The sequence below is a fragment of the Haemaphysalis longicornis genome, unplaced genomic scaffold, assembly GCF_048455015.1.
Source record: "Haemaphysalis longicornis isolate Haplotype H1 unplaced genomic scaffold, Haemaphysalis longicornis Haplotype H1 scaffold_6, whole genome shotgun sequence".
NCBI classification, from domain to species: domain Eukaryota; kingdom Metazoa; phylum Arthropoda; class Arachnida; order Ixodida; family Ixodidae; genus Haemaphysalis; species Haemaphysalis longicornis.
The window spans coordinates 153,091,419-153,163,507 of record NW_027526407.1 but is presented as its reverse complement, the minus strand read 5'-3'; the positions used below and the strand labels follow the sequence as shown (position 1 = coordinate 153,163,507).

The 72,089-nt window shown below is 48.1% G+C and overlaps 1 protein-coding gene and 1 long non-coding RNA gene across 2 annotated transcripts; both read left to right on the top strand.

Moving 5' to 3' along the window:
- The first annotated feature begins 24,271 nt into the window (after nt 1–24,271).
- Nucleotides 24,272–58,121, top strand: LOC144141991 (uncharacterized). Its single transcript, XR_013316789.1, has 4 exons — nt 24,272–24,409; nt 28,197–28,406; nt 37,557–37,722; nt 56,936–58,121. It is a non-coding gene; the product is annotated as an uncharacterized LOC144141991 (long non-coding RNA).
- A 217-nt stretch (nt 58,122–58,338) lies between these two features.
- Nucleotides 58,339–66,812, top strand: LOC144141212 (uncharacterized). The gene is made up of 2 exons (XM_077672774.1): nt 58,339–60,731; nt 64,901–66,812. The coding sequence occupies exons 1-2, from the start codon at nt 60,613–60,615 to the stop codon at nt 65,304–65,306; spliced, it is 525 nt and encodes a 174-aa protein (XP_077528900.1). The 5' UTR covers nt 58,339–60,612; the 3' UTR covers nt 65,307–66,812.
- The last annotated feature ends 5,277 nt before the right edge of the window (nt 66,813–72,089 follow it).

Genomic DNA, 72,089 nt, shown 5'->3' with positions numbered 1-72,089 from the left:
AAACTTGCAATATACAAGTTGGGGCCGGTCGACGTACAAAATCTTTTTAATTGAAAAGCAAAGTAGCTTTTTTGTTTTTGCTTTTATATTCAATTTACGCCGGTACTTGATGCTTCGTAGTAAATTCGTAAGTCCGTTGGTGGATGTCATTCAGACTTGTACATTCGTGCCTGGATGTCCGCTGCACGCCCGAAACTGTACATCCAAACATGGACGTACAGTGGCCGTCAAAGCTAGGCACTGGATGTTCGGCTGTATTTCGGACGTCCGACGGACGTCCGTGGTTGCTTGGGAACAGCTTAAAGAGCAATATTGTGCCTTGCCACATAACTAGGGTTGCACGTTTTCGGGTTTTAACTTTATATTTTTTAAACTCGGGGGGGGGGGAGGGGGGAGTGGGGATAAAAATCGAGTGATACTTTTCCCACTGATAATCGGCGAGAAATCGGGATTTTTTATAAAACCATTCCGAAATTCATGTACTTTCGGGTTAAATCTCCAGATATACTAAGAAACCATCTCAGTTTATTTTATTATAAGGTATTCTGAGCTTCTTTACTCCAACGCATTAAAATTATTGTTGGTTTCAAGTCGGTAATGAAGGGGATATCAGGGTTTTCTAGCAAATACACTCTAAAATTTTGCGTTTGGTTGGAAATGAAACATTTTATTCAAGAAAAGAAAGATGGTCATCGATGTTTTACACATCCTTGTTTACATTACATTATCATCTGCATGCGCAACATGTCGGTCTCCATTCCAGGCCTGTCCGATCGTTGAACGTGTCCCAGCTGGGAGAAAGTACTCTAGACTTTACGGCTTCCATTATCTAGGCTGAACAATTTGAGTGCTGCATTGCCAGCCCGAGGTAGCAAGCGGTAGTGCCATGGCAATGCTCAGTGAGTTCGAAAGCTGTGTTGTGGGGCTTTCTTTAGCAAGTACTAGTTGAAAACCGCGGACCATCAGCGCACGATTATGCAGTGGCTACTTTCAAAGGGTCCATTCGGGAAGATATCGGGTTGAACCTGATTCTCCTAATACATGTGCGGGGATGTAAAAATCGGGTAAAATGCGGTAAAATCGAGAACAAACAACCCTACATTATTGAACGTAATGGGCCCTAATGAGCATATTTTCCATCCGTTTTTCTTGTCTACATTAGTGACCTTCCCTTTAGTGTATCGTACACCCATAGAATGTAAAATCAATACGTACCACTGCTTTTCCTCACCACAGTATCTTGCACGTGCCTGCTGCACATCTATTTCTAGAAATGTGCATATTTCAATGAGCAGCACTTAACCGCTGTACACGATGGTTTTCCAAGAACTGGTTATCGTTAACTGGTTTCCAAGATGGTTATCGCTAAACTGCCCAACGGTCCATATGATAGAGCGCAGAAAAATTACAGGGGTAGAGCTTTTCCCGGTGGACAAATATCAGAATGCCTACCGGAATTACAAAAAAAAAATAAACGGGGAAGTAAGTCAGCTTCAACAATGAACTTGCCGAAACACAATTCAAGCATTCAACCAAGAACAACTCGACGTGTGGCCCCGCGGATACAGCATGCTGGTTAACGTGTTTATCAAATTTATCCCTAAACACGTTAACACGTTTATCAAATTTATCCCTTAGACGGTGCCCCCAGTCTGACCCGACCTAGGGGGAATCAGCCAGTCGCCTTTTCCTGTCCTCTTCTCCATACTTTTACTTTCCTATTTTCTTTCCTAACCCTGTCCTGTCATCTTCTCTTTTCATTTCTCCGTTTTTCTGCAGGTGGCGAGGGTTAACCCTGTGCGAAGGGTTCAACCTAGATCCCCAGCATATGGTTATAGCGGCACCGTACAGTTAGCGTGCGCTGCAAAGCCACGTTCCCTTGTTGGGCTCGGTGGTGGGCGACTGGCCTTGCCGCCGAATATTTCCGATTTTTTTATGGCTTCGTTTTCCTCCCCCCCCGCCCCCCCAAACAACTGATCGGCCCTCAAAAAGGGGCCGCACCGAAGTACCGCAACAACCCAGACAAGCACTACTTTCTCAAAATTCCTTGGAGTGCACTTAACCCATGAGAGTAAGCCAATGAACAAACAGTCAGTGTTTCTAGTTGCGAAAAGCAAAGAGAACATTGTCGGTAAAGATTACAACGCCAAGAAGCTCGCATCCGTTGACCTCCTCGTTCAGGTTATGAGAAAGAATCAAAGCGATAATCTGCTTAAGCAGGATAAAATCGCTGACCTGACAGTAACTGTAACACCACACCGCACGCTGAACACCATTCAAGGTGTTTTATCTGGGAATGAGCTGTTGAATCAGACGGAAGCTGACCTTCTTAGGGGTCTGAAAGACCAAGATGTAGTCGCGGTTCGAAGAATAACCATACGAAGAGACGGGAAAAAAATCCCAACCAAACACATCATCTTAACTTTTGCAAGTACCACCCTGCCTGAGACGGTGAAAGCCGCTTTCATCAGGTGCCAGGTGCGGCCGTACATCCCGAACCCGAGACGGTGCTTCAAGTGCCAAAAGTACGGCCATGGCACTCAAGCATGCCGGGGCAAGTTGACATGCGCCAAGTGGGCCGACTCTGACCACTCTTCTGATAGTTGCCAGAGCCCCACAGCCAAGTGTCCGAACTGCAGCGGTGCACACGCTGCATACGTTATGTCGTGTCCGACTTTCAAAAAAGAATATGAAATAATGCAAATTAAGGTTACTGAGAACATCAGCTTCGTTGAAGCGCGCCGGAAACACAGGTTGTTTTCTCCTACGCAGATGCCGCCCGCCGGGAGCTGGGGCGTCGTCTGGTTAGTACAGCAACGCAGAGTAGCCTTGCTACTGCGCCGCCGTCTCTTCCCCCTACCGAGCGGTTTCCGATCACTCCTGCAATGCCAGCAGAGGATCTGGCTGCCGCTCCCCTTCCTGAGCTGCCTTTGGTAGCCCAAGCCTCCACAACCTCCGCGGCTCCCGCGGTTGTGGCAATCGCCACTACAAGCGAAAGCCATGCCGCGCCTCCAGTTCCATCACCCACCTCTGATATTCCTGATTGTGAGGTGACCATGGATACTGTAGGGCCGGCTCTCTCTGCTACGTCTGACGTGCCGGAATCCACGCCCCCAGCGCGTGCGGCCGGCCGAGGCACCAATCGTCTTGGTGCGCGCCCCAAATAGCCCGACCCATCAGGTACTCGAGGGGAAACGCTTGAAGCAATGTATGCTGTGCCGTCTTTTCTACCACCTGAGGTACCCAAAGAGAGGCGCCCATTCTTTGAGCGCCAGAAAAAAACCGCCTAGCATTACAGGCCCATCAACCAAGAAATAACTAAGCAAAGCACACATACACATGTACTCATTCCTCAAATGAACAGTATGACTCAAAGCATAATACAATGGAATTGTAGGGGCCAGATAAAAAATATTGATGACATTTATAAAATCCTATCAGCATGCAATCCAGATATAATGTGTCTTCAAGAAACATACTAAACTCGAAACAAACTTCCTTACGCAGCATACTGTTTTTCGTAAGGACAGAGATGGCTGCACCCACTCCTCTGGAGGTGTTGCTATAGTTGTGACGAAGCAAATTGCATGCCATCAAGTAAGCGTACATACTAACCTTGAGGCCATTGCGGTGAGAGCAATTATTTTTGGTGGGTTGATGACAGTCTGCTCTTTATATGTTCCTCCGGATTACCATCTCGGAGCTGCTGAGTTTGAAAGTTTAATAAATCAGCTCCCCCCCCCCCTTTCATACTAGCAGGGTATTTTAATGCCCATCATGAGCTGTGGGGTTGTGCGCGTGCAGATGCACGTGGAAGACTCTTAGAGAAATTCTTGCTGTCATCAGGCACCTGCCTTTTTAACAAAAAACACCCCACGTATTACCGCACAACACACAACACATACTCGGCTATCGATCTGGCAATGGGCTCGCCTACTCTCTTCCCTTTGGTAAAATGGAGCGTAGATGCGAATCCCTATGGCAGCGACCATTTTCCCTATAACGTTAACTGCAACAGAAAGCCCTTCAATTCCACAACACACAGAACGTTTCCGCGCAAAGGGTGCGGATCGGAAAAAATTTAAAGAAATATCCCTGCTGTCGTATGCATCTATAGAGCATTTAGGTATCGACCAAGCTGCGGATATAATTACTGCACACATAATTGATGCTGTACAATCCTCCATTTCCCAAACGTCCTGCACAAACAAGACGAAATGAAGGCCTTGGTGGAACGAGGAGTGCAAGATAGCCCGGAAAGAGCAAAACAAAGCGTGGGCGGCCCTTAGAAAGCACCCAACAACTGAAAATCTGGTTGCTTTTAAACGTGCAAAATCGAAGGGGAGGCAGAATATACGTGCGTCCAAAACTGACAGTTGGAAGGGATTTCTTACATCAATAAACTCGTACACTGACACACACAAAGTCTGGAAGAGGATTAGCGCAATATAGGGACGTAACACAAACACCCTTCCACTTGTGAGTACTGCTGGAGACACGCTTGAGGATCAAGCCGATGCTCTTGGTGAGCACTTTGAAGGCGTCTCCAGTTCCGCACACTACACCACACAATTTTTACAACACAAAAACATTATTGAACGGCAGCCACTACGAAAGAGGGAAGAAGAACGGAAGGGCTACAACAGCCCATTCACTAAGCACGAGTTAGCTGTTGCGCTTGCTACCAGTGGTAAAAGTTTCCCAGGAGCTGACAAAATTGCATACGAAATGGTGGAACACGTTCATGAAGATACACAAGAAACAATACTCTTCTTATTCAATAAAATATGGCACGCTGGGCGACTTCCTAAATCCTGAAAAGAGGCCATTGTTGACGCGATATTAAAAGAAGGAAAGGACTCTTATTTAGCGGGCAGCTATAGGCCAATTTCATTAACGATCTGTTTGTGTAAGCTTTTAGAAAAAAGATAAACAGGTGCTTAATTTATTTTTTAAAATATAATGGAATTTTAGATAGTTGTCAGTCTGGCTTCCTTCCGGTCAGGTAGGTTCACAACCGACAGTGTTGTAGCGTTAGAAGCTTATATAAGAGACGCATTTGTACATAAACAGCAATGTGTCTCTATCTTTTTTTTTTTTGATCTAGAGAAAGCCCATGGTACTGCGTGGCGTTATGACATTTTACTTGACCTTGCCGCGTTTCGTATCTGCGGCAACATGCTCAATATCCTCAATATACCTTACTCATGGAACATTTCGAGTGCGGCTTGGCACAGTATTATCCAGAGTGTTCACCCAAGAAAATGGTGTGCCGCAGGGAGGAGTAATGAGTTGCACACTTTTTATTGTTAAAATTGATAGTTTAAAAGAATGCTTTACCCCGCTCACTTTTTTATTCTGTCCGCCACCAGGGGGCTGACGCAGTCGCCCGCGCCTCGCTTCAGCTCCCGATTTATGCTGCCAAAACGCGGATCGACAACAGTATACGGCCTAAGCACTGTCACCAGCGTCTGTACAACGACGCACAGAACCACTCGACACCTGGGTGAGCCGCATTAGACCCCTGCTGCTCAAATTATCACCGACCGAGATGCGCAACCTCGCCGACTCCGCTAGGCCTACATTGTAGGCCTAGCTACATCGTTTCGAACCAGCGCCGACGCCTCGGGCCCGAGATGAACGGCGCGCTTCCTCCACACGCATCGCCAAACACCGACATGAATACTGACCCTGACAGCGGGCGAACCCTCCCGCCAGACAACCCATGGAGAACTGTTCTGAAGAAACGCGCCAAGAAGACCACTACTACCGCCGCGACGGCAAGCCAAGCCACCGGCCAACCCCAGGTACATAAATAGCCGACTCCCAATCCCTCACCCCGGAAGCCTCCGCCACGTCTACCGCCTACTAACTACACGGTCATCTTCCGCCCACGAGCCGGCCTTAACGTTGCTACCCTGACTACCGCTGCGCTGACCGAAGCTCTGTCAACCGAATGTGAGCTGCCGCTTCCGACTGTCTACCGAGCCGTCACTCTCTTGGTACAACCTACTCCCAATGTACTCGTCGCAAGCACCGCGGATCCCGAGCTGGCCGTAAGGCTGAGCGAGATACAGCAACTGCGAATTTTAACTTCGACCTACGAGTTTTCTACGTATATGAAGCTACCACCGGGAACTTGTCGTGGGGTCATTCATGGCCTTGAATGTTCGATAAATTGATTGATTGTAGGGTTTAACGCGCCGACGCAACGCAGGCGATGAGGCGCGCCGTAGTGGAGGGCTCCGGATTCATTTTAACCACCCGGGGATCTTTATCGTGCGCCGAAATCTCGTGCACACGGGCGTTTTTGCTTTTCGCCTCCATCAGAAAAGCGGCCACCGCGGCCGGGAATCGAACCCGCGACCTCGTGCTCAGCAGCGCAACGCCTTAGCCACTGAGCCACCGCGGCGGGTGACTGTTCGATAAACAAGGACAACCTAGGCGCGTATACCTTCAAGGCAACTACCCCACCCTCCTCCACGCACGCATCATGGGCAACACCCGCTCCGCGCTTCTCACATTCCAAGGGACTCGCGTGCCGTTCTACGTGAAGGGGACAGCATGCTTCTCCGCTGCCAGCCTTTTCGCCGCTCCTTGCAATCGTGCTGGGTCTGCAGTGAATTCGGGCACCGCATGGACGTGTGCCCTAACCCTGAGAGCCCTAAATGCCTCCACTGCGGACAACCGACTCCGTCAGCATACCATGTGTGTATCGCTAAATGCCGATAGTGCTCCCAACACCATACCACGGCGGGTAAAGACTGTCCAAGCCGCTTCATCCCCAACTCGCCGACCATTAAGACGTCCACGCAAGCTGCTGGCAAGGTAAGCTGGTCTGCTCTTGCCTCTCGCGCTCCCACTGCTCGACTCCCTCCCCAACAAGACACACAAAACTATCCCCCGCTATCCCCGCTCACGCCACTTCCCACCACCATTCCCCCGGCACTCCTCGACCTGATCAAAAACCTGCAACAACAAAATGCCGACCTCCTACGCCGGGTAGAAGCCCTTGAAGCAGAGCGAGAACCCCAGTCCCAAACACCCGAGTCCGCCCCCGTGGTTACCCCTCATCTCACACGAGCCGACGTAGAGGAAATCATCGACGCACAATTTACGGCCCGCAGCATCCCAAAAGTTCAACAGCAGGTACAGCAGTCTACAAAATACCTAAGCAAAATGATAACCGATTCTGCCAAAAGTATCTTCGATCTGCTTTCAGAACGCATTTCTTTGCTTGAACGCGCCCTACTCCCGGACAACCCACCTCAAGCCACAAAGTCTAAACCTGATGAACAATAGACCCGCAACGCAAGTGCCTCTACAATCTACCAATGGAATTGCCGATAGTTTAAAAGCAAAATAGCCGCCCTCGAACTATACGTTTCCCCGAACCCGCCGGATGTCATTGTATTGCAAGAAACTGACATCCCATGCCCCAGCCTTCGCGGTTATGATACTTACACCAATCCCCCTCACCAGCGCACGGCCATCGTTGTCGCCCGGTCACTGACAGCCCAGGTAATACCGATCACGTCACCCATCGATCACGTCCTCGTTGAAATCCTTCCTCATAAGCCACAAGCACCAAGCCTCTACATACTGAACGTCTACAGGATAGGATAGGAGTCCTATCCGCAATCGAAGCCCTCCTCAGCGCGGCGGTGCGGCACACTCGCAACAACCCATGCTTACTCCTGGGCGATTTTAACGCACCTCACGTTACATGGGGCTATCCCCACGCCTCCAAAAAAGGTACGGCTCTGCTACAAGCAACACAGCACCACCACTTCAACCTGCAGAACGATTTCACTCTGCCAACACGTCTAGGCACAAGCGTGACCCGAGACACCGTACCGGATTTGACATTCAGTCGCAACACCACCGACCTTGTATGGGATCTGCTGCCAGATACTTTAGGCAGTGACCACTATATCATTGCTCTCACTGTCCCACTCACGAGGATCCGTCGCAAGATGGGCACGCCGCAGCTCACTGACTGGCAAGCTTTCCGCGAAGCTCCACTTCCAAGCATACAGCCGACCGATAACCTAGAACAATGAACGCTACAACTCATTGATCTACAAAACTCTCACACCAAGAAAATCACGCTCACGCAGGATCTACTGGCAGTACACAACCATCTCGACCATCTATGGACGGCACGACGTAGCCTATACTCAACCGATGGCACCGAAATAAACACAATCGCAAGCTTAAAGGTGTTGTGCCACCAAATTTGTTGCTTGTGCATTCTTTGTTGCAAACGTTTTATAATTCGTTAGAAAGCATGATACATGCTCTCACATGCACATATTCTGAGTAAAAAATTTATTATCACACGATTCATGTGAACAGGATTCGGTTTCGGTTTCTGGGCGCCGATTCAAGCAGTGACGTCACAGTGTTGCGAGGGGGCTCTGCCACGGCGGCGCTGCGGTACGTTGCGACTTTACTGCGGCGTCTGCTCCCGCACATACGTGCTTCACCACGGAAGTAAACACGCCGACTCGTCACGTCAAGCCGCGACAGCTCCGACGCGGATTCTTTGTCTGCATCCTCGGATGCAGACAAATGAAAACCATGGATATGCAAACCATGAAAATGCTAAAAAAACGCTAAAAGAAAAAAAGAAAGAAAGTTTCCCCCGCCGCGACTCGATCCCACAACGTTGACCGGGCGGGCGGAACGTGCGAGACCACTGAGCCAACGAAAACACGGTTTCACGCCGCGATATAGCCGGTGTACTAGATGGAGGCCGATCCTTGCAGTCGTACGTCGGTGTTTACAAGCTAGTTTACAGAATTCCTGGCTTGTAAACTCAAATTTCTTAAATAGCGCTTGCGGTTCCGCGAAGCCCTCGCGACAGCTTATCGCCATCAACTCTGCTCTTCCGCGAAAGCGCTCGCAAAAATAAGTATGCCCGGCTGCGGCTGCGATTTTGCACTGAAGGGATAGTGCTTGCCGTACTTTGGTTTTACGTTTTACGTTAAAAACCGTTAAAAAAAACAGTTACCCTACGTAACTGTTCTTCTGCACGAAACTGACCTTATATTTTCTACAGGCGAGCCGATCGCACACGCATTGCGGGGTAGCGGCGTCGCCGAAGAGCACGGCCGAAGCGTCGAACGCCAAAATACGGATCGCGTTAGCGCTAGTGTTGAGTTGTATGGGTTTCATGGAACTTACTGAGTTTATTACCCTCCAGAAACTAACAAAATAGAGCCGCGTTCATTGCGGCACGAATGTTGTCGGAGCCGTTTTCGCTTCTCGGTCGATTGACGACGCGTCGTGCGACCAGTCAGGCGGCCGGTTCTGTTGGCGTCTTCGGTCGGCGAGTCAGTCACACTACGGCGACTTTCCATCGGCCGACGTGTTTGTGTCGCTGTCGGCGTAGTGTGACAACGTGGCAGTTGGCTGATGTTTTGGCGACTGGTCGGCGTCGCGTTTTCGTCGCCTTCGTATCGGCATAGTGTGTCGATACGACCAAGCGACCAAACTGTGGTAACTGGAGTTCACGTTGACGTCGCTCGAGTCGCTAACGTTGTATGACGTCACTGTGCTGGCAATTCACTGACGTCATGGTTAGTGGCGCTAGCGATGGGTCCTGATTTCCAGAAGAGCATTTAGGTAATTTTCAGAAGCGAATTAAAATATATATTATGCGCTTGCTGTACCCAGCACTTCGTGTTGAGGGTCGTTGCATGCAGAGGAAGCCTACAGCAGGCTTTTTACAGAGTTAAAATTTGGTGGCACAACACCTTTAAACGTCGTATTGCCCAGATTACAGAAGAGGCTCTTAAATACGCCAAACAACTGCAAGCCCAAAACTGGCGCGGCTTCTGTGACGAAATGAATGGCACTCTACAACCAAGAAAGCTTGGCACATCCTACGCCACCTCCTGGGAAACGCCCCTACCAAAACTGCCACTTCGCAAAACATAGCCTGACTTATACACAACCACTGTCAACCACCTGATCAACTCCTCTCTCAAATCCGCAACAAGTTTTTCGGACCTGCATCATCTAAGACAACTCCCTCGCACCCAGACTACCCAAGCACTCACCCGGCTGACCCGCACAGCAACACCCGGACACGATTTAATAACGTAGAAGCTACTTCGTAACCTTAACGACGACCACTTAGAATCCCTCCTTGCCTGTTAAACCACCACTGGACTAACGGTACAGTACCGCCCCAGTGGCACCACGCAAATCTTTACTTCCCAAGCCTGACAAACCCATCACTTTTGACAACTTACGACCGATCTCCCTCACATCCTGTATGGGCACACTTTTTGAACATCTGGTGACTCGCCGTCTAACGGACTTCCTTGAAGACACCAACCGGTAACCTTACACCATGTTTGGGTTCCCTACTCACCTCTCGGCGCAAGACGTCCACCCCCAACTCAAAGAATGGGTTCTCGACTGCCTCAGCAAAGTACATCCCATTTCCATCCCCGCTCTCGATATACAAGGCGCCTTCGACAACGTCACTCACACAGCCATTCTCCGCCAACTTCAAACCACGGGCTGCGGATCTGCCACATATAACTACGTGAGAGCCTTTTTGACAGATCGATCTGCCACTCTCCACATTGGCCCTCACCAGACAGAGACCTTTCGCACACCGGCAAAGGGCACTCCCCAAGGCTCGGTTGTCTTACCCCTACTTTTCAATATAGCGCTCATGGGACTCCCGACAGTACTTGAACAAGTCCCCCACGTGTCGCACGCCTTATATGCAGACGACCTCACCTTATGGTCCAATACAGGCTCTCCCGGACAACAGCAAGGCAGTCTTCAACAGGAAGTCGACACTACGCTCCAATATCTCCAAACATGTGGTCTATGCTGCGCCCCATCAAAATCTGCCTTACTCGTACTCCGAGCACGAACCCGGGGCCGCCCACCAAACCTTATACCCCCGACCCCTCACTCCCTCTCAACGGGCAAGAAATCCCCACCGTCAAGACCCTCCGCATCCTAGGAGTCCACTACCACCACGACGGCTCCGGGGCCGCGTACCTCCCCAAACTTATACAGGCAGTCTCCCAACTTACACACCTAAATCAACGAATATGCTCTCGCCGACACGGACTCCAGGAAACAGATAACTACTGCATCATTCAAGCAATGCTGATCAGCCGCATCACCTACCGGGCACCCTATCTTACCTTAAAACCACAAGAACATGCCAAGATTGATGTCCTAATACGCAAATCTTATAAGACAGCCCTCAGCCTGCCTACCTTTACTTCTACCGACCGCTTATTGAAATTTGGTATACATAACACCCTCTCGGTAATTATTGAGGCCCATCTCCAAAACCAACTACAGCGCCTACAACTCAGACCCGCCGGTCGTGATCTGCTCAAAACGCTAGGCCGGAAGGTGGTACAAACTCCGGACTCGTCACAACGCATACCTCCATCAATGCGACGCAACATCCATGTCCTCTCCTTGTACCCCTCCCCCCTCTGCCCCCGCTGCGGTGAAAGGGCCACGGTCCAGCACCAAATGTGGGCTTGTGCAGAGGACCCATTCCTTTCCATTATTTCGCCTGACCAGTGGATGGAGGCGTTGGGCCGCTCTGACCCCCAGCTCCAGAATGAGCTCGTGACTCGAGCGGCTGAAGTCGTCGCAACCCTCAGGGTTGCGCCAACCACGCCCTTATCCACCATGTAAATAAAAGTTATTTCTCTCTCTCTCTCTCTCTCTCTCTCTCTCTCTCCATTCCGCGTCATATGCACCGTACATACAACGCCGGCCGTCGTCAGCATCGTACACGCCTCCTCATCAGAAAATACGGCAGCGGCGGCTGAGCGGCCCGACCACCTTCTATACGGACGCCTCTCCCTATCCTCAACGACCAGCCCACGTCGCTACTGTTGCCCACTTCGACAATGCCTTCCTCACATCGGCAACTGTCTGCACAGCGTCTAACCACGGCCGAAGAAGCAGCCATTGCCCTCGCCATTATCAAAGCCATGAGTCCCAGCATAACAATACTGTCTGACTCACATGCTGCCTTACCCTGGCCATCCTTTCTCAATGCCTCACCCTCCCTCATGCCCGCATAGTGTGGACACCCAGTCACACTTCCCTCCCTGGGAACGACGTGGCACACGCCACCGCCCGAGCTCCCCTTCACCGGGCATTCCCAGAAGAAGTCACCAATGCAGCCAGTATTACACTCCCTTACGCCCCTCTCCCAAACCTACACTGACATCCTCTACCAGTACAGAGCAACCCGACGCACCTATCCCCCTCCCCACCCTTCCCTTTCTATCGCTGACGCCCGCATTTGGCGCCGACTTCAAACCGACACTTATTACAATCACCTCGCGGGTTCGATTCCCGGCCGCGGCGGCCGCTTTTCTGATGGAGGCGAAAAGCAAAAACGCCCGTGTGTACGAGATTTCGGCGCACGTTGAAGATCCCCAGGTGGTCAAAATTAATCCAGAGCCCTCCACTACGGCGCACCTCATCGCCTGCTTTGCGTCTGCGCGTTAAACCCTACAATCAATCAATATTACAATCACCTCCATCTCCACCACATATCCCCTACTAACTACCCATTTAACTGCCCCCAATGCGATGAGCCTAACACGACAGCTCATCTCGTCTGGACGTGCCCCACCAACCCTCCACCACCCAGATCCCCTAGCCTTGAGCTGTGGGAGTGCGCGTTGCAGAGCTGCCAGCTCGAAGACCAGGAGGCCCTGATCTCTCGGGCGAGGATGGCAGCCGCGGCACGCGGCCTACAGGAATAGGATGGCCGCCCACAGCTCCTAACTCTTTTTCTCCCCTACCCCGTCCCTGCTGTTTCAATAAACGTTTTCTCACTCACTCTACGTGGACGTCGTTCAGATTAGTTTCAAGTCTTCCAATATGGCCATTTGCGAGAGACAGATCCAACTGGGAATGAATAGTCTCTCGAGGTGGGCGGATCAAAACGGTTTTAATTTCAATGGAGACAAAACGTCCTGCACCCTCTTCTTTAAACTAAGAGGCATGTGACCGGATCCATTTGTCACCCTAGACGGAAAACAAATTCCAGTGAAAAAGGAGCAGAAGTTCTTGGGCATTCTGCTGGATGAGAAGTTAAGATTCATTCCCCACATCAAAAGACTAAGAATAAAATGCATTAAGGCACTTAACGTTCTAAAGGTTCTCTCACGCCAGTCATACCTAACTGACAAGGCTTGCGTATTGGAAATTTTTAATAGCCTTGTCAGATCGAGGCTTGACTATGGTAGTGTTATTTATTATCAGCCTCAAAGTCCGCTCTCAAACTCCTTGACCCGGTGTACCACCTGGGGTTTCGATTGGCGACTGGAGCTTTCCGAACAAGCCCGATAGAAAGCCTGTATGTAGAATCGGATATGTGGTCACTAGAAAGTCAGCGTGCCTACACAGCCTTACTATACGCAGTCAAAACAACTTCATTCCAAAAACACCCCTCAAACATCTTGATACAAGATACATCCACTGAAGGTCTGTTCCTAAAGCGACCCTCTCTTGCGCAACCGTATGTAATGTCCGTAAACACTTTGGCATCCGACAGGGAAATTTCATTTAAAGACACTTACAAAACCACATTTATTGACGTCCTTGCACCATGTAAACAGTTGCCGGTTGCATGTGACATGTCATTTGGTAACATAGACAAGAACAAACCTCTCTGTGCCTTAATACAGCAACCCTTTTTAAGCCGTCAACACAAATACCAATGCACGGAATTTTACACAGACGCATCTAAAACCCACTCCGTCGTATCTTGTGCTGTTTGCGGCGGACCCCATTACTCTGCCTCTAAGCTCTAATACACTCAATCCTAACACCAGCTCATTCACAGATGGAGTCCATGGTATTTTAATGGCTGTTGAACGCATAGTACAACACCAAATACATCGCTCAGTCATATATACACATTCCTTGAGTGTAGTGACAGCCCTGCACACTGCAAAGCCTCACAAAAGTGCCGTGCTTAACTCTCTTTTTAACATCATAATGTCAGCCTACGCTATGGGCATGGAAATCACAATCTGCTGGGTACCTGGACATTGCGGAATAGCTGGAAATGAGGCTGCCGACAGGGAAGCAGCTGCCGTAGTTCTCCGGGATGATGTGCATTACATATCTGTACCGTACTTGGACCTCAAACCACTCATCAAAAGAAAACTCCGTAAAATCTGGCAGAATTGTTGGGATAAGCAAACAGAAAACAAGCTCCATTCAATCAAACCAACAATAGGCATACTCCAGGAAAGCTACACAGATCCGTTGAGGTCGCACTTTGTCGGACATCTTTTAACTGTTACAACACGTCCAAATTGTGATAGATGCGGAGAGGCTCTTTCTGTACACCATGTACTAATTGAATGTAGAGAACTTGAACCAGAAAGACGCAGCCACTTCGCAGATTTATACACAAAACACATACCACAACACCTTGCACACTTTCTATCAGACGAAGCTATTGTCCAGCTCAAAAATGTGTTAGGTTACCTTGCGGATGTTGATTTTTTTAAAGAAATCTCCTACTGTGTGTACCCTCAGCCTGCCCTCAATGAGGAGGACAGTGCTGAAGGCTTTTACTATGATGCTCAGGGGCCTCGAGCCTCGCCTTTTTTGCCTTGGCAAAATATCTCCCCGAGGCACTCTGTTTTTGAAGGCCTTACGTACTCGTGCTTCCTGAACTGTTTTATATTTACTTTTCATCACTAACCATTGGCCCTATACACCAATTTTAGACTAGCACCTCTAGCTGAAACACCAGCACTCCTCTTGGCGCTCTTTGGCCTAGTAGCCCTTGCGCCATTAAACCACACCATCATCATCATGATCAAATTTATCGCTGCAACTAACAAATTACTGAGCTACTTACTACCAGAAATTACCCAACAGCTATGCGGACAGCTTGACAAAGCTTGGGGTATGCCAGCAGAGAGCAGAGTGATTCGAAAGCGAAAGCGCAAGCCGCGCTGGTCGCTAAGCAGACGAAGCGAGCGAAGGCCCGAAGGCATGGAGGATGCCCGAAGGCGTGCGAACAATTTTTAGTTTTCGTTGGCACACGGCGTGCGAACTAAAAACAAAAATGGTTTCTACGTGACGTGCGAATAGGGACATCCTTTCGATGCTTGTTTTCGATGTAGCACGGCGTCGACACCACCGCGCCCTGCCATTTGAATTTGGGGCCACGGTGTCTTGAAGCAGACGACGCGGGGAGAGATCAACTTCAAAAAGACATCTATAAACGTTGCCCAAGACGGCACTGCAAGCGGGCTCAAGGAGTGCGAACAATTTCGTGCTAAATGTGCGGATAGGGACCGCCGATTCTGGGGCCCATAGAGTGGGCCTATCCAATGTACACAACAGCAAACCTTGGTTTCCCCATCAAAGTTTGTTCATTTCTGTCAACTGCACTGAAGCTTGTAACATACGTTTCCTGTAATGCCATCTCCAGCTCCTGTCTTTACAAACTAGAATTTCATATTATAGTATGAAACTTTGTTTACAGCAGTAGGGTGTTTACATTCATTCGTCTACCAACATTGATTGCAAATCCTTCAATGCTTATTCGTACTCGGTGTTCATGTACACTTCGTACGAATTTAAATCGCGAAAACTTGGAGGCCCGTTTACAATGGGGCAGTCGAATTCCTCCCATTCACTACGGCTGCGTTGTGCTATAGAACCTACGAGGCGTGTTACGCCAGTTACGCGTTCAAGTCATTTATCCATCATCGCAGTCAGCTGACATTCCATTTTACCGACGAAATGCATTTGTGTGGTGAGAACGGCATTCGGTTCGGCTGGGACCGATGGAGCGCCGACGGCAGCTTGACCAACTTCGGTTTTATTTCGTGCCAAGTTGCTGCTGTTGGCAGCGAACCCTGCGCGAGAGCGACGCTGTGACTTGGACGGCCTCATCCTACGATGCAATGCAGCTGCTGTGCTCCGTGGCCTGATGTTTTTTTCGGCTGAAGGCGGGCTTACGGAACATTGTGTTGCTGCGCGGCCTTTGTGCTTGGTTGAGCGGAGCAGTTTCGATCGAACTCGGCGAACTCGCATCGCCCGTGTCAAAGCGCTCACTGCCCGCACGATCTCGACAGCGCGGAGCATTGTCCGTCGGGGAGCTGCTGTTCTGTGTTGTTATGCAGCTTCGAGGGTAGTGTGGCAAATGGATTGAGGTATTGGCCGCTCTGCACTGCAGTCTGGCCTTTGTGCGAATGGCGTGTGAGGCCGTGGTTGATGCCGTAGTGAGCAAGTGATTCGTCGGTTATCTGCAGTTGCGATTTGGGAAAAGAACATTGCGTGCTGTCGTCAGATGCGCGGATGGGGCACATGCGAATGGCACAACGAAGGACCCATAAGCTGGGAGTTTGGCTGCGGACGTGTTTGCGTTCGCTCTCTCGCGGCCGCAGAGGCTAGCGATCTTCGGCGGCCCCACGTCGCTACAGTTGCTACAGTGGGGATATGTTTCTGGCGATGGGCGCTCTGCTGTGTAGGGCCGTCGAGCGCGAACTCGCGCCCGCCCGTGCCCTCTCGGAACCGCCGTGGACATCACAGCCTCGCCTCTACACTCCACCGTTCCCGTCGACTTTCGTCTTCCGGATGCAGCATGACGCCAGGATTGTGTTTGCGTTGCGTTTAGTGCGCGGTCGTCCCGGTCATAGTGGCAACCCCTCACTTCTTTTCTACTCTTTCTTTACCTGTCTCTACTTTTCTCTGCCCTATTCTATTCTCCCCCACTATATTCCCACCTCTGGACTGGGTTGAATGCAAGTGAACGCCCAGATTGGTTCAGTGATATCCCTGGACCATTTCATTTCATCCTGCCTTTAAAACCAAACCACTAACCCCCCTCCCATAAGCCGTGACGACCTGAGGAAAGGCAGCTTGTTCACGTGGAAAGGTAAGCTCTAGCTCTCGGCTGGGTGCAACACCTTCATTTGGCATTGTTGTGACGGGGTTCCGCGATTCAATCAGGCAGGAGAAGAAGCTGCAAAATGATTGCCATTAAAGTGAATTCAAAATGAAACTTCGGCCCTTGAGCACTGCTGCTGTCAGCCGTAAGAAAGGGTTTGTCGACCACAGGAACGCCTGCCAAAAGCCGTTGCTGTGGCACCGACTCTCCTGCCTATGAGCGCACTATAAGCGCAGAAAGTGAGGCGTTCGGGAAAGGAACAGGGCAAAATTGCTGGCCTGCTCTTGACAAATTTGCATTGGGAGAGATGAATGCCACCCAAACATCGCTCGGTGTCGTCACCTCTTTTCTGCAAAAGCACAGCTCACACAACTTGCTGCAAAGCTGCTTTGCCAGTACTCAAAGGGGTCCTGAGGGGAGTTTCGAGGACACTAAATGAACTAGCGCAATTGTTAGGTTGCATGGTCGATGTCATCTGTGCCAAGTATAACATTTTTACGTTCATCGGAAAGCTCACACCTTCATTGAAAATTTTGTTGCTGCGTTCCCACCCTTTCCTGCGTGTTTTTGGCCTCCGCCATCTTCCCGCAAGTACGTCATCGAATCTCCCACGTGTGTCACGAAGCGGAAATCCTGCAATTGGATGGCTTTTCTCACACTTCGGGCAAAGAGAAGCGTTTTCTGTTGAGCGTCGATGGGTCGCAATGGCGCCTTTGGTTAATTGGCATTTCTTGCAGCACGCTTAATGCTATCGTGTTCACCTGTATTTATCTTGTTTACTCTCTTACCACGCTTTTCGTTAAGGTCCGTTGGCTAGGCGGACACGACGCCAACTTCCGAGTTCGCAGACCCCCTGTCACACAGCACCAACACGAACACATTGGCCGATCGAAAGTCCGCTTGGTGTGCCTGGGCTGATCGGCCAAACAGTCGTAGGGTATCGATCGAGACGCGAAAACTCCACCCCGACAACATCTGTGCTGTAATGAATGCGGCTTTGTTCTGTTAATTCCTAGAGTGTAATATAGTAAGGTCCATGAAGTTCGCACAGCCCAACACATGGAATCCTTATTTCAGCTCACGACGATTTGGCCGTTCGCTTTGGTGAAAGTTTGTTTCCCAGAGTTACAAACTGCATATTGGTGTGCGACCAGCAATGCTTGTAAAAAATGTAAGCTGAGCAGAGGAGTAGTTACGGGAGGTTCATTGGGTAATAAGGAATCAATATTGACCAAAGTTTCTAGTGTAAAGCGTAAAACAACAGCAAGGAGAGTACTATTCCCACTGGGCCAAATTGCAGTCGCCTCCAAAACAGTGCTGTTGCTTCAGGTCAGATATGGTGGGGGCTTTATGGAACTTTACTGCACAACTGTTATTCAAGAAATGTTCATTTAACCAGCCAGGGATCCTTGAAATCAGGTAACAAGCATTGATGGGACACGAAGGGTGGTTTTCAGGTTCTTCACATGCAAACTCCAGATATTTTGTGGCGCAGTGTACTAGAGCCTCACACCTACTCAATCAAAGTCACGGGCTGGAATTCTGGCAGGGTGATGCTTTTTAAATGCAGAGCATTTATTAGCCTCGCCTGTTTCTGCGTCGGACGGTGTCAACAGTTTCGCGTCCGCAGCAGGTGCGCCTCTCCTTGCCTCCTCTCTCTCAACAGCAGCTGGCGCGCGCATGCGTCGTAGTCAGCCCGTTCGCTCCGTCGCGGTGTCGGCCGAACAGGTGCGTGATAGCAGCGCGGTGGGGCATGGAAGGCCGCGCGCTGCTTGCGCATGTGCGCTCTCCCCCCCCGTATTGCTCTCCCTCTACTGCGCGCGCTGCAAATATAGCGATTAGCGGTCGCTCGTGTTTCAGTCACTGCGTTGCTCCTTCCTTCCTTGGTTGACACTCGTGCCCACGTTTACTCGTGTCTGCTACTCCAGCATCACGGAAGAAGCGATGGAAGCAACACTGCCTTCAACCAGTACTGAGGCCCCAATGCTCTGCATTTACTCGTGTTCCCCTCGCGGGAAGGCGCGAGAATTTTTTTTCCCTGCATTCTAAGTGGCGGGGTTTGTAAATGCATAGGCGTGATTGCTCAGTTTTAAACTCGTGCCTTGGGTATATAAAAAGGCAATTGTACTTCCGCGGACAAAATACTAATGTGTCTATTTTGCAAAATTGGTATGCCTTTGTATAGAGCAAACATAGTTGCTTCCCATCCAATTAAACAAGACAGAAGGAGGTGGGGGGCGTATAGGGCCGTGGCCGGCAACCAAAACTTTCACATATCACAACTGGCAGCACTGCACCTAAAAAAATGAAAGAACAGTCTTTATAGAGGGAAAATGGGCTCCAGGCTGTCAGAAAAAAAGGAAAGGTGGAACAACGTTTTGCATTGTTTTGTGCAGTCATATGCACAGTCAAACAAAGAGGCAGGTGTGCACAGACCCAAAACTCTCACTACTCTTCCAAAACTGCTCGTAGTATCTGTGACGTTGTCTTGTAGTTGATGAACGCAGAGTTGCATAGGAGTCACATGGAAAGTAAGGACGGAAGGAGAAAGAAATCGTATGCACGACGCACTCTAAAAAAGGTCGCTGTGCCATACTGTGCAACCCTTCAGCTGCCCTTTTAAGGTTATTTTTACCTCTACCCCCCGAGGGTTCTTTTCCGGCCGTTGGTGTGAAGAGAAAACTCGCACGAACAAATGGAAGAAGTTACTGGCGCCGCCAGGAGTTTGACCTGTAATGGATAGAGAAATGTAGTCAGAGCCCGTTGTCTACCGATTAGCCACGAGCCCACGCGGAGACAGGGGAGACAAAAGGTGCACTCACCGAGCACATCTGCGGGTTTACCCCTGCGGTAGCGTCACGCGACCTCCCGTGCTGCTGTGCATTCTGCTCACGGCACTCTGCACATGCGCTGGGAGTTACAAAAAATAAAGGCAGCTAGCACCAGTGCATCACATCTCGCTTCTCTGTCCCTGCCGCCGATCTCATTGCCCATGTTGGCGGCGGCAGAGACCGAAGTGAAGTGAAAACGTCCTGACACCGGGCTTGAGCTTCGTTTAATTTTATAAAAAAAAGTTTACACTCGTGTTTCACCAATACGACTCAACCTACCACCATTCATAGATCATGCATTGAATTAACCTTGGGCTATTTGCAGTAATAAAGGGTGTGGTTAAGTGCATTTCACTTGTCTCTGGTTTAACTTTTGTAGAGCCATGTGTGTGAATTTAAGTGACGTCGCACGGGTAATCATTGTGGGTGTTGTTTGTGGCTTCTGTTTCCAACAACCTTTACAGGGTGGATTGGCGCATATTTTTTTTTATGATTATAAATGTTTAGCACTGATTGGAATAAAAAATGGAATACTACAACTGCCTGTGTACGCGCGCACAGGGCGTAACCAGAACATGACCAAACTTGACATTGGCGCGAACGAGCAGCCAATAAGCAACCTACAAACCAACGTCGGTTCGCAATGCACTCTAACAAAGTTTGAGGGAATTCTTTCGTCATTTGCTCAAATATTTTAGACTCCCTTATGTACCAAGGCATGTCGTCACTGCGAACGCACGGGGACAAGGCTGTTCTTTTTTCGCATGATCTTTTGGCGTGTGCCTAAGCGCAACAGTGCTGCCCCATCCCTTCCGTCAGCTTCTCCAGCCGATAGTGGAGTGCAGGATTCATAAGCAAAATGATAGAGAAAATGACGCTAAGTGGAATGCAGAAAGTCAGATGACCTCGTCCCAAAGCGATGTTGTGGCGCAGAATATCGCAGTAGCAGATGACGCCCGCAACCAAGTGTTTCTTGCAGATATCACAGGAAGCGAGGCATCATGGGCAGTCGCGCTCGGGTGGTGCGAGGAGGTGGGCGAAACAAGGATGCTTTGATTTGCAACAACTCCACCAATATTCGTCGCTTTAACAAAATTCTTGAAGGAAGTGATTACTAGGACATTGATTTACCTTAAAATACGAACATCCATGTATCGGTAAAACCTGTTTCGGACCCCTTTAAATGGTCATACCCATCTCTCAATTGTAGTTCTTTATAGCTGAGTGGCCTCAGGTGGTGCAAGCCGAGAACATTTTTACGAAAGTTGTCTTTAAATAGAGCAGCAAAAAAAAAGCCCGTGATGGTGCTGCACTATAACAAAGCTATTGCAGTTTCGTCAACTTTTACCTTGCCTGCTGCAGTGTGGCTGAGGAGGGACTCAGAGGAGCAGGAGCCCAGCAGTTTCTTCATAATGGCGTCAACAAAGCAGTCTTGCAGCACAGTGGGCAAGTTATGCTGTGTTCTGGGAAAGCTGATCTGTGAGTACTAGTCATTTTTTGTAAGGGGTGATGTTCCTCTGCCGTTGACCTCATAGCTTGCAGTCTTCTCATGTGCAAAAAAGTTTTTTCCTCATGCCTGCTGTGTTAGAAGGATACGGTTGTGCTTTCAGGTTAGTCTCGACGACGGCTGACAGGTGGTGCAGGAGGGCGTTGCGGCTGCTGCTTCTGTGGGCTTGAAAGTTTTGCTCATGCCTGGACGTTCGTGCCTTGCGGCGCACCTGCAACTCCTTTGCTTGGGTGTGTATTTGCCCTCAACAGGTTTTCTTTTTTTGACCGTTTAAAGGGACAGTGAAGTAATTTGTAATCATTGTGTGATCACTTGTGCAGATTAATTGAAGTCTGGAGTCCCAGGGCAGGTTTCAACCACTTTGGTTCCTTTAGGCCCCCAATTTATGCGGAATCGATTCAAAAGTGCTGTTTCCCTTAACCTCCGTGCAAATTTGGGGACGTCTCCAGTGAAACGCAAAGTTTTTTTAGAGTGGCTTTACTCTGCAGCTCACCGATCAAAATGAACGACAAACCTATCAAGAAAAAAGTGAGCTGAGGCAAGGTTTTTTTCACGATGAATGTGGCTTGGTTTTATTAAAGAAGCCATGAAGAGAAAACACAAGTTTGGTTCATTCAAAAGATTGCCTCGTTAGATTAATACTGCCACCACTTTCAACGTAAACTTTGCTCAAATAAGCTGTATATAATTAAGAAAAAATAGAATGGCCATGCGACCCACTAGCTCATTTCCCACAACAGAACCTATGATGTCATACCAGCCAGCTCTGCAATTGGGGGAGGCCGGCAAATGCAGACGCAAATTAGGGAGAGCTTATAAGTTTGCTGAACGAGGTATTCGCGCCTAAATTTAGGGCACATGCTTTTTAAAGCTCTAAGAATGGTGGCACAAACAGTGGAAGTTAAGAAAGCACACGTAAACATAGAAGTACCGATGCGTATACTGCTGTTGGTACTGCGCGCACTATACTTGGTTGAGCTGCACAGGACTGCGGGGCTTTGGGGTTGTTTCAGATGACACTGACCGATTGACGCAAACGACAATGTCTTACGTGACCGTGTTTGTTGAGCGAGCACCATGTTTCACGAAACGATTGTGTCTATGAACAAAACAGGCCAGGTACAAATACGTTCACAAACAAACCAAAAGCAGAAAACTGCTTGCCACGGTGTGGTGCCGCCATCTGGGTTCGCTAACTGTAAACAAGGCCCTGTGATGTCATTGGAGACCACAAAAATGCACGATTTAGCGGGGAAATCAAAATTGTAACCAAAATAATTAATTTCTCAGTGAATAAAGCATCGTTTGCGTTCGGACAAGCCCTGGGGACACTATAAAACATAAAATCTTTCGAATAACACAACTTGTGTTTTGTCTTCATGGCTCCTTTAAAGCAATGCTTTCTAAGTTCTAGTAAAAACTCCAATGACTTGGTACACAAGAAAAAAAGAGGGCACAAACACAGCGGGGTCGTTTGAGCTGCTACTAGGCATAATGTACCAACTTGCCCTGCCGTCCAGTTTAGTTTCTGTGTCTCGCTGATGGCGTCTGTGTGCACCACAAAATGCACTTCAGGAAAGCCAACCATCTCTGACGATGATGATAATCACGGGTAACGTAAAGAAAAAAATACGCTGCCCTTGGTTGGAATTAGGCCTGTGTACTTTGCGTTATGAAGCCGACGTCTCTCTGATTGCACTATTTTGACATGCTTGAAGCAGTTTGGATTTAAAGAGAGGTACATCGACGTGAAAAATTAGAAAAATTATGCACCCCTCTGTCTAATGATGATGGTGGTAGAACGGGAAGCTTTCTTTCCGCAAACTGAACCTGCGAAGGGTGAAAGTCAAAGCCACTATGATCAAAAGTCCAAACTGCAAGCTTGCCAAAGTCAAAGCTCAACAAGTAAACTGCAAGTCAAACTCGAAACTCGGATGACAACTAAGGGACCGCTCATGAGAAAGCTTTGCATTCAGTCGTCACCGTCATTAGAGGGGAGCATTATTTTATTAGTTTGTGGGATGGTTTGAGCTCAGTAACGTTGTAGTAGAAGACAAATAAAGTTTGACATCCACCTAAATCCTTTCCTTTCCTTTGTAGCCATATGGCTGTATTTAGGTGTATGTCAAACTTTCATTCGCAGAAACTTACTCCACCTTGGGGATTTCCCCTAAAAATCTGGTCGGTCTAGAAGACAAATAGCGTGCTAAGCGAACGAAGACAAGGGAAGACACGAAAGAAACAGGCGCTCTGCCGTGTCCTCCTTGGTCATCGTCTGTCTGGTGCCCTGTTCGTCTATCTGCTACAACCATGAAGTCAACTGGTCAACAAACATGAACCAACTGGGTCAATAACCCAAGAGTAGCAAATATGTGACCCGTATTTTAACTTACAATGCTTTGCTGACTGCTTCAGTAGAACTTCAGTAGCTGCATATGCATGTGCAACTGACATGTACAACATTTGAGCTCAGTTTGAAGCAAGAAATGAATTACCAAACATATTTTGCGTAATATAGAATGAAAAAACGAAAGCATTTCTTGTAAAGCACAAAACAAAGGCACAAGCAGCCCCCTTGGCCATGGATGAACTTGCAGTCTGTGTGACGAGCACACATTTGTGATTGCGTTCCCTGCCCTGAGTAGCACAGTTGCTGGTAGTCAGATATTTGTGGAGGCTAGAGGGGTAAGTTTGCTGCACGAGTGTTCAAGAAGTGCTTAGCTTAGCAAGTGAGAATGGTGCAATCCACCAAACAAAAGTAATGTATGACAAGGCAGGGTAAACCTCCATAGTATACTTGCCATTTCTCCCTGCACCTGCGTGTTTCGTAGCTTAGTTGTATGAAGCAGTGGGTGCTATGCGGGCAGCATCCCACTATCCAGATGTGAATTTTGTGGAAAAGTTCTTTTTTGTTTCTGTATTGCACTTGCGAAATAATTTTTCGTTTCTTGATTTTGTGCTGTAACCTCTGCTAGCGAGTCAGCCGAACATGTGCGGACACGGACAGCAGGTGGTTGGTGTGGTGCCATATGGGTGCTGACAGCTCACTGACATGGGGCCGGATTGACCAACTGACGGGCTGGTGTCACCAGGCCTCGGATGACAACCAGTTGGCTACTAGAGACGAGCCAGGTGAGCTCCAAAGTTGCGTGCGAAACACTGCGCAGTTTAGCGTCTCTTGCCTGGTAGCCCGTTTGTATGTCCACCTTAAGCCCCACCTGTCCTACAGTGCGCATACTTGACATGCTACATGGGAAGTGCCAAAACTTCATCAGATGGCTGGAACTGAAAGGTGAAGCAGGTATGGCTTGACCTGAAAATGCATGACCTTGTGTGTGCCTATTAATAAAAAAAATTTGCACACGACACGTTTGGTAACTTAATGTTTTATCACAGCACTTTCTTCCCACTTGTGTGTCCTTGAGCGTGCAGTCATTGACAATTGAAATACGAACCACGGAACGCACAGCCATCGATACCAGTGCCCACAGCTGGCAGCGGCCGAGGAAAAGACACGGGCATGTGCAGTTGAGATGTCGGGAGCGACGGTGCGTGTCCCATTGTGATATGTTGCCCTCTCCTTGCTTGCATGCCTGCCCTGTTGCCAACTCGCAAGAGCGCTGTAAGCACTGCGAGTGCTGCAGCCGCCACAGCTGTAGGTCGTGCTGAGAGGAGTGCGGCACGTAATTGCTTGCAGCTGCAGCCAGTGCTTGCGTGGGAAACGCGTGCATGCTCTCGGAAGGCATACTGCAGAGTTAATCATGCTTTCTTGAAGAAAAGCAGCCCACAGAAATAGGGGAAAAGAAGCATGCGACCAAACTTTTGATGGCACTGTATTGTTTTGCGTTCGTGGTGCATGGGCTCGAGAATTAACCCTTTGAGGGTCGAATTTTTTCATCAAATGTGACCCACCAGGTCGATTTTTGTTATTGCTGATTTAAATTGTTCGGATGAATCTATTTGAGAAAAAATTATCGCAATTTTTTGGGGGTGACCATAAAGTGACAGAAAAATCGTTTGTGTTGTTACATACATGTGGCTTATTCATGAGTAACACAAGAGAAATTCTAAATAAAAATGAGAAAGTACCAAGCCGGCACCTTTTGAGTGAATCGAAATCAGATGGACAGCAGTTTCGCGGGCGGCGGGAAGCGCCCGGAGGACAATACAAAACCAGCCACTGCGCGTGCGCACGCGCGGCCGGACGCGCGAGCGATAGACGGCGCACCGCTCCTATAAAATACAAAAAAAAAGGAGGAAAGGGCCTCATCAGTTTCGCAGGCGCCCTTGGTCTGTGGCAGGCGCAAGAAGCGAGAGGCGCCCGGGCGCCTGGTGGCCCCTCATTACCGGATGCGCAAGTAATAGCCGGCGTGCCGCTGAAGTAAATCATAAAAAAATAAAAAGAAGAGCCATTGGCACAAGAAAATAATTTGACGTATTTCCGCAGTGTGGCAGCACATGCCAAACAAGAGAAGTTGGCGAAAAAGGCGCGCTTTTTAAAAGGGCCCTAAACAGGGTTCTAAAGCTTGCGATTTTACGTGCGCAATTATTGGAGTACTATTCAAAGAACATCCTGCCGCAAAAATGGTTTAAAAGTGTTCAGTATTAGCCGAGTTATCGGCCCGCAACAAGGCCTGGCAGATTTCCTCTTTCACTGCGTCTCCAGAGCACTGTGTAAGCGGTGACGTCACCGACCAGGCGCAAGACCACCTAGAGAAACGGGGTTGGTTCGAGATGCGCGCAGCCATTGGCTCTGCTCGGCGGTACGTCACGCTTCTTTTTTTTAGCAGACGACGGCCAAGCTCCGCCTACTACATCTGCTACCGCTCAACGGGGCCGGTCGGTGGCCGGCCCGCATCGAACGGCTCCTCGCGGTGGCTGGCCAGAGCGTTTGAAAGCCAGATAGGGGGCTTCCAAACACAACATGCTCACTAACGACAATAATTGAAGATTGCCACTGACGACTATAGCTGCTCGCTAGTGTTTCGGCATGCGGCGCTGTCACGGTGAACTGGCCCCACCAAGGTCTGGGAAAAGGCTTAGCATAGCCGCAGTATCCAGACACTGGTTTGCGAGGCCACGACGACGACGATCCCCCGCGCAATCTTTCACTGCACTATTACCCCCTTTCACGTATTAGCAAACTGATTTTCAGCAATAGTCCTGCTCTGGCGGGCAGTGACAAGTTTTAGCTGCTGCGGTGTGTGCTGTATCGTTAACAGTCGCATCGTTAACAGTTGTTTTCAGCGCTCTTGTGGTACGGCGACAAGGCAAGCATGTGAGCAAGGAGAGGCGACATATTGCAGTGGGACACCCACCCTCGCCCCCGGCATCTTAACTGTGCATTCCTGTGTATTTTCCACTGCTGCTGCCAGGTGATGGCACCCGTACCTTCGACCGTGCGTTACGTGGTTCATATATCAATTGTCCATTACTGTACATTTAATCCAACAGGAGTGAGGCAGCAGGTGAAACTAGTTGAAGCTATAGCTTGTATTCACTGGCAAGGCATGCATGCAGGCAATCATGTGAGTGCGCCGTCACTGGTTACGTCAGGTTCCGTGGGATGGCAGAACTTGTCCGTGCTAAGCACGTGATTTATGTCGGACGTTCCAAACTCTACCCCGCCCAACGCGAAATAATGCCTCAAGTCCAATGTGAGTGCAATTAATAACATCTCTGTTGACACCACCGCTGAGAATCTTGTTGAAATGGAGGAGGCGATGCATGCTGGTGTTTTTTTTTCTTCGGCGTGCGGGCGCACAAGCTGTGCCATGCCCGTGGCCGTTTCCAGTGTTGCCAAGCAAAGAAATAGACAGCTAAACTTTTCAATGACTACCACCTATGTGTATGCCTGCCAGGTTGGCCAGGATGGCATTGGGGGATCTGACCGGGGGGGGGGGGGGTAAGGATTACAAAAATTTGTAGCAACAGAGTGGAACAATTTACATGCATATTTAGTTAAGTTGCAACAGAACAGAAACCGAACTGTTTCGTCCAAGCTATTAACAACCTATAGCACTAATCAGTTGCTAAATCTTTGACTTGGTGTATACCGCCTTTTTCGGGAAGTCCTTGGAATACTGCCAAGCGTAACAATGTTCACTGGTGCAACAGTTCGCTACAAGACCGTGACTAAGGGCTGTGTCAGACATGAAGGCTCAGAACTGGGTGCAATTTTTTTATTATTATGCTGCACTGCCTCTGGCATTCAGTGTTCCTGTGGTGCTGACCAGTTCAACTTGCGCACATGGCCGGCTGTTTTTAAGTTCTTCACTGATTATGATGTGAATTGCTGTTGGATTGAATTGTCAGGTAGCTACAGTAGAATGTGGCCAGATTGGGATAAAGGTTTGGCCTTACAAGGGTGCATATTTGGGAGATTTTTGTTTGTCATTCACTCGTACAAAACCATCAGTACGGGAGTCTCCCAGACAGTTCAAGGAACCTGCGAGGCATGTATATGGAATGCAGCCAAGCAGTGATGAACTTGGGGCCTTTAGCTTGAGCTACCTCAGTTGTCTGCATCTCAAATGTGAACATACTGAACTTTTGAGATGTGAGGCACCAAAAAGAATAAGCACTGCAGCGAAAACAAGGGGAACATTAATGTGGGGACATGTCTGGCTCCACATCTCTCCCAAGTGTCCATCAACACCGGGGAACAGCACATTAATTTTTATCCTCTTGGCATTTCGTTTCCACGAAACTGTAATAGAAGACAGTGACAACCCAGGTGTCAAAGGGGAAGTGGACAAGTTGGAAAAAATGGGGAGAGTATTAAGTGGGCGATAGAAGCAGCTCTGCATGGCTCAGGAGCATCCAGTACCAGAACGATTAAAAATGACTCGTGACGAGGCTCAGATGATCCTGCTGTTGTTAGGCATAACTGGTAGAGCTTACGCAGCCGTTCCTGCAGACTTACCGCTGCCAGGGTCAGACCTGCTGAAGCCTGAGCAGGGGCGCAGCTATCGGACTCTTGGCTGCAACGCAACACTCGGCTGACCCAAGCTTCTTGCCACCAAATGAGTGGGGAGTATTCTCGCTACTTGAGGCTACTCCAGGCCTCGAAGACGGGATTATCTGCCACATCGGAGCTTCGTTGGTGCGATGCCACGTCATCTGACTTGTGAGCTTCAACTGGTGCACTATTTATGCATGCGTCCACTTGAACTCTAGTGACAAGTTTTTGGGTAGCTATGTTGCATGTGTGTTTAGTAATTAGTGTTTTCTGTATTTTTGGGAACTGTTTTCAGACACCATGTCACCCTTGTTTCAGCAGTCTCCTCCGGTGGTCACAGACCAACCTTGTTCAAGCACTGTTTAGAGCCCATTTTTCAGATGCTCACAGATCTATTAGCTCTAAAGCCTAAGCATGCTGATGCGGCTAAATAAAAAACTCCTTTTTCAGGGGTTGTCATTAACCAGCAATATTTTAAGCAGGTTCAACTTAATCAGTGTTTTAATACGCTCATTCATAACATTAGTGTGAGATGTACTTTGACCAGCCTCATTACACCAAATAGTAAAAATATCAGTTTATCAAGCACTACCTGGATGCTTGGCAAACATTTATTTATTTATTTATTTTCATACCCTAAGGACCCGAGAGGGCGTTACAGAGGAGGGGATTAGGAGGATATTCCACCAGTGTACAGTACATAAATTTTTCGGACATCATTATATGAAGTTTAAAATGTAAAAGCGCTCGAAAACTACAGACAACAGAAGCAAGAAGGAAAAAGGTATGCATATAAAATGTAAACAAGAGCAGGTACACTAAACAACAATACAACATGCCCCAGGTAACCAAGTGTTGGCCCCCGCACAGGGCACCTTGAGCAATCTTGGTGATGGTATTGGCAACACCGCGGACCCCGAGCCCCCAAACATAAGCTGGATCCAACCGTGGCGATGTGTTTATAGGTGGAGGGTTAGAAACCATGAACGGTGGCCGTCGGAGCCCAGGTCAAGCTCCGGCGAATGGGCTCCCTGTCTGTTTACCAGGCAGGGAGCTCCTGGACCTCTCTCGGCATCAGGGTAATCCGAGCGAAGAAAGTACCCCCGTCCCCTGCGTTTTTCTATGCTATATGGATAGTTCAAACCCCCCCCCCCCCCAAAACGTGATCGGCCCCCGAAAAGGGGCCGCACCGAAGTCTCCTTTCCTTCCTTGCAAGGGTTGACATTTCCAAAACCTGACAATTTCTCCCGCTTTCTAATAATGGAATCTCTTGACAAGTCAAAGCCCGTCACTGCACAGTCTGTTTATCTCATCTCCAAGTTCCTTGAGGGCATTGTAGGGAAATCCTACAAAGCCAAGAAACTCAGAACAAGGGAAATCCTGATTGAAATTAACAACAGGCAGCAGTCTATCAACCTCCTCAAACAAACCCGCATGGTAGATACAGACATAAAGATCACACCCCACCGCACGCTGAACAGTTCCCAGGGCGTCATCTCCGATCCTGACCCGATGAACGAAACAGAGACAGATCTGCTCGATGGCCTTCGAGATCAGGGTGTGACGACAGTGCGAAGGATAATCATGCGTCGAAATGACACTGAAATTCGTACAAAACAGTTGATCTTGACATTTGACTGCTCAACGCTCCCCGAGTTGGTCAATGCAGGCTTCATACAATGTCCAGTCCGACCGTACATACCAAATCCGCGCCGCTGCTTCAAATGCCAGCGGTTCGGGCACAGTACCAACTCTTGCCGTGGCAAAACGACCTGTGCCAAATGCGCTGCACGGGACCACCCGACAGATAACTGCAACTCCACCACCTTCACTTGTGTTAACTGCGGGGGATCGCACGCGGCGTACTCCCGCAAATGTGAGAAATTCCAACAAGAGAAGAAAATAATCAATGTCAAAGTAACAGAGAACATCACCTTCCCAGAGGCGTGGAAGAGGTTCGCCTCTTTCCCCCTGGGGAGGTACCCCGACGCAGCTCGCCGGGGGGCGGAGCGGCGTCTGGTCTCGGCGGGGACCCAGTACCGCGAGTCAGACTTCGTCCCGTCCCCCCCCCCCTTGGGTTGCCTCTGGCAGCCCAACCCGCCTCCGCACCGCTCGCTGAGCCAGCAGCGGTTGTGGTGGCAGCCTTTTCCGTCGGGACCGGTGCCGCTCCCATCCCTGCACCCCCATCCTGCAGTGCGTTGGAGGGTGCCATGGACACCACGGGTCCCGCACCGTTCCCACCGCCACCGCACCGCCCGTGCCACTTCTGGTGCCTCCGATACCTGCGGCGGTGGCGGGTCAAACGAAGGGCCCCCGAACGGGGGCCACGTCCGGGGGGCCCGGTTCGACGGACACACCCAGGACATTGGACAACGAGATGGACGTCGTGCCATTCTTGCCTGCAACGCAGCGCAAGGATCGGCCTCCGACGTCCAAGCCTACAGAAAGGCCCAAAAAGCCCAATCCAAGAGTCACAGCCCTGAAAGACGACACATAAACATATACACTCCAGTAGCTCTCACACTAAATAATGGGAAGAGAAAATATTGTTCAATGGAACTGCAGAGGCCTTCTGAGTAATCTTGACGACCTGTATGAGGTTCTGCATACCAATCAGCCAAGTGTAATGTGTGTTCAGGAAACACATTTGAAGTCTAAACACACAAATTTCTTGAATAGTTACCTGGTATACAGGAAAGACAGGGATGGCTGCACACACTCTTCTGGCGGTGTGGCCATAATCGTCCGGAAATCCTTAGCATGCCACCCTGTCACTTTAAACACTATCCTTAAGGCTGTAGCAATACGCTTAATAATATTTAATAGGTTGATAACGGTATGCTCCATATACATTCCTTCTGATGTTACACTTTTGAGCTCTGACTTTGAGGCGCTGGTTGACCAGCTGGCCGAACCATACATTCTAATAGGCGACCTTAATGCTCACAATTCTCTTTGGGGCTCTTCTCGTACGGATGCCCGGGGTCGCCTGATAGAGAGGTTTCTGACATCCTTTGGACCATGCCTTTTCAACAATAAACAGCCTACATATCATAACATAGGACACAACACATACTCATGTCTTGACTTGGCTATTGGCTCCGCAGTTCTCTTTCCTCTTCTCGAGTGGGGTGTGGGAACTGACCCATATGGCACTGACCACTTCCCCACCTCACTTACATATATAGGTAAAGGCCCAAGCAGTTCATCTTCCCATAATAGGTTCAATGAAGCACGAGCTAACTGGAACACATTTACAGAGATATCGAAACTACACTACACAACTATAAGACACCTACACATAGATGAAGCCGCACAACTCCTCACGGCGCACATCCTCGACGCCGCCGAAAAGTCCATTCCCCACGCCTCTGGTGTCCCGCGCAACCAGCGGAGGCTGTGGTGGAATGAGGACTGTAGGCGGGCGCGAGAGGCCCAGAACAAGGCGTGGGGTATCCTCCCTCGGTACCCCACGTCGGGAAACCTCCTCTTGTTCAAACGGGCCAAGGCATTTGGAAAACGTGTGCGCTGTGAGGCAAAAAGAAATAGTTGGCGCTCGTTCATAACATCTATAAACTCATACACAGACACAAGCAAGGTATGGACACGTATACACAAACTCAAAGGACAACAGATACACAGCCTGCCCCTGGTCAGTACAACAGGGGACACACTGGAAGACCAGGCTGACACACTCGCACAACACTTCCAACACGTGTCCAGTTCAGCACACTACACGAACACTTTCCTGAAACATAAAGCCTCTTGTGAAAAGAAGTCCCTACACGACAACAACAAATCACAGACTTCTTACAACTCCCTGTTTGCACTACATGAGCTGAGGGCTGCTCTGAGCACGTGTAAACCCTCAGCTCCAGGCCCAGACAACATTACATATACAATGATACAACACCTACACGCAGACACACTTGAAGCGCTTCTACATCTATATAATAAAATATGGCTTTCGGGGCACATTCCACACTCTTGGAGGGAGGCCATTGTAGTTTCTTGAAGGAGGGAAAGGACCCATCGTCCTCCTCAAGTTACCGTCCAATAGCCCTGACGAGCTGCCTGTGCAAGCTCTTCGAGAAGATGATCAATCGCAGGCTCGTGTACTTCCTCGAGTACAATGGTCTTCTCGAGAGCTGCCAGGCAGTCTTTAGGTTGGGGCGATCGACAAACGATCAACTGGTTGCACTTGACTCATACATCAAGGATGCCTTCGTGCATAAGCAGTACTGTTTAACTGTCTTTTTCGACCTCGAGAAGGCCTACGACACCGCTTGGCGTTATGGGATCCTTAGTGACCTCAGGTCATTCGGTGTTTCAGGTAATATGTTGAACACCCTTGTTAGGTTTTTGTCAGAGAGAACGTTCAGAGTAAGAGTTGGTTGTGCACTATCAAAGGTTCACGTCGAAGAAAATGACATGCCGCAAGGTGGCATGTTGAGTTGCGCTCTCTTCATAGTAACCTGCAAAAAGCTCCTGCGTTGTGTTCTCCAGGAAGTGCGGGGTCCATCCGGACCCAGACATTACTCTTAATGACGTGTCGCTTCCTGTCAACAAGCAGCACAAGTATTTAGGTGTTGTCTTTGACGAAAAACTCACATTCATTCCACACATCAAGGAACTTAAACATACATGTCTGAAAACAATGAATATAGTTAAGGTTCTCTCCCACCAATCGTATGGTTCCGACAAAGAACTCCTACTATGGCTCTGTACTGCTTTGGTTGGGTCTCGTTTAGACTATGGCAGTGTGGTATATGGGTCGCCGACTAAAACAGCGTTTCGAATGCTTGACCCAGTGCTACACTTGGGGCTACGGCTTGCGTCGGGTGCTTTTCGCACTAGCCCTGTCGAGAGTCTGTATGCCGAGTGTAATAAGTGGAGCCTTGAGAACCAACGGACGTACATGGACTTACTTTATGCTTTTAAAATTTCATCGCTGAATAACCATCCTTTTTATCCTGTCTTTAACGACACATCCACATCTGTGCTTTTTGTAAATCCCCCATCCGTTCCGCTGCCCTTTTCATTTAGAGTGAGAGAGCGAGCCTCAGATCTGAGCGCTTCATTTTTAGATGTGTACAGATCATCCTTTTCAGACATTGTACCTCCTTGGAAAGTTCGTCCTGTGTCCTCCGACCTTTCTTTTATGAAACTTGACAAAAATCGGGTACCACGAGCTGCAGTACTGCAGCACTTTCTGTTTCTGCAGTTCAAATACCTACTTGCAGAATTTTACAGTGACGCGTCTAAAACCTCCACTGTGGTCTCCTGCGCTGCTCATGGTCCGAATTTCAGTGCAGCCAGAACCGTGAGCGTCCACACAACAATTTTTTCAGCAGAAGCATATGGAATTTTACTGATTGTACGACACATACTGGAAAATCAAATTCCGAAGTCTATCATCTACACAGATTCCTTGAGTGTTGTTCGCGCACTGTCATCGCATACACCCCCCAAAAACCACATACGGTAGTTAATCTTGTATTTAAAGGGACACTGAAGTGAATTTGTCAAGCTCCCGTTTTTGCTTGGACTGCGTAGACTGGCTCAAATTAGCACACTTTTCATCGTTTATCCGGTTGACAAATCGGTAATTATTTTACAAAGCGCGAAAGAAGAAAAACTACCATGCACGGTTTGCGGCGGCCGCACCAACTAAAGCTGTGACGTTAGGAGGAGCGGGCACCGTGATTGGACGATGCCCAAGGTGAGCAACCAAACAAGTTTCGGTTTCGGTTCTGTAAAACACAACTGGTGGCGTTGCTGAATGGGCATTCTCAATAACTCAGTAATCATCGTACCGCTCTTCTGCCATGTTGTCAGCTGTGAAAATGCATAAAGATAAGCCTCCCAGGACGGCTTGGAATCGTAGCATTCACTAGCCGAAGCCTACGCAGTACATGGACGCCCTCCGCGTACCCGCAGACGCCCAAATGTCATGCGCTTTTCCCCCATATTTGGAGCTTGCCTCACTCATGCCTGTACCGTAAAAAGCATGTGCGCACCAGGCCAAGGGTCTGTTCATTAAGGCCTGTGCCCACTGCCTGCAAGCAGTCGGTGCTTATGGCAACAGCACGCCAACGAGAACTCGCTAGCGTGCCAGTGCCAGCCTGCGCGCGTTCTGTGAACTATAGTTCGTGGAGCCATGAACGTTGCGGCCCAAAAAAAAGGTGAACTCAATGTAGAAAACATCGGCAGAAAACAAAAAAGTTAACTTACAAAAAAAAAAAGCACGTACCTGCGGGGACTCGAACTCGTGACTTGCAGAACACTTGCAAAAACACACCCAGCGCCCTAGACCACTAGGCCACGAGACCGGCTCAGCCGACCTTGGTAATATAAGGTATATATTGTACAACACGTTTACACTTTTATTTAGTTTTGGCATTTCAAGCAGCTTAGGTGACTATTTGTTGTATTGCGCTCGTGCAGTAAGCCACGAGTTTCCACAATAGCTCACGTCTAGCAATTGCATTTCGTTGACGGAAAAGCGTTCGCAGATGCGTAGTCGTGCTGCTGACCGCTGTGCTTGTTCGCCCAGCGCAGAAAAGTGCTTCCCGCACCCTAGTTTTACGCTGTACGGTGAAAATATCAGTTGATTTTATTTCCTTAGTACCTATATTGACTTCGCTGACTCTTCTCCTGCCTTCAATAGGCCTTATATTTTCCTACTGGCGTACCAGTAATCGAAGCGTCGCATGTGCGCTTGTGCAGCGCTTGTGTGAAGCGACCTTGACTTGGAGCTAGATACTGTGTACAAACTAACCAAGTAAAGAAAGGCACACTCTTCTATTCACAAACGTGTCCTGGCTTCGTTTCAACTGAGCGAACGAATTGCGACGACCCGTCGGCGGCCGGCGGACGAAACGCTGGGCCGACTGACTCTGTCTGAAGGCCGGGGAGCCGTGCAGTAGTGCAGCCAATTGCGAGCTCGGCACCTCCTGACGTCACACGAAAACGCCACAGAAAATGGTCGAGCGTAAAGAGAGGAGGACAGCATTTTCGAATTAATTTTTCTACTAAATAAAATCGCGTAAACGCGCCCAGAGTGGTCGAAACATGGCCTGGGGACTCTGGGCTACAATTTGCGCCAGTAATCCCGCGATGTTTACATATCACTTCAGTGCAGTCTTGGGCAGTAACTAGTTACTAGTAACGCGTTACTGGTAACTAGTTACTTTTTTCAGTAACTTGTAACTGTAACTAGTTACTTTTAAGTTAGAGGAACTTGTAACTGTAACACTGTTACTTTTTTGTGGAGTAACTGTAACGAGAAATATCGTTACAGTTACTTTATTTCTATAAAAGAATTATCCTACAGCAACACTCATTAACGGCCGACGTACAGTTTGCGCATTTCACTTTTTCCGCCTTTCTTCCGCAGAACCTTCGTCTAGTTCATTTATGCCAGCTCACTCCCTTCGTTTGGGTGAAAAACATCCGGACTAGAAATGTTTAGGCGTGTACGTGTGCGTGGTGTATCACGCGGTCTACTAAGGGCTCGAAATTTTTAAGTCTAAGCTGCAGTATTTTCCTCAGCAGCGCGACATCGCTCTCACCCAGGCAATAAATAACGCTGCGACACGCGTCCAGCAATTTTTTTTAACCTCCTTGCACGCGTCTAAGCGCACGTGGATGCATTTTCGCCACATCTGGGGCGCAGTAAAAGTGTTTGACACAAAGGCGAACAGAAAAATAAACACCCACAAACGCCGCACAACGCACTGAAACCTTCGCACTTTCGCGGAAGCCTGGGAAACTCCGGTCAGGGCGTCGCTTTCTCATTAGCGACGTGCAGCCCCGTTTGTGGGGTCATAAAACGCCCGGGGGAGTCTCTCGGCGGCCTCGCGCTCGTCCAGCCCTGTGCGCACTGTAGAGTGTTCGATTCACAAGTCGCCGTTGCTTGCGACCATTGTGCTCTTTAGAGACGCCTGGCCGTATTTGGGACCACGCGTTTGGGACCCCTGGTCTAGAGGCTTCATCGAGCTGTCAACAGTACTCGAACGAGGTCAAAGAAGTAATAAATTTCACGCCCCTCCACACATACGACGACCCCAACGATGGTGGCCCCCAAGTGCCCTCGCATCAGGCAGCATCTTGGCCGGCAGACGTCTGACCACACTGCCACTGCACGAAGAAACGTTCTTGGAAAGCCTCGCGACTTCGTTTCGAGGGATGTGGCCGAAACGAAAACAGTAGCTACATCTTATTCTGAATGTTGGGTGGAAGGAATACTTGGGTGAGCTTCGTTCGGCCTACGCCTCAAAGCAAACGGAGGGAGGGGTTCCTGGGATCGGCGACGTGATTGCTGTGGAAGGCTGGGATTGTGATAGCAGTGTTTCTTAGTCGAGACGGCGAAATCCGCCTTTGTGAGGACAGGGGGGGGGGGAGGAAGAGGGGGGGGGGAGGAACAGTAAAGTGTTCATTTCAGTTTCTATTCCATTTGGAAATATCTTGTCTCATTCTGGGGATGGTGGTGGCTGGGGTTGGGGCGGGAGAACAACTCCGAGGGCCCACAGACAAACGTCGCTTCGGCAATGGCTCAAATTGGTCTCCGTCTCCGACCACAAGCACGAAATAAAAAGTTAACGAAGCACATTTTTTGAGGATCTTTAAAAAACACCTCCACAACCGATGTACTCCCACGTCCGTTTCCGCATTCCTCCAAGGGCCTTCCATCGATCCGCCACCTTCGCCCCCTTTTTCCCATACTCTCTCACTACGCGGGGCGGTCAAGCGACGGCATTGTAGGACTAAAATAAATTAAGTTGACAATTAAAGATTGTTTCGGCTGTGTTGTCATCCAGCTCGGTATAGTATAAGTTCGGCCTCTCTGATTCCAATTTTGAAAAAACAACTAATTCTGTGCTACAATGATGTTTGCAAATAAATTTCTTACAGCGAGAGTGCAGCAACAAAAAAATAAAGTTCCTTTTGATGGATAGCAAAACTTCTGTAATAAAACAAATGAGGCGTACACAACGATTGTTGGTTTGGGCATGAGAAAGCATCATTTTAGGTTCCCCTCGTGTAGGCTTTACTGCGTGTAATTTTTACTACCTTCATGCCTTCAGTTTCTATTAAATAAGCCAAATCTTTTAAGTAACGGAAAAGTAACAACGTTACTTTTTTGCAGTAACTGTAACTGTAACTAGTTACTTTTGGAAAATTCGTAACTGTAACTGTAACAGAGTTACTTTTTTGGGTTAGGTAACTGTAACTGTAACACTGTTACTTTTTTCGGTAACGTGCCCATGACTGCTTCAGTGTCCCTTTAACACTATCATGTCTGTGTATGCGCAGAAGCATCAACTGCTCCTCTGCTGGGTCCCAGGACACGCTGGGATCGCTGGGAACGAGTTGGCAGACGAGAGGGCCGCTGCTGCTGCACTCAGGAACACTGTAGACATAACAACCGTACCATATACCATACCGTACCAACCGTACAGCTTTGGATCGATTCAACCAGGTTAGTTAAATTTTCAGTGTGATGATGTCGTATGATTGAAGCATATTCGAGAAATAGTCTTATAATAATTATATAATAATTATTCTATACATTATAATACATCCTCACAACAACTGTTTTTAAATCGTCCATCCATCTCTCTGCCTTTCCCATTTAGGGTAAGAGAGGAAGCCTCTCAGCATGAGATACCCTTTTTACACATTCACAAGACACCCATCACTGATTTTATACCACCATGGAATCTGCGCCCTGTGCTCTGTGACCTGTCTCTTACGTAGCTTGATAAGAACAGGGCCCCAAGAATTGCGATTCAGCAGCATTTCATGTATCTGCAGGATAAATACAGGGCTGCAGAGTTTTTCAGCGATGCATCTAAAACGTTCACTGCGGTGTCTTGTGCTGCGCATGAACCCAATTTTGAAGCATATAGAACCATGAATGTTAATACAAGCATTTTTACGGCAGAAGCATATGGCATTTTTCTGGTTGTAAGTCAGATAGTTGAACATCATATTCCTAAATCCGTCATCTATACAGATTCGCTAAGCGTCTAACGTGCATTGTCATCCCGAAAGTCATCGAAAAACCATGTAGTTAACCTTGTCTTGAAATCACTTATGCTGGCGTATTCTTCAAACCTTGAGGTGACTGTGTGTTGGGTGCCAGGCCACTCTGGCATAGGCGGAAATGAACTGGCGGACAAAATGGCCGCCAATGCTGCACTCCGAAACACAGTAAACATAACAACACTACCTTACACAGACCTCAAGCCACACATAAGACAGCAACTCCGTAAAACTTGGCAAGCAGACTGGAGCGAACAGACAGACAATAAACTACACATCATAAAACCACACTTGGGACAATACACTACTGACTCACACAACAGGCACATTGAAGTTACCTTAGCTAGACTACGGATAGGCCATACACATGTAATGCACTCGCACCTGCTCACGGGATCTCCAAGACCCCTGTGTAGCAGGTGTGGGGAGGGCCTATCCGTAGTCCACATACTCATACACTGCAAGGCACTTGACACAACACGACACAAACACTTCAGAGAACTCTACAGACAACATATTCCCCTGCACCCATCGTTGTTTCTGGGTGATGATGCCGTGGTTTCTGTGAAACACGTGTTTAAGTATTTGTCAGACGTTAAGTTTTTAAACCCCATTTCCTATCATGCATAATCAAATCTGGCCCTACACACCAGCCATCACCATTATCTTTATTGATCTTACTATATCCGGTTTACACGTTTTATACCTACCTTTTGTGGTAATCACTTCTTTTCATTAAATAACTTCTCTGACGCTCTTTGCCCTCGTTGGCCTTGCGCCATTAAATACCAACGATCATCATCATGGTCTTGTCATGGAAGTGTATGAATGGAATCTGGTTTCTTTGTTAGCAAGATAAAGTTGCCTTTTGAGGATGGCAAGTTTTTTTATTGCTTTCGTAGTTGTATGTTCAGTGCGAGTGGACCATTTTTGATTGGCTGTGGGAAACACCCCAAGATATTTAAAGGATAGCACTGATTCAATTGGGGTATGATTTAAGGTGTATGGGTTATGGGGCAGGGGGGGGCTTGAAGCAGAACTAAATTGTAAGTGTTTAGTTTTTCCCACATTTATTTCTATTTGCTACGTGTCGCACCACTAAGTCAACTTATCCAGGTCAGATTGTAAAACGGTAATGTCGACAGGGCTAGTTATTTCCTTGTAAATTACGCAGTCATTGGCAAACAGGTGAATTTGCGAACTTTTGTTGGATGCTATGTCATGAATGTATATTAAAAACAAAAGAGAACCTAGAACCGAGCCTTTTGGAACACCGGATTAAACGCTAGTATGGTTAATGACATAGCTCTTTAGTTTTACAGATTGGAAGCAGTTAGTAAGAAATTCCAGGATCCATTGTGTTGTCTTAATGTCAAGCTTGAGATTGTGAATTTTGAGTTCTGAACGTTTGAAGTGACCCTATCAAATTCCTTAGAGAAATCAATAAAGATGGCATCGACACGAAGAGTAGAGTTAAGTGCAGAATGAAAGTCAGTAACTAGTTCGAAGGGTTGTGTTGCGATTGTCATGAGAAGTTTTGATGAAAACCATGTTGGTTGTTTATGAGCAAGTTGCTTAGATTGAGATGAGCCATTATATTTTTGAAGAGGATATAATAATTCCTGGATATGCAAATAGCAATAGCACTAAACGATATAACAAGCATCACATGCAGCTTAACAAGCTGCAGAGCAGTACTTGCAGCGGAGCAAAAGGTTGCAATTTACTTAAAATAGAGATTGGCTTTATTGTCAAATCAGCCAACAGAGGCCTATGGCATAGGTTGGGCCATTGAGTGCGTAACAAGTCCAATGAAGAACAGAATGAACTGGTTAAGTGACCACCAGCTTTGTTCAGGGCATTATGATGATTTAAGGCAAAATTAAGGCGCAGGATTCAAGCCAGAAATCAAGAGCGGCTTTTCTTGTTGAATGTAGTGCAATGTGCAACTGCAATGCCATAAGCTTTGTCATGAGCCTTGGAGCTGCACCCTCCTTCACCCCACCGCTGGCTTCTGTCGGAAAGGTTGTGACCACTTCAGGTAGCGCTCAAGGTCGGCATCACAGAGACCCCACTTTGTCTACTTTTGAAGTCTCAATGAGGCTTCAGATTTTTAGCGAGTAATCTTGCCCTGGGAATCAAACACTTGTCAATTGAGAAGGGTTAATCTCACGACATTGCTTGGTAGCAGAGCCAAAGCAATGCAGAGAAGGCAGGGTCATGGACCTAATGAAATTGCCGAAGTCGGAATTGCTCTTGTTATGCGAGGAACTGTCAGTAGAAGTGCAAAGCAAAATAACGAAAAAAGAGCTGTGCAAGATCATTCCTAAAAGCGTCGAGAATAACGATGAGCTTGTACATGCATGGAACTTGGTTCGAGAAGCTAAAGAGAAAGCGGAACAGGAACAGAAACGACTGCAGAAGGAATCTGAACAAGAGTGGGAGAAAGAGAAGGAACGGCAAAAGTTGGAAGCTGAAAAAGTGGAAAGAGAGCTGAAGCCACTGGAGCTTGAAAAGGAAAGACGAAAAGATGGCGGTAGCGTGAGAGCCGAGACTCCTGAAAGAACATGCGAGGCAGTATCGTATCGGATGGATAAGTACATGCATCCATATGAAACTGGACGGGACATAGGACTGTACCTAGGAAATTTTGAGAGAACTTGTGAACGGGAGAACTTTGCTCGCGGTACTTGGACACAACGGCTTCTGACACTGTTGCCATGTGAAGTAGCTGAAGTGATAGCGAGACTTAGTACGGAGGATGCGGCGGATTACGAGAAAGACAAAGCCAGCCTGCTGAAGAGATACCGGCTTTCAGCTAAAGCTTCCCGCCAATGTTTTAGAAGCTCAAGCACAGGCGACAGCGAGGGCTATCCTGATTTCGCATATGGCCTTAAGACTAACTTTTTGGAGTGGCTTAAAGGGACACTGAAGTGAATTTGTCAAGCTCCCGTTATTGCTTGCACTGCGTAGACTGGCTCAAATTAGCACACTCTTCATAGTTTATCCAGTTGACAAATCGGTAATTATTTTACAAAGCGCGAAAGAAGAAAAACTACCATGCGCGGTTTACGGCGGCCGCACTAACTAAGGCTGTGAAGTTGGGAGGAGGGGCACCGTGACTGGACGATACCCAAGGTTAGCAATCAAACAAGTTTCGGTTTCGGTTCTGTAAAACAAAACCGATGGCGTTGTTGGATGGGCATTCTCAATATCTCAGTAATCATTGTACCGCACTTCTGCCATGTTGTTGGCTGTAAAATGCATAAGATTAGCCTCCTAGGATGGCTTGGAATCGTAGCATTCACTAGCCGAGGCCTACGCAGTGCATGAACGCCCTCCGCGTCTCCGCAGACGCTCAAATGCCATGCGCTTTTCCCCCATATTTGGAGCTTGCCTTACTCATGCCTGTATCGTAAAAAGCGTGTTTGCACCAGGCCAAGGGTCTGTTGATTCTGGCCTGTGCCCACTGCCCGCAAGCAGTCGGTGCTTATGGCAACAGCACGCCAACGAGAACTCGCTAGTGCGCCAGTGCCAGCCTGCGCACGTTCTGTGAACTAGTTCGTGGAGCAATGAACCTTGCGGCCCAAAAAAAGGTGAACTCAGTATAGAAAACATAGGCGGAAAACAAAAAAGTTAACTTATAAAAAAAAAAAAAAAAACCACGTACCCGCGGGGATTCGAACTTGTGACCAAAAGAACTTGCGATGACATACCTAGAGCATTTAGTTTTAGCATTCCAAGTAGATTAGGTGACTATTTGTTGTTTTGCGCTCGTGCAGTAAGCATCCCCCAAGTTTCCACAATATCTCACGTTTAGCAATTGCATTTCTTAGACTGAAAAGCGTTCGCAGATGCGTAGTCGTGCTGCTGGCCGCTGTGCTTGTTCGCCCAGCGCAAAAAAGTGCTTCCCGCACCCTAGTTTTACGCTGTACGGTAAAAATATCAGTTGATTTTATTTCCTTAGTACCTATATTGACTTCGCTGACTCTTCTCCCGCCTTCAAGAGTCCTTATATTTTCCTACTGGCGTACCAGTCAGCGAAGCGTCGCATGTGCGCTTGTGCAGCGCTTGTGTGAAGCGACCTTGACTTGTAGCTAGATACAGTGTACAAACTAACCAAGTAAAGAAAGGCACATTCTTCCATTCACAAGCGTGTCCTGGCTTCGTTTCAACTGAGCGAATGAATTGCGACGACCTGTCGGCGGCCGGCAGATGAAACGCTGGGCCGACTGACTCTGTCTCAAGGCCGGGGAGCCGTGCAGTCGCGCAGCCAATTGCGAGCTCGGCTCCTCCCGACGTCACACGAAAACGCCACAGAAAATGGCTGAGCGTAAAGAGAGGAGGACGGCATTTTAGAATTAATTTTTCGACTAAATAAAATCGCGTAAACGTGCCCAGAGTGGTCGAAACATGGCCTGGGGACTTCGGACTACAATTTGCGCTAGTAATCCCGCAATGTTTACATATCACTTCAGTGTCCCTTTAAGGGAGCAGGGGCCTATGAAAGCCGTGATGGAGTTGTCGAATGCATTCGCCTTGAGCAATTTTATCGACCCCGTACAGGGCACCTTGAGTATTCATAGTGACGGTGAGCAGCGACACCGCGGACCCCGAGCTCTCATACATAAGCCGTGTCCAACCGTGGCGAGGTGTTTAAAGGTGTAAGGTGGAAGCCGTAAACGGTGGCCGTCGGAGACCTGGTTAAGCTCCGGCGGATGGGCTCCCTGCCTGTCTACCACGCAGGGAGCCCCGGGTAAGGTCAAAGGAGAAAGTACCTCCGTCTCCCTGCTTTTATGCTATGCCGTATGATATTTTCAAAACACCCCCCCCAACCGTGATCGGCCCCCTAAGAGGGGCCGCACAGAAGTTTCGTTTCCCCCATTGCCATATTTGACATTTCCTGAACCAGATCATTACTCTCGATTTCTTGTCATGGAGTCCCTCAATCCAACCCACCCTCTTGCATCTCAGTCAGTCTTCTTGATCGCCAAGTATCTTGAAGCCATAATAGGAAAATCGTATAAGTGCAAAAAACAAAGGTCTGGTGAACTCCTAATCGAAATAAATGACAAGCAGCAGTCTGCAAAGCTTTTAGCTCAGACTAGACTGGCTGATCTCGACATCAGGGTCACACCCCATCGGAGCCTCAACAGCTCGCTGGGTGTGATATCCGAGACAGATCTCCTGAACGAAACGGATGCGGATCTCCTTGCCGATTTGAAGGATCAGGGCGTCACTGCCGTGAGACGCATCACTATACGCAGAGACGACAAGGAGATTCCCACCAAGCACATTATCTTGACTTTTGACCGTGCAGTTCTTCCACAACACATAAATGCAGGTTTCATCCGTTGCTCCATCCGTCCGTACATCTTTGTCCATTCGTCCGTACATCCCAAACCCGTGGCGCTGTTTTAAGGGCCAGCGGTTCGGGCATGGTACAAACTCTTGCCGTGGCCGAACGACGTGTGCGAAATGCACGGCGCATGATCATCCGAGCGACAATTGTCCATCCGATACCCCGTCTTGTGTGAACTGCGGCAGGCCGCATGCAGCGTACTCCCGCAAGTGTGAAAAATTCCAACTGGAAAAAAAGATAATCATCATCAAGGTAACTGAGAACATCACCTTCCCGGAGGCGCGAATAAGGTTCGCCTCTTTCCCCCTGGGGAGGTACGCTGACGTGGCTCGCCGGCGGGCGGAGCGGCGTCTGGTGTCCACAGGGACGCAGTTCAGCGAGTCTGACCTGGTCCCGCCCCCGCCCCCCGCTGGGTTGCCTCACGCAGCCCAACCCGGCACCACGCTGCTTGCTGAGGCAGCAGCGGTTGTGGTGCAAACCACTTCTGTTGAGACCGGTGCCGCTCCCGGCTCTACCTCCCCGTCCTCCAGTGCGTTCGAGGGTGCCGAGGGGATGGACACCACGGGCCCCGCATTGGCTCCCACCGCCACCGCACCGCCCATGCCACCTCTGACGCCCCCGACGGTGGCGGCTCAAACAAAGGGCTCCCGAAAGGGGGCCAAGTCCGTGGGGCCCGGTTCGACGGGCACCCCCCGGACATCTGAGGACGAGATGGACGTCACGCCGTTTTTGCCTGCAACGCACCGCAAGGAGCGGCCTCCGACGGCCAAGCCAGTAGGAGGAGGAGGAGGAAAACGTTTATTCAGAAAAAGGGAGAGGGGAGGGGGAGAGAAAGAGTTAGGAGCGGTGGGTGGCCATCCTATTCCGGTAGGCCGCGCAGGGTCGCCGCCGCCTTCGCCCGAGAGATCAGGGCTTCCTGGTCCTCGAGCTGGCAACTGCGCAACGCGCTCTCCCATCGCTCTACAGAAGGGGGATCGGGTGGTTGGGGGTTCAGTGGGCACATCCAGACAAGGTGCAGGGTCGTGTTGGGAGTGTCGCAGCGTGAGCAGTTGGGTGCATAGCAGGCGGGGGAGGAGGGCGACGTGGTTGGGGTATGTGTTAGTTTGAAGTCTTCGCCAGATGCGGGCGTCGGGAACGGAGAGCGAAGGGTGAGAAGGGGGATAAGAGCGTCGTGAGGCCCTGTAGTGGTACAGTATGTCGGTGTAGGTTTGTTGGAGAGGGGTCAGAGCAGGGGGACCATGGTCTAGGTTGGGGCGGCAGGCCTCGTCTGGGAGGGCCCGGGTAAGAAGATCGCGGGCCGTGGCGTGAGCCACTTCATTCCCAGGGAGGGATGTGTGGCTCGGTGTCCACACGATGCGGGTTAATGGTAGAGTGCAGGGTTGGGACAGGATGTGGAGTGCCAGGGTGGAAACTCTGCCTTGAGCGTAGCGGCGGCAGGCAGCTTGAGAGTCCGTGAGCACCGTGACAGTTGGAGTCGTAGCGTGAGCGATGGCGAGGGCTATAGCGGCTTCTTCTGCCGTGCTCGTTGATGCTGTCTGCAGGCTGGAAGCAACGAGGGTGGTGGCGTCGGAGCGCACTACGGCAGCTACGTGTGCTCGTTGTCGGGGGTAGGGAGTGGCGTCGGTGTAAAGGGCAGTTGAATCACTGCCGTACTTTCGAAGAAGGAGGCGGGTCCGATGCTGTCGTCGTCCGATGTTGTACGTGGGGTGCATATGGCGTGGGATGGGAAGCACCCATATGTTCGCGCGTTGAGCAGTGGGTATTCGCTGGGGGGTATCGGGAGTCTGCTCTACATGTCAACTGAGCTTATGCAGCAGGTGTCGGCCCGTTGGGGTGAGCTGCAGTCGTTGCAACTGGTTGTTTATGTGGGCCTCCATCAATTCGGTGAGAGTATTGTGGAGACCGAGTTGCAGTAGCCGTTCGGTCGATGTGTACATGGGCAAGCCAAGCGCCGTCTTGTAGGATTTCTGAATTAGAATGTCAATTTTGGCCTGTTCTCGCGGTTTGAGGAGAAGGTATGGAGCTCCGTATGTGATCCGACTGGTTAGCATTGCTTGGAGGATGCGGCAGGTGTCGGCTTCTCTGAGACCATGTCTTCTCGAACAGGTTCATCGAATCAAGTGCGTTAGTTGTGACACAGTAGTTTGTAGTCTGGGGAGATATGCAGCTCTGGAGCCGTCGTGATGGTAGTGAATCCCCAGAATGCGTAGGGTCTTGACAGTGGGGACCAGTTGGCTGCCGATGTATATTGTGGGGTCGGGTGTCGGGTTCGGTGGTCGTCCTCGGGTCCTGTTTCGGAGAACGAGGAGGGCAGATTTAGATGGGGCACATGAGAGACCGCACGTACGGAGGTAATTCGAGATGACGTCGACTGCTTGCTGTAAATTGTCTTGCTGGTAACCTGCAGAGCCTGTGTTGGTCCAGAGCGTGAGATCATCAGCATATAGAGCGTGATGTAGGTCAGGTATCTGTGCAAGATGTTCCGGAAGGCCTAATAGGGAGATGTTGAATAGCAAAGGGGAGATTACTGATCCTTGGGGCGTTCCCCGGGCGGGGATGTGGAATTTCTCTGTCTTGTATGGTCCGAGGTGTAAGGTAGCCGTCCGGTTTGTGAGGAAGGCACGGACAAAGTTGTAAGTTAGTTTGGAGTGGTTTGGAGTTGTTGTAGGATGGCGGTGTGGGTTACGTTGTCGAAAGGCTCTTGTATGTCCAGCAAAACGAACCCAAGCTGCCAAGCCAGTAGAAAGGACTAAAAAGCCCAATCCAAGAGTAACAGCCCCGAACGACGACACATGATTACACACAAACACACACACTCCAGTCATTCTTAAATTTAAATAATGGAAACAGAAAACATCATCCAATGGAACTGCAGAGGCCTCCTTAAAAATCTTGACGATGTGTATGAGATTCTGCATGCCAGTCAGCCAAATATCATGTGTCTCCAGGAAACCCACCTCAATTCTAAACAAACAAATTTCTTAAATAGGTACATGGTATTCAGAAAGGACAGGGTTGGCTGCACCCACTCTTCAGGAGGTGTGGCCATTATTGCCCGGAAATCATTAGCATGCCACACTCTCTCTTTAAACACTGTCCTCGAGGCTGTAGTGATCCGTACAATAATATTTAATGGGTTGATAACGGTATGCGCCATTTACATCTCTCCTGATTTTGCACTTCTGAGCTCTGATTTCGAGGCACTGGTTGACCAGCTGCCCAAACCATATATACTAACAGGCGACCTTAATGCGCACAACTCTCTTTGGGGCTCCTCCAGAACGGATGCCCGAGGTCGCCTGATAGAGAAGTTTCTTACATCCTCCGGAGCATGCCTTTTCAACAAAAAACAGCCTACATACCATAACTTAGGACACAATACATACTCGCATCTCGAGTGGGCTATTGGTTCTGCAGTTCTCTTTCCATGTCTGGAGTGGGGTGTGGGCACGGACCCATATGGTAGTGACCATTTCCCCACTTCATTAACGTATATAGGTGCAGGCCCGAGCAGTCCTTCTTCGCATAAAAGGTTTAATGAATCAAAAGCAAACTGGAGCACATTCACACAAACATCTCAACTACACCACACATCCATAAAACACCTACACGTGGAGGAAGCCGCCCAACTCATCACCGCGCACATCCTCGATGCCGCTGAGAAGTCCGAGAATGATACATCCACATCACAGCTCTTTTTAAATCGCTTATCCATTCCTGTTCCCTTCTCGCAGAGAGTGAGGGACGAGGTCACTATTCACGAGGTCTCCTTTTTAGACACATTCAAGTCATCTCACACTGATCTTGTAGCACCATGGCATCTTCGTCCTGTTGCATGTGACTTGTCTTTCTTAAAATTCAATAAGAACAGGACACCAAGAAGTGGGATTTTGCAGCATTTCATGTATGTGCAGGACAAATACAGGGCTGCAGAGTTCTTCAGCGATGCATCTATAACGTTCACTGCAGTCTCTTGTGCTGCGTATGGACCCAATTTTGAAGCATCTAGAACCATGAATGTAAAGACAAGTATATTTACGGCAGAGGCATATGGCATTTTTCTGGTTATAAGTCACATAGTTGAACATCATATTTCTAAATCCATTGTCTACATTCGAATCCCGCTACAACGAAATTGACGAGACATGCAAAAAATTTCGTTGAAGCGAAAATTCGTTGAGGCAAAATCTGCCCCAACACAGCACTGAAGGGCAAGAAAAATAGCACGGCATATTTCCGCATCATTGGCAGCATAATACAATGTTTAGAAAAAAGAGTGATGCGCAGTAACGTCGTGTTTAGTCAGATAACAAACATACCAATGGTTATTTGTTCTTTTACTGGCATGCAAAGAGCGCAATACTGAGGAGAAGGGGAGAGGTGAAGAAATGAAGAAATGCAGGCGCAAAGCGTATTGCTGTACAACAAGGCATTTCCACCGAGCTGATTACTTGCAGATAGCTGCTACGTGGTTGGAAGCCCCCCTCTCGCTTGTGGCAGGAACGGTGCCGTTATCTTAATTATCCTCCGACTAGGCATGGCAGCAACTGACCTTGGCAGGTAAACCGCGCGCGCTTGCATTTATCGTGACCGCCTGTTTGTGACTAAGATAGGATGACGCGGGTTCAAGACTAAACACGAAAATATTATTTTTGCTCTTGGCTTTGAAGAATTGTAGCAGGAAAACTGCAAGGGCAGCTGCTTACAACACATACATGATGGCGCTGCGCCAGCAGCCATGCCAGCAGCAGAGCACATTTGAGCGATTTCAACTGGATACGGATTGGCTATAGCTCCGGCTGTGCGAACCTGGCTTATGCCTCGTGTAAAGACGGCCCACCGCATCGTTATCACCATCACACAGTGGCGTCCACCTATGTGTTTTTTTTTTTTTTTTTTTTTTGTGGCAGTGTCGGCGCACCGCACATGTTTTCAGTGAAACTAAGCGTCCTGAATGTATCAAAAGTTACTGTTAGCTGGCGCTATGCTTATTTTATTGTAAAATAATTGTTCAAACCCAGCCCAAATCATAAAAAATTTCGTTGAAGCGTAAGAAAGCCAGACAAATGGTTCGTTGTGGCGAGGACTTTGTTGCATTGACTTCTATGGCTAGCTGACGGGGACTTGGAAATATTTCGTTGAAGCAGACTTCGTTGTAGTAGGATTAGACTGTATACAGATTCGCTGAGCGTCGTCTGTGCATTATCATCGTGAAAGTCATCGAAAAACCATGTCGTTAATCTTGTCCTCAAATCATTTATGCTAGCTTATTCATAAAACCTTGGGGTGACTGTGTGTTGGGTGCCAGGCCACTGCGGCATTGCCGGAAACGAACTGGCCGATGAAATGGCCGCCAGTGCTGCGCTCCGGAACACAGTGGACTTAACAACAGTACCTTACACAGACCTCAAGCCACACATAAGACAGCAACTCCGTAAAACTTGGCAAGCAGACTGGAGCGAACAGTCAGACAACAAACTACACGTAATAAAACCACATTTGGGACAATACACTACTGACTCACACAACAGGCACATTGAAGTTACCTTGGCTAGGTTACGGATAGGCCATACGCATGTAACACACTCGCACCTGCTCACGGGATCTCGAAGACCCTTGTGTAGCAGGTGTGGGGAGGGCCTATCTGTGATACACATCCTCATTCAATGCAAGGCACTCGAAATTACACGACGCAAAACTTCAGAGAACTTTACAGACAACATATTCCATTACATCCCCCATACTTTTTAGGAGACGATGCCATGTTTTCTGTCTAGCGCTCCTTCAAGTTTCTTTCAGAAGTTCAATTCTTACAGCTCATCTTACCCCTGGTCCTATACACCAGCCACCTTTTTTTTAACCACTCTTGGTCTTCATCCTGGCCCTTTACACCAGCCGTGCTCCTAGTCTTTAATTGATTTTTTCGTGTTCCCACTAACCTTTCAGTTGTCACCAATTCATCAAACCACTTTCTTGGCGCTCTTTGCCCTAGCTGGCCTTGCGCCATTAATCTTCAAACATCATCATCATGAAAGAGCCGCAGAGCTAGCGGAAGAGTACGCTACTCGCAGAAGGTTAAGCACAGATGAGAGCGCATCACACGCTAGAAACGCGACGCGGAGTCATGTTCCGAGCAAAAAGAACCTTTCTTCGAAAAGTTCCGTGCAGGCGGAGGTGCCAGAAAGAGTGCCGGAAAAGTGGGAAGATCAGTCGAAGAGAGAGGGTGCAGACAAAGCAGGAAAAAAAGAGTTTGAGGCTAGTAGGCCACTTCGCTGCTACAACTGCAATGGTGTCGCGCACTTTGCAGCCAAATGTACAAAACCTAGGGTAGTGTTCAAGTGTGTCGATGATAGCGCCGAAAATCTAGAGCTCCTTAGGCCATACTTGCACAAACTGCAAGTCAATGAAAAACCTTGCAACGTGCTTCGGGATAGCGCCGCAATGATGGACGTTGTCCATCCGTTCTACGTTGCAGCAGACGATTTCACGGGGGAAGTCGCATGGATAAAACAGGCGGTGGAGGAACACATTGTATGCCTGCCAATGGCTCAAGTGAGGATTTGCGGGCCGTTTGGGGCGCTGATCACTGAAGCCGCAGTCTCGAAGGCCCTGTCACTTCAATACCCTTACCTCTTCTCAAATCGATCGGATCGATTGCTTAACGAGAGAGGACAGAAACTCGGAGAGGGAGTGGTGCAAGCTTTGACAAGGTCTAAGACTCGCCAGCTCACCTCTCAGTTAAGTCAAATTCCCGAACCTAAGGTAGCCAGAGAGGCACACGCCAACCTACCATTGGAAACACTTGAGGAGGAAGAAGAAGTGACGGGTTGTCAAAGGCAGACATATGCACAATGCTATGACCGAACATGCACTTTGATCACTGAGCCAGCAAATGAAGCAGAGAGCTCTGAAGAGTCAGTGTTATCTCCAGCTTCATGCAACTTTGATCGCCTTCTTAAGGTTAACCGGGAGTCACTAATAAAAGAACAGAGAGAGGACCCCGCTTTGGAGAGATTGCACGTTACGGCCAAAGGAGGCAGTGCTCGACGCATTATAACTGTGCATGAGAAAGGAGGCTTACTGTATCGCCACTACCAGGACAAAAAAGGCAAAACACTCGATCAGTTGGTCGTGCCTGAAAGATACAGAGCGGACATTTTGAGTCTGTGCCACGGGAATGGCTGGTCAGGACATCTTGGGATCAACAAAACAAAAAAAGGGCTACTAATGGAATATTATTGGCCAGGATGTTTCAGAGACGCGGAGCGCTATGTGAAATCATGCGATGCGTGCCAGCGTGTGAGCAAATCGGGGGAGACATGGAAGGCTCCACTGAAAATTGTACCACTAATCTCGGAATCTTTCCGTCGGCTTGTAATAGACACAGTAGGCCCTTTGCCCAAGACTAAGTCAGGCTACAAGTACCTGCTTACTATGCTGTGTCCAGCCACAAAATTTCCTGAAGCCATTTCGTTGAAAGAACTGAGCTCCTCAGAGGTAGTTGATGCTCTTCTATCGGTGTTTGCGTGTATACGATTTCCGGCTGAAATCCAGGCGGATCAGGCAACAGTTTTTGTGAGCGCTTTGACTACCACGTTCCTAGAGAGGTGCGGAGTAAAGCTGCTACACAGCTCAGTGTATCATCCGCAGTCTAACAGTGTGGAAAAATGGCATTCGGTTCTAAAGCGGGTGCTACGTGCTCTGTGCTATGAGCACAAAGAGGACTGGGAGGACTGTCTGCCAGCCACATTATTCCTCACGAAGCTACGGGTTTCACCCCAGCGGAACTTGTGTACGGAAGAGCCCTGCGCTCCCCCCTCCGAATGCTGAGAGGAATGTGGGAGGGCATGGAGAGAACCAGACAGTGGTAGAGTACGTGCTTCAACTATTGGACCGCCTTAACAGTACGAGGGAGATAGTAAACCGCAACGTGAAAGCTTCCCAGGAGGCTTCCAAAGTCTACTATGACAAAAACGCCCGCCTTCGAACCTGCCACGTGGGATCGCGTTATGATTCTTCGGCCATCGAGGAAAAATAAGCTGGAAGTTCACTGGGACGGTCCTGTAGAAGTTATGCAGAAACTTTCTGAGACGAATTACGCACTAAAGATTCCAGGAAGAGGGAAGCAGGTGAGAATTTATCACTGCAATGTCATGAAGCCGTACATGGAACGCAGAGGGATCGTAAATCTAATGCTAAACGAACTCGAGGAGCTCGATAGCGAGATTTGGGATTGGAAGTAGAACGCAGGAGATAGCGTCAGCATGGAGAAAATCTTGGCTCTTTCTGTAAATACAGAATCTCTGAGTTCGGGCCAGATTAACACTCTAAAGCGGCTGTTAAGCGAATTCGCTCACCGATTCAGCAGCCGTCCAGGAAAGACACACTTCCTGACGCATGAAATGGAGCTCACGTCTGACGAGCCGATACGGTCAAAACCATACAGGGTATCACCTCGGCAGAAGGAGATAATGGAAGCTGAAATACAGCGCATGCCTAACTTGGGGGTAATCGAGCCAGCTGAGAGTGACTACACCTCACCGCTGATTTTAGTTGAGGCACCAGGCAAAGAGCCTCGTCCCTGTGTAGACTACCGAAAGCCGAATGCTATTACAGTTAAACCTCGATATAACGAAGTCGTACTTGGGGCCGCAAATTTCGTTAAATCGAGAATTTCGTAAAATCGAGGTTTCGATTTTACAGTTCATTTAACCAGTTATTGGGGTTTTAACACTTTGGCCCTCGCCAGGCAACAACTGCTATGTTGTTACCTCCCCAATTAAAGCGAAATTTGTACTAAAACTGGCCGCGAAAATTGTGTGAATTAAGAGTTTCAACACTTGGGCAATGGAATTCGGATAGCCGACGGTAGTTCATGTGTCATCGTAAAACCGGTGCTTTTTCCGCAACGCCTCATTAAATATGATAGCAGACTAGGTTTCCACTTTTTGTTTTTTCATTTCGGTCACTACTAAATGCCGCTGTTATAGTCAATTGAACCCGCGCCCGCGTCCATGTCCCGTGAACTTCACCCCGCCGAGGTGCTCGTTCGAAGTTACGCCTCTTTTCGTCTATTCAGTGGTAGGCTTAGGGGCCTAGGCGCGGCGGGCCAACAGCGGAAGGCTGCTATGAAACTTTCGAAAGACTTTTTTCATGTACAAAGGCTCTGCAGTATAGGCGCGTGATGCAACCACAACACTCGAGATAAAGCCATGATTGCGAGTTCAGCGGAGTACACGCGCACCGCTTCACTGTGTGGAGCAGCGCTTACGTGCTCCGGAAAGCGGAAAGCTTACATTAAATAAAATTCTTCCGGCCAAATTCGATTAAGCAATTACTTTTATGCCCACTGAGCCCTTACGAAACTGATTTCTCCGCACCGCAGCTGTCTAATGAACGCTGGTGAAACGAAGATGACCACGTTCAAAGAGAGCAATTTATTGCCCCCAGCACTCGATGTTCAAGCCGTAGTGAAGAAGTCCGTAAGCAGTGCTTGGCGTTTCTTGACCAGGGCGGGCTTTACGTGACGGTCGTATGCTGACAGCGCTAACAAGGTCTTAACATTCGTGTGCACCTGCGTGCCTCCGCAGAACATCGATGGCATCCATCACACTTCGGTGGCTGTCAGTTTCACCGAACTTCCTCAGGCTCTTGTTCGGAACACTTTTCTTTCTCTTGGAGTGCTCATGCTGCTTACAAAACTCACCTAACGATGCACGAACAAAATATTAATTTGGTTATCAGCGAGCACAACCTAGAGCAGCAGCACCGTGAGCAATGACGCGTTGAAAAAAAAAGCTTGAAATAGGCTTCGGTAGCCTAAGCATAGAGGGCGCTGGCGTAGGCAACGATGGAGACTTCAAAATAGTGGCCGCACTATTAAACCGTCTATGACCGCTAGCGGTTTGTGCAGCTTCGTTCTTCGCTTTTAATAGTTGTTAACCGTAGATTTCACCGCTTTTCTTTCATTTGAGCCTTCAAGAGTCAATTTGAGCACTGAATTTTTTCAATGTAGGGCCTGAGAGGCAAAATCAAACGTGCCTCGACCGGAATTTCGTTCTTCCTTTCTTGCCGTGACTTCGTTAAATCGAAAGCGCCGCACAAAATTACTTCGTAAAATCGAGACAAAAATACATGCATTTAGCAAAATTTTGTTAGAAAACTTGAAAAAATTCGTTATATCGCGAATTTCGTTAAATCGAGGTTCGTTATATCGAGGTTCAACTGTACCAGGGACCCACTGTACCCGATTCCCAACATAGAAGAAAGACTAGAAAGAGTGAGCGGCGCAAAATTCATTTCCACCCTCGATCTCGTGCGCGGATATTGGCAAGTACCACTCTCAGAAAGGGCGAGCAGGTATGCCGCTTTTATCTCGCCAGTTGGCACCTTTCGACCCCTAATGCTTAGTTTTGGGCTGAAGAATGCCCCCTTCAGTTTCTCGAGACTCATGGACATCGTACTCAGGGATATGCAGGGCTGTGCTGTCCCTTATTTGGACGTCGCCATATTTTCAGAAAAGTGGGAAGTGCATCTAGAACACCTTAAGAGCGTTTTTTCTAGGTTGCGAGAGGCTGAACTAACTATGAAGGCAGAAAAGTGTAGGTTTGGTTGCGGTCACGTGACTTACTTGGGCCATGTTGTCGGCGAGGGAACTAGGAGTCCATCAGAGCTAAAAATTGCTCCGATCGTAGCATTTCCCCAGCCTCAAACTAAGACGGACATTCAATTCTTTTTGGGACTGGTCGGATATTACCAGCGGCATATCCCGAACTATTCACAGCTGGCAAGCCCCTTAACTGACGTGTTACGAAAGGAAGCACCCACTGAAGTACCCTGGGATGCCGAAAAAGAAAACGCCTTCAAGAATCTGAAGGCAGTGCTTATGTCCCGACCTCTGCTCCGAACCCCTGACTATTCTAAAGAGTTTATAGTCCAGTGTGACGCCAGTGATAGAGGAATGGGTGTTGTCTTAAGCCAAGTGGGCGACGACCGCGAAGAACACCCGATTCTGTACGTCAGCCGTAAGCTGACCTGTAGAGAGTTTTCGTACAGCGCTTCGGAAAAAGAGTGCGCCTGTTTAGTATGGGCGGCGCAGAAGTTGTTGTGTTTCTTGTACGGAGCAAAGTTCATCTTTGAGACCGACCATTGCCCTCTCACATGGTTGAGGCAAATGTCCCCCAAAAATGGTCGCCTGCTCAGATGGAGTCTAGCTCTCCAGGAGTATAGTTTCTCTGTACGCTACAAGAAGGGAAAAATGCATGGGAATGCTGATGGCTTAAGCCGACTGTTATGAGGTAACTCAGTTGGATCGCCTCAGGGGTTTCTTTTTATTTTAACCTTGTTTAGGGCAGTCGGCCAATGGCGTTTTCTACAGGACCTATACCCTTGCTTTGGCGGCACTAAAATTCAGCCAAAATCAAATAGCTTCTGTAGTAAACTGTTTTGTTGTCGGTGCAGGAAGCCTGGTGGGTCTTTGGCGAATTCTGAACGCTTGCGTGTGGGGCCGTGCAGTGTTGCATGGGATAGCCCACTGGTGCTTTCCTGTGTTAATTGTTCAAGTTCGTATGTTCCTTCGTAAAAGACGGTCCCTACACCCAGTTCCAGGCTCATCTCTTCCTGCCCAGTGGTCGTCAACGCTGGCCATTCGAGATTTTTCGGGCCGTGGAGGAGCTGTTAGGATCGGCCAACACAGGTCTGGGAAAAATTCCTCGCAAGCTCTAGAGCAAGGTGTGCGTGGATGAATCACCCAGAGGCACGAGGAGGCAAGAAACGCTGGCGCCAACGGCGGCGGTTGCAAGTGGCGGCTTCTATATCCTCGGTTCGTCGGACGCTGTGCGCCACTTCTTTCCTTCATACACGTATGAAAGAAGGGTCCACCGAAAGGAAGCTGCAGTTTCAAGTGCCCAAGCTCTTCGGTTTACAACCGTCAGCGAGAGCAGGAGGTCACTCATCTTCACGTGCTGGGAGCCGAGTTGAAATTCCGTTCTCACGGGGCCTCCAAAATGAAGACTTGCGCGAAGGGGTGCAACTCCGGCACAAGACAAGATCGATGACGTGGATATTCACCCTTTCCATCGACCGAGTGGTCCGTGTGCATCAGCCACGCCTCATGTCGTGGGCGGTACATCAAGTGTCGTCCACTGCCCACCTGATTGGACAACCTGTGTGAAGTTAAATTCCCTAGCCAGGGATCTGGGGAATACGAACTCTATTTAAACGACTGTATTCGTGTTATTCTTGTTCTCCTGTCTCGACTGTCATCATGTAGAATAAACCTCCTGTACAGTTTCCTCCTAAGCAGTCATCTCGATTCTCTAGTCCGACACCATGCCGAGCCGGGACCTGCGGGCCTGAATGAGTCAGACAACCCAAGGTCCCCTCTTCTCTAACAATAGTCACCGGCACAGAGGCGGGATGATGGCGCGAACCCAGTCCAGCCGAGACTCCAGCTTCGTCTCTCTCCTCTCATTTTCCGTCGGTCCTTGAACACCAGCACGTACCCAGATGAAGAGAGATTGGGCATAGCTGGATGTGCGCATGTGATTAGCGTCAGCTCGTGGCGATGCTGGCCAAGGTCTGCAACAGTATTTTTGTGTTCTCATTTCATTTGCCCATGACTGTACGTGGAGTGCAACGACGTTTTTTGGCGCTGCAAGGGTGGTTGGCATTACTTGGGGCTGCATCTGCATTAGAAGTGAGCTGGGAGCTCCTGTTCATGTTGGTAGGACTTTCACATCAAATGAATACCAGAATTTTTCGATAAGTTCACTGTGCCGGTTGCACCTGTATTGCCAGTCAGCATTTCGCATCCCAGCACTCCACAGTGGAAACACCTGCGTGCTATATCGGCCAAGCTGTCTCCCTACATGTGCAGGGAATGTGGTCATTTCCCCTGGGTTGTTCACCATGGCCTTCTGTTCACCCCCGGCACGTGCTTACTTCTCGGAATCTGCTCCAACGCTGCTACCTCGCTTTCCCTATTGTTGCCTCACAGTGTGTTGCATGAACCACAGAGATCTAAGGCCTTCACCTCAAAATGTTCTGTAAAACTGCGAAACTATTTCAGAAGGGAATGCTTAGAAAAATGAGGAAACATTTTTTCAAACTATGCCTTAGCAATGGTAGTATATTTTTTTATTAGTACACTTTCTCGGCATTCTTGTTTTGGCTTGCTGCAATGCCGCTAATTTCAGCCAATTGTTCAAGTTTGGTTGCTCATGGCTGCTTACTTCGTGAAAACCGAAATTACTTTAATGTAGTTGATTTTCTTTCATTATTGCAGATGTCGGTGGCCCTGCTGCACAGCAATTTTATTGTGGTGCACAACGAGGATATGGCTCGGACTGGAGCAGCAAGAGAACGCCAGCTCTCACCTGTTTTTGCCCAATCGAGGAAGCAAATTTGAGGACAGACCTGCAACTATTGGTCTCACCATACGATTTTAAACTAAATGATGTGCAGGTTAGGATTGGTGTATGGACTTCACTGCGTATCAACGTCATGGTATCGGCATAACCAGAATTTTTTTCGTGTTATCGGATGGTGCAATGAAGGCAGAATGGTTGTCTCCTTCACTAAAAAGAGCAAGTTTTCCACTGCGATCAAACAGCTGACATATCAGAAGATTGTTTTCCTTGAACCTACAAAAACTGGCTGCTTAACGCTTTTAGGTGCGGAGTACCTTAGGACCGCACTATGTCCGTCCGCGTCGGTGTGCATAGCATTTACAATCGCCAAAAATCACACAGGCACCGGTTCCCATCGCGGCCGGCGTGCAAAACGCGCCTCGCTCACGCGACGGGAACCATACGGGAGGGCGCCAGCGACCGGACGGTTTGTTGTCGCCCTGGTGGAACCGGCACTGCAGGATTCGAGCCTGTGTCTGGTAGACCAGACAGAGTTAGTGTCAGTCGTCTTACCAATTGGGCTACGACCGTGAGTGTACCCGAGAGTCAAACGGCTTACTCCCTCACCTGTAGCGGTGCGGAGTACCTTAGGACCTCCCAATGTCCGTCCGCATCCATCTGTGCGCACACCACCAACAAGCGAAAATCAAGCGAAATTCGATTTGAGCCGTGAGTTGAAGTTTCATTTAAAGAATAATCAAGGTGCAACCCGTGGCTGCAAATCGGATGTCACTCGGAGCACAACTTGGATGTCATTTCGAGTCCCCGTACTCTACACCCTCGCCATAATCCACGGAGTGGAGATGCTGCCATTTTTTTAGGCTACTCTGAAGCCTGCCAACTTAATACAAGTGTTTTGTGGCCCATGATGGTTCATTGAACTGCATATTGTGTGTCGTCAGTTGCCGGCAAGGTTGTTTTTTGTCCAAACTTTGTGTGGCATTTTGATGATTTATTTGTGCAGATTTGCACCCTGATTACATTTGCCATAAAAGCATTTCAATAGTTCGTGCTTTTTTTTTCCTAATTTATAATATTCTACCTGCCATACTTAATGCTTTTGCTAAACTGTCTTTTTTAGATTCTTTTGTCCTTTTGTTTATATATGCTTATAATTTGTTTACAATATTTTTTTATAATTGGGTGCTTGCCAATTGCTTTTGCATACAATATTCCTGTGATGCAGTGTGCTGTTATGTTTAGTGGCACTTCTTGTATAATTATAGTATCCATGGGCAGCAAGGCAGCAATAAAAAGGCAACCTTGTAATGAACAACAGCACTTTTATTAGGTCCCAGCACACATTTCTAGCGATGGATTTACAAATGTGTCGCCATTTTGAGGTAACAGCAATTATAATCTGATTTTAAATTTCAGTTTTAGACTTCGAATTTTTCTGTATAAAGGAAAATTGCGTACTAATTTAGTAAAATTACAATAGGGTAGCTATTTACTGTGGTGACCTAACTATTCCTTAACTGCAAATCAGGTGTTCATCGCAGACAGAGTGCCGCAACTACGCAACTGAGGGACTTATGTGTGGAAGTGATTGTGCTAAAGAAAAGCAACGTCAAATTATTTTTTGGTGGCTCTTCCACGCGCTGATGTTCCCACATCGATAGTGCTTGAGCTTCAGAAATTACTGCTGCGTTTTCTTTATTTCAACTGACTTTGATAACGATGTCAGATATCGTCATTGTGCCATATTGAATGGCAAACAGCGAAGCTGTCATGGCATGCTTTTGTGTGCCCTCTAAAATGACTGGTTGCCCCTTTGTTGTTTTTATACCAAAATATCTGCTTTCTTACCAAAGAGGCTGATCTTTGATTGAACCACACAGACTGTTCTTTCGGCAAACTTGTGTGCAGCAGTTGAATAAGAGCAACACTGGTGTTGAAGAATTTTTCCATCAAGTAAATTTTAAATTGTCTGAAATTGTTTAGGTGATTTGAAGTCGTCGATGAAAAATTTTTTGTGCGTTCTTTCAAGCCTCTGCGCAGTCTTGTTTAGGTATGTTTTATAGGCTGACCACTCGGAGTATTCAAAATACTAGGTAATGTAAAAACGATTTATCCGAATTACGAGCAAAAATTAATTGATTGCGAGTCAGGTTGATATAGTTGAATGTGTTTTTGAAAGGCCCCAGTGAATGCCAGTTTGTGTGCTAGTGCTGCTCTAGTACTCTAGGGTGTTTCTGACTGAGCCATGTGTGTTACATAAACAATAACTGGGCCATTCCATGAAGCATTGTATTAATGCGTACTAGAGGGATATCTGGTGCTGCAGTCGCATGGTGTTGTGGCACTCCGGGAAGTGTGCTGTTGTTACTTGATCGTGCCTGTGATTTGCAATGCCCACTCACTGCTTTTATTTCCCATTGGTTCGCTCGTCTACCTGGCTAGCATTATTTTATTATAAGTGCTTTTCTTAAACACGCAAGAATAATTTACTTGCTGCACAATGTTGGAAGGCTGCTTCAAGAGTAATGTACCCGGCGTGCAATCTTTCAGAAGCCAGTTTCTGAGTTCACCCCTAATTTTTGAAGAGCGATAAGCAAATTGAATGGTGCAGAGTTATATAGGGCTCTTACAATCTCGTATGAGCTCCCACTATTTCAAGCCCAATTGTGAAACATAAGGTGAAATTAACGAAACAACGCGGGCAACAATTTTATGGTTGTGCATCTGGAGTATTTGTAGGGTGCGAGTATTATAAAAGTGCTTTTATTTCGAATTGATGAGACAACTTTAAGGGGACAGAAAACTGCTCTTTGTGGAGGGTGTAATGAAAGAGCATCACTTAAACACCTTGAACCGATAGGGTTACCCTTACAGGGCCCCAGAACATTTGAAATGGGAATTTAGAGACCTTAAGTGTGTGGCCAAAAGGACGGCTGGCACTATGACAGAGAGCCGTGCAGCAACATACTTTTAACGGTATGTGAGATGACGAGAGGTATTTTATAACTTGTCCCCAGCTCAAACAGTAACCAAATGAAGGCTCTCCTATTCCTTTATGCGGTCTTTGAATCTCACGTTGAAACCAACAGAGCTGTTTGTGTCACATGATAGTGTCGCACCCAGACAGCACATGGCACCACCTATCAGGACGCAAAAGTTCAGTGCCAAATTAAAATTATTTTCACCCATTTATTTAGGAATTTCTTGTGTTTGAACCACTGTATAAAACTCTGGCTTTCACATGAGCGAGAGGTCATGCACTCCACACAAATAAGTTGTATGTCTCTATAAATAATTTTTCACAAGAAAACTACAATTTTTGCAACTTTTGACCTTATTCGTGAATCATGCTAAACAAGGAGAGATTACTTTTTCGTGTTCCCATGCAGACACCTCCACTGAAATATAGTTGTTTTCACTAAAGCCAGGCCCTCCTGTAGTATGTGAGTGTAAAATTCGATGCACCATACGTCACGACCTTACGGCTGACGCTGCAGCCTTTGGTTGGTCTCGCTACTGCATCGCCCGGCCTTGCCTCCCCTTCCCTTTGAATGCAGGGGCTGTTTCCGTGCCTGCTGTCCTGGCCTGCAACATGTGCAGCAGCTGCTTCTCTGCACAAGAGCACCTGGACAGGCACGTGCGACACAGTCATGTGGACCGGCCTTTCAGGAAGTTCAGCTGCTCCTACTGCCCGTACACGAGCAACACCAGGTGAGCTACTGCATCTTGTCACTGGGTTGGTGGATGGAGCTACTGCAGAAGCTGTAGTTTCCGTCGGTACAGCACTTTTTGATTTGCGCACTGCTGCAAATAGGTTTTCGGGCTCTTCGTTGGTGCGATTTTCTGTAAAACATCTCAGATTATGTCTGCAGGTGAACGAAACCTTGCCACTAGCGAGATTTGTTTTGTCACGACAGGTAATAAATTCCTGCAGTTTGAGAATCCTGGAAAGAAAGAATTTGTCAGTGAGTTTCCTTATTGTACATATACAGCAGGTCTGTGAGTTTCAAAAACTTTGAATATAAAGCAAAAAAACTTAGCAACCAACTCCACTTGAAAATACAAAACTTCGACAATTCTAGAGCACTTCGAGGGTCAGGAATGTGAGTGGGTAGTTTCAGTAAGCTCTGGTACAGAAGCTGCTTTATGAGAAGTGAGAAATGCGCCACTGAAAATTCAGAGCTGTTGTGTCCTTTTGCAGAAAATAAAGCTAAGCACTGAATGTATCGCACATTTGGGGTGTAGATTCGTGTGGCACAAAAATAAATTTTCCTTGAGTAGTGGCAGCAGGCTTACCTGCATTACAGTGTAGATCATTTATAAGCGGGACCTGGGCTCCGACGGCCACCGTTTGAGGCTTCTACCCTTCACCTTTAAACACATCACCACGGTAGGTTACAGTTTATGTTGGGGGCTTGGGGTCCGCGGTGTCGCCAACACCGTCACCATGAATACTCTGGACAATACATCTATTCAAGCTCTACAAAGAACTGAATATTTTCTGTGTTCGGCAGTAAAAGAGGCACAGTAATTAAAGGAACGACAACTTGTGAGCACTGTTTATAAATGAATTTTGCTGTCAACTGAGACTTGTAATTAAGCAAGGCTGCGCTGAAAGCTTGACGGCTGGTGGTTGCGTGTAAGCTCACTTTGATGTGGCTGCATTGGACCCAAAATGCTGGGTTTGTGCTGCTTCTGCACTGCGCGAATGAGTCATCTGCTTGCGCGACATGCAGTGACGGTCGCCTCAGTACAATTAACGTACTGTGGCTGAACTGCAATGCCCGTAGCTCGGCCGTATTTCCGGTAGCTTTAGTCCGGCTGGAGTCCGATGACCGCATCTCGGCTGTCCTCCGGCGGCCGTACTTCGGCCGTACACGGATGGCTTTGTCAGTCCCTCTTATAATCAGTCCCACTTGTAATGCAGGAGCAGATATACCGCAGGTTTTCACATTTTTGTCTGATTTTCTTGTTGTGAAATCTTATATTGTAATTATTGCTTGTCTCTGAAAGCTTATTTCTTGTTTGTATAATTGCATGCATTCTTCTGCTATTTTGTATGGTCTTTAGGACATGCCATATCCCGCAGAGTCATGCCAGAACATGGGGGGCAGAGGGATGTGGCTTTCTTTTTCTTTGGACAGTTCCTCTCAACAACTGTACTAGCTCATTTATCACCATTCCTGTATATGCTGCCGAAAATAAAATAAAACGAATTATGGAGGGCTAAAAAAGCTCAACCACGTCAGTTCGCAGCATCGGTACAAAAATGTAGGAGATACTTCAGTACTGCTTGGGGCCAACACCAGTACAATTGGTACACCAGCCTCAGTACAACGAATCTGGTGCACAGAAAGTTACCTGAAAGGGTCAAGAAATACCCCAGGGGAAGGGATCGTAACTTCTAATGGGTACAGGCATCCTTGGTTGTGTGCGGACCCTTAAAAGGGCATTAATGTCTGGACGGGGAAGGGGGGGGGGGGGTTCTCGGCCCCTTGTCACCTGATGGAGCCCCCCGGCCATCTGCAACATTGCATGGCCTGGGGATGGGTCTGGCAGCTGTGTCCTGCCACAGGTGGTAACTAAGTTGAGCATGCAACATGGCTGTGGAAGTCACCATGTGCATTCATGTGCAACCATGCTTCTGCCGGTAAAATAGTACAAGCAACTCCCTGGCCTGGTGCTCGGCCCATGTGCAAGACTGTGCTTGGGAAGTTGAGCTAGCTTGTCTTGGAAATCACCCCTATGAAACGGGGCAGCTGGAAAATGCAATTTCTTCAGGTAACTGATATCACACCTATTTGATAACATTGTGGAGTGAATCCACATGTAAATGATTTTACGGTGGGACTGTGGGGGTTTAACGCTCCGATGCAACGCAGGCGAGGAGGCGCGCCGTAGTGGAGGGCTCCGGATTAATTTTGACCACCTGGGGATCTTTAACGTGAGCCGAAATCTTGTACACGTGGGCGTTTTTGCTTTTCGCCTTCATCAGAAAAGCGACCGCCGCGGCCGGGAATCGAACCCGCGACCTCGTGCTCAGCAGCGCAAGACTTAACCACTGAGCCACCGCGGCGGATAATGCAAGCCTGCAACATTTCTTGGATGATGCTAATTTATTATGCTTTGCATTGCTCCACACATGAATAGAACTGACATGAACACTCTTGGAATTATCACTTCCATTCTTTTTCATTTGCTTCAGAGATCTGTGTTATGCAAGGCTTGTCACAGCATGTTTTATAGCCTGATTACACTTGCACTAAAGTACTTGTAGTTTTATAGTCACCACATGGAATTGGAAAGGCCTCTATATGGAACCTAACAAAGTCAAGAGCAGCAGAGCAGCTTCTTCAAGTGGGCAGTGGCGTGACAACATTGTTCTATGCAACAACCAAAGTGATGCACTTCAGAAAAAAAAATTAGGCGAGCAGCTCCAAGTCACTTCGAAACCGATTACTGCCACGAGCAACTATACTTCCGACCTGCCCAGCTAGCTGCACTCTATGGGAGTGCTTTCGCCGCTCACGGCCGCTAGGGGCGTTTTTACGCCCTGTTGCGGGGACCGGCGGCTTCGCTAGGGAGTGCGTGCTCGAGGGCTAGTAGAAGCCTCCTGGCACAGGAATTCGTGTTTAATGACACTTCAGCTAATTCATTTCGGTAACTCCAAATGAATAAGTAGCAGTTTTACGGTGACAACCCCTGAACGAGTGTTTTTTCGTGACGAAGCGTGTTAAGGCGGCTCGGCTTTTCCGTTGTGAGATGGGCTGCAGTGAACGCAACGTATTTAGCTTCGCGGTCTCATATGAAGTGATGACAAAAAGGAATAACATCAACTCAAGTGCTGACAACACAACTGGCTAGCTAACCAAACTGTGCCCGTTCATACTTGAAAGGGGAGGTTATTCCCGAATGTGAAGTACTTTGGGAAGTACATAGCATAAACCAAACTTTGTAAGTCATAAAAGCTTCCCAGGAACTCACTCTTTTTGTCATAGTAAATAAAAAAATGGAGCTTTCTGTTGAAATTCCTATGAATTTCGTATGCTCGGCAAATTCAAGCACCGATGATGCCAGTTATGGTCATACACGCACTAATAAACGAAAATGATTTGGCCCTGACTTTGCAAATCAATTGGAAATTCTTTATTGCCCGTGCATGTGAAGTGGTACAATGACCTGCTACACTACTAACTCAAAAACGGTGCCATTCTGATTTCATTTACATGCCAATTTTTTTACATACACAATACCACATACACTATACTCCACTTGTGCTTTCCTTGGAAACCAAAGTGTACGCCTTACATTATTTTTATTTCTAAAAATGTAATCAACAAGGGTGAGCAGACAGCACTATGCAGAGCACCAATAAATGGTGTAGGCCACCTTCGTGCATTGATGGGCATTGATATTAGGATTCATCACTCTTTCCACTGCATCTGTAAAAGCAGTGACACATTAGTGAGCCATTGTGGCTAATGTGCTGCAGGAGATAAAAACAAAGGCGAGCGGGTGTCATTTGTGCCCATAATACAGATCCCTAGGTGGCCTAAAAATTGCCATAGATTTTTGCTATTGTGTAAATGACAGCCTGGTGTATGGCCCGGTGTGGAATCTTTACTTGAATATCAATCTTCAGAGCACCTACGCTGATGTTGAGATAATCAAAACTTAAGTGGTGTTTATTGCAGGAGTGAGGCTTCTTCAGGGCTTTAGAGTAGCAAAGCCCACTTACTGTTTCCCACTGTGGGCAAGGTGTTTTGAATGAGAGCGGAGTGTTTTTGGGGTTATCTAGTAACCTCCGGGGAAAATAGTGGGAGCTGGCTATTTCTAGGAGCTAATTCGGCTGCGTTTTCTTTCCTTCGGTGCTACCTTAGGCAGACAGTCCTGGCGCATGAAAGAGTTCACACCGGAGAGAAGCCGTTTGTCTGCCCCGTCTGCAAGAAAGGGTTCAGGTGGAAAAGGACCCTCAAGCAGCACCAGTCTGTCCACTTGGGCGAAAAGCCCTTTGAATGCGCCCAGTGCGGCCAGCGTTTCACTCATATGAGGAACCTGCTAAGGCACAATAGCTTGGTGCATCTGAAGAATGGGAAGCCTTACGCGTGCCGCCACTGTGGACATTGCTACAGAGACATGCAGCACCTCAAGCACCACCTCAAGGTTCACACAGCGGAGAGACCAAACTCCTGCCGTGTGTGCGGCCGAAACTTTAAACATCCTGAAAGCATCAAGGCACACGAGAGGCAGTGCACGCTACACAGCACTAGTGGCCACAGCACCTGAGCAAACAGCTGTGGCAAGTCACGAGAGAGAATGGTCTTTAATGAGACTTCCGAGGTTACCCTATTAAAGGTGCCTAGTCTGCTACACCAGAAGTATGAGAAAAAAAGAATTTGATGAGTGATGATGATGACGATAATGCACATGCTTGCAGAAACTTGTTTAACGCCACTGATCAAGTTCTCTACGATACGGCTCGTAGCATCAGCATTGCATGCGTCAATTTCCACCACATTAATTCCAGTGTTTGGCCGTAGTTCTAGTAGGACATCAGGGGCCATTTAATACCTCATTGACAAGAAGCGGGTTCAATGGCATGATGAGTTTTGACCAAACAACCTGTACAACTGCTATGAAACCATGCCTGAGAGTGTGGCTCGGCACAGTATTAATGTCCAGCAGCCGGTAGCATCACCTAGTCTTGGCAGTGCTTCATGGGTTGCACCTGCAGGGAGGTGTCAGATTGCTCAGTAGAGGCTATGACTGTTGTTGCGGGAGAGTTGCAGGTTTCTAACATATCTTCCATATATTTGGCAGGTTAAGGTCTGAGGGTTCCACACGAGGAGTTGTGTTTTGACGGAAGCAATGTTCTGGTAGGTGCTTGGCGCTGTGGGGACGATGTAGCTGGCAGTGGTCCCGAGGAAAGGGAGGGTACGCAGAGGACCTAGTGAAGCTTCCCTGCTCTCTGCCCACACCTTGATGTGCATCTGTAAAAACAACATTATCTGCCTATTGAAACCAGTGCCTTGTTGCATGTAGGTGTATTTTGATCATTTATATGCCTGAGTTTTTTGTGCGGCTCAAACAAATTAGTGTCATAAAATATTTTCGATCTTGGGAACATTCCAGTGTGTACACCTCAACATGACCATTGCTTACGAGATTGTTTTGTGCCGAGCATCGTCAGTGGTTGTGTTCTTTTTATGTCCCTTTTGTGCGCACTCATTCCCCTTTGCACTGTTTTCGGTCAGTAGCTACACACAAATTACACCCTCTATTCTTGAGCTACGTGATTGAGATATATGCTTCTAAATGTCTTTTCTGCTATTTTTCTGATTTTTGTGTTCCTTTTTTGTTTTTTTATTGACATTGTTGACTGATTTTACTTTTTCTATTTATGCTATATTTGTGTATTGCTTTGTCCAATAATGTGTAACAGACTGTCGGGCACTGCCAAAGAAGCCTCTTGTGGCTTTGTCTGGTCCAGACTTGTAACCAGGTTTTTCAAGAAAATAAACACTTGCCCAGTGGCTTACCAAATGCGTGTAGGCAACACAGAAACAGCTGCAGCCATAGCAGAAGCCATGTCTTCAGCTCACTGACCCAGGAGACAGATTCAGGCATGCTGTGGGCCTGCTAAAGTAAAAATATCAGAGTCAAGACAGGCCAGTAATCTATTATTTGTCGATCCTATAGGGAGTATTCACATGACGTCACTGCAGCGCAAAAGTATGCTGGTAACCTGGGCCGTGCTGGCGGCGGCCATGACGGTGGCGGCGGTCAACTTGCTTGGGGGAACTAGAAGATAGTGTCGTAAGAATAATGCTGTTATCGTGCACGGCGTTTACAGTGATCAGACCAGTGGTCGTTGTTATTGATTGTGTTTGAACACTTATGCTTAAAAGTGGTATGAAAAAAAAGCCGCAGTAATGGTGGCGTCGATCCGTCGCTGCTCGAGAACCGACGCTATGCTTCTGCTTACAGCGGAAGGTGCGGACATTGAATATTACCTTGTTCACACGATTAGTTCCGTGACGCATTAACCCTTTAAAGCCATTAAGTCAATAGGTGACCACAACCGTTTCACTAGTGGCTGATCATTCAGCGGCCACAGCAGAAGCAAGCTGGCAACGATGTCATTGTGCGCAGAAAGGTAAGCACTTTTCGCTACATTTTAAATAGACCTTGCCCATATCACTTTGGATTAGCTGCAGTGACCGTGTCTAATTTCGTACGATAGAAACACCGGTGCTGGAAGCTAGCGATCGCACTTGCAGCAGCCCTAAAACTTGCGAGACTGCGCAAGGACAAGGGAAACAAGGAAGCGAGAAACAACGGCGCCCTTGTCTTGTCTCGTTTGTTTCGCTGTGTTTTGGCTCTGTTTCATATGTTATGTACCGATAAGCTCAAACTCGTGCGCTGTCCAGCTAGCCGCTGAAAATGCTTGTATGAGCGCTATCGCAAAACTGTTGTTCGTACGTTTCATTTCGTGCTTGGCAGATCTCTGGAACACTGGAGCACAGCTATGAGATAGTAATGCTCACTACTCAGTTCCCGGCAGGCGAATGCTTTTCATGGACAATTGCAACCACATTGCGAAAAAACTGCACAGAGAGGGCAGCCAGGTAAATCAGTTGTTTGCTTTCACATAGTTTTTGTTGAGCACCTCATAAGCACTATTTTGCTCCATAGTTAACTTTTCCTCATTCACTCACGGATGCTTATGCCCCTCTGTTTCAGTTCAACAGTCCATGTCATAATGATTGGCTGCAGTAACCCCTTCATAAGCTTTGTTATTGGTGGTTAGAAGTAGTGTTGACATTTGTTTGCACTGTGTCCAATGCATACTTCATCACCCTCTAACCATGCTGTTTACATTCGCACGTGAACAACTCCCAGGCCCTGTTGATGGAGCCATGGCTGCTGCTGAACGGATGTAGAGGCTCAGTGTGTCCAACTCACCTTATCACTTTACATCACTGTCAGGCTGAAGGCCTGTCTCAGGCCAAAACTGCAATAAAGTTTGTTTGTTACCCGTTCGTCTGTTCGGTATATATATATATATATATATATATATATATATATATATATATATATATATATATATATATATATATATATATATATATATTGATTGATTGTAGGGTTTAACGCGCCGACGCTACGCAGGCGATGAGGCGCGCCGTAGTGGAGGGCTCCGGATTAATTTTGACCACCTGGGGATCTTTAACGTGCGCCGAAATCTCGTACACACGGGCGTTTTTGCTTTTCGCCTCCATCAGTATATATATATATATTATACGCCTCGAGATTCGCGATCGCTGCGCCGCCTGCCGCCGCTTCTCCGCGGCGTTTGCGGGATTAGCGCTGCGTGGCTGATAGGTGGTCATGCAGTGTTTTGGTTTTCTTTCGCTTCTCTTTGCCTTTCCGCGCTCTAAACAACTTGTTATGGTGACGTCTGTAAGCTAACTGCACGTTTAGGGCACTTAAAAAAAACAGCTGCGTCTTGGTAGAGCGCTCTAACGCCAACAAGAGCTACCCGGGGAGGCGGTTCTGCGCGCTTCTTGGCCGCTCTTGCGGGCGTCGGCGATGGCAGCAGCATATCACCGCTGTCACCTTCGAACACGTCAGCACAAGTGAATTCTATTTATTGTCGCCTCGTTTAGACCTGATATTGGCACTGTAAAAGGTTGGTTCGTTTTGCAGCGCGGACAACAAATGCGGCTTTGCTTCGAATACGTACGTCGTAGAAAAATATATTTCGGGGATGTGATAACCCAATAGCTGACAAAGACTTGTGCCTTTTATTGGAATATAAGCCACGCGAAAATGTTAAGTACACTCAAAGGCTGTGCATTGTCAGATATGTGCCCACTCATGTTATAGTAAGAACCAAGGTATATGTTAATGAAACCACGGGAAAATGAATGGTCTGCAAGTCAGGAATAAATAGAATAGTCGTACGGGAATGAAAAAAAAAAGAAAAAAAAACCGAGAGCAGCTTCGGAAATGCTAAAGACGTTTGTTTGAGCAAGGTAGTATTCACCAGACCAACTAGATGCGAAATGCACTGATATTTCGCTAGACAATGGGGGGCGGGGGGTTGAGGAGGAGGACGCTCAACTATCGTTGTTTACAAATGCGGAGCGAAATCAACGAATGAACGTTTTAGTAATCACACACAAGCTGCGTGTTCACTTTTCGTTTGTTTTTCGCCTTCAACGAATGGCTGATCACTCGGCGGACGCATTTTTGATGAATACAGGATAGGCAGTTCACAAGAAATACGAGGTGTCGTTGAAAGAGTTGATTGATTGATTGCAGGGTTTATCGCGCTGACGCAACGGAGACGATGAGGCACGCCGTAGTGGAGGGCTCCGGATTAATTTTGACCACCTGGAGATCCTTAACGTGCGCCCAAATCTCGTACACACGGGCTCGTTGGAAGAGTGTCGTATCTGATAAGGGTCTCTGATTTAGGTTTATGCTAGATTCTGCAGTCTCTCTGTGTCATACGACGATGTTTCGAAGAAGAGTTTGGTCGCGGACGCGGATTACTCTATAAGCCCATCTTCGCGCTTCTCGTGGAGGATCAATGTAACAAGACGACTCAGCATGAAATTTGTCGTCGTGTGCTGACTCCGGAGTGTAATTTTGCATTATCCATCGTACTTCTTTGGTACAATGTTTGCGAAATTTATGCCGCATTGGCTTTTTCAGGGTACTGATCAATATCTGATATGTGATATTGGCAAGCGTAACTTGCGTGCTGTCAGGTATGAGTGCTCCGCTGCATTTTGTAGTGCACAAAGTCGATTTACAGCATAGTGTGTATGGCCGCAACATGACCATCGAGGAAACACTGCTTACGGAGACACTGCCATTAAATTTCAGGGCAGCAGATTGCAATCAGCTGCATGCAAATGCTCGCTTCGGGACGCCGGCCTGTGACACACGCCCGGCGCTCATATAGATCTTTCTAAGATCGCGTCATAAACGTTTATACTCTCGTGAACACACCAGGCTTGCAAACAGAGTGCCTGCTCCACGTTATTCCGTATTTCGAACGCGGACAAACGGTAAATCGCTGTCTTGAACGAGCCCCAAAAGCAACGGCGACAGGGGGGAGCGGGCCGGGGACTCCCGCGCCTGCTTTCGAAACGGGCCGCTAGGGGGATTTCAGTGGCGCCCCTACAGGCCGCGCTCGAGGCGTATAGCAGAACAGAAAGATATGGGATGAGGGACTCGGTAAAGATACATATCAAGGTTGCAGTCTTCATTGCCAGTGCTATTCGGCTTTTTTCCGAAATATTTAATAGGGCCGAATGACGTGTGTTTGTCACATTTCTTTGATACATTTATAAATAGGCGAAAATATAAGTCGAGAAAAAATCCGCCGTTTTTTCCGGGAGCGGGACTCGAACCCACATGTCCGCATAACCGGTGCGGTGTGTTCGCCATTACGCTATCCCGTAGCGGCTTCTCTCTCGACTTTACCGCGGGGGTTTATATTTACAAGTACTCTGAGGCCGGTCAACTAGCGCCGCCCCTCGACCACCGCGGCAATATTTCTTGACTTCTATTTTCGCTTATTTATCAATGTATCGGAGAAACGTGACAAACACGTCATTCAGCCCTATTAAATATTTCGGAAAAAAGCCGAATAGCACTGGCAATGACGACTGCAACCTTGATATGTATCTTTACCGAGTCCCTCGTCCCGTATCTTTCTGTTCTGCTACATGCATTATGAGGCACTGGCTCCAGCAGTTCGGATATGCCAATTGCTAACCCTGACCTCCGACCACGGTCTACGTGGCGGCCGCTGGGAAAGAAGACGTTCTACGTCTCCCGTGGTGGTCGAGGGGCGGCGCTAGTTGACCGGCCTCAGAGCACTTAATATAAACCCCCGCGGTAAAGTCGAGAGAGAAGCGCTACGGGATAGCGTAATGGCGAACGCACCGCACCGGTTATACGGAGATGTGGGTTCGAGTCCCGCTGCCGGAAAAAACGGCGGATTTTTTCTCCACTTATATTTTCGCACATTTATCAATGTATCAAAGAAACGTGACAAACACACGTCATTCGGCCCTATTAAATATTTCGGAAAAAAGCCGAATAGCACTGGCAATGACGACTGCAACCTTGATTATATATATAAATATATATATATATATATATATATATATATATATATATATACAGGGTGTTGCGACGATAACTGCAACACTTTAAAAAAATTTCCTGGGCGATCCACCGCTGTGTTCGCGCTCAAACTTCACACAAAGGTCGCTTTTTGTGGTCTATTTTGTTTGACACCGGGAACAACAACGGTACTTACCTGTTTATTCTGAAAATAAATAAAAACGATTTTCGCCTATGGGAAAATGGCCGCTGATTTGGACGTGCGAGCCAGCGCAAGTTGATGTTGGAACGACGGAACCACCTGCAGAGTGAAACGCATGTTTGGGATTCACGTACGGAGCCAAATGGTGCAGCAGACGATCAGAAAATGCACCTAGAAATGAGCTAACAGACGATCAGAAAACCCGGTTTTCGGGCTCGCACGTCCAAATCGCCGCCATTTTCCCATAGGCGAAAATCGTTTTTATTTATTTTCAGAATAAACAGGTAAGTACCGTTGTTGTTCCCGGTGTCAAACAAAATAGACCGCAAAATGCGACCTTTGTGTGAAGTTTGAGCGTGTACAGAGTGGCGGATCGCTCAGGAAAAATTTTTAAAGTGTTCCAGTTACCGTCGCAACACACTGTATATGATGTGTGTGTATACACATATAACAGGTGGCGCCACATGTTGGCATATACAGATAATATGGCGGGCACCTCGTGCTTCTGCGGGCTAGTACATCTTTGCCTCCCTGAGAACAAACAATCATTAGGCTGTCCTGTCTGCACAAAACAATCCCCAATATGGTCTGTATGAGCCCTGACAACTGTCGAATCACTGTACGTAATCTTGAAGCACACTGGAGGTCTGCGATTTCTCGTGGGTCGGTCAGGTGGTGGCTCGGCATCGCGTCCATTTCCCTCTACCAGTACACTGCAC

Coding starts and splice junctions, on each gene's coding strand:
- LOC144141212 (XM_077672774.1), top strand. CDS start 60,613: ATGTGCAGCAGCTGCTTCTCTGCACAAGAGCACCTGGACAGGCACGTG. Junction 60,732..64,900: donor CCGTACACGAGCAACACCAG/GTGAGCTACTGC, acceptor GTGCTACCTTAG/GCAGACAGTCCTGGCGCATG.